This window comes from Zea mays, chromosome 10 (genome assembly GCF_902167145.1).
Source record: "Zea mays cultivar B73 chromosome 10, Zm-B73-REFERENCE-NAM-5.0, whole genome shotgun sequence".
NCBI lineage: Eukaryota > Viridiplantae > Streptophyta > Magnoliopsida > Poales > Poaceae > Zea > Zea mays.
The window spans coordinates 92,579,077-92,651,165 of NC_050105.1; the positions used below are offsets into that span (position 1 = coordinate 92,579,077).

General features: G+C 42.2%; 2 protein-coding genes and 1 non-coding gene across 4 annotated transcripts; all 3 read left to right on the top strand.

Annotated features, from left to right (window-relative positions):
* Positions 1-24,639: 24,639 nt before the first annotated feature.
* LOC103641393 (probable serine/threonine-protein phosphatase 2A regulatory subunit B'' subunit TON2) lies at positions 24,640-29,816 on the top strand. The gene is made up of 12 exons (XM_008664751.3): positions 24,640-24,979; positions 25,627-25,718; positions 25,944-26,006; positions 26,115-26,213; positions 26,413-26,571; positions 26,842-26,913; positions 27,033-27,165; positions 27,273-27,337; positions 27,484-27,559; positions 27,681-27,782; positions 27,910-28,102; positions 29,205-29,816. The coding sequence occupies exons 1-12, from the start codon at positions 24,817-24,819 to the stop codon at positions 29,443-29,445; spliced, it is 1,458 nt and encodes a 485-aa protein (XP_008662973.1). The 5' UTR covers positions 24,640-24,816; the 3' UTR covers positions 29,446-29,816.
* LOC111590382 (small nucleolar RNA snoR104) lies at positions 28,571-28,688 on the top strand. Its single transcript, XR_004853509.1, has one exon. It is a non-coding gene; the product is annotated as a small nucleolar RNA snoR104 (small nucleolar RNA).
* A 1,556-nt stretch (positions 29,817-31,372) lies between the features above and the next one.
* Positions 31,373-46,532, top strand: LOC103641394 (anaphase-promoting complex subunit 7). 2 transcript variants are annotated; one of them, XM_008664753.4, is made up of 18 exons: positions 31,373-31,665; positions 31,896-31,964; positions 32,258-32,308; positions 32,417-32,554; positions 32,661-32,723; positions 32,820-32,935; positions 33,106-33,190; positions 33,863-33,922; positions 35,805-35,850; positions 36,745-36,818; positions 43,519-43,569; positions 43,685-43,885; positions 43,956-44,000; positions 44,236-44,329; positions 44,403-44,548; positions 45,072-45,301; positions 46,005-46,084; positions 46,174-46,532. In XM_008664753.4, exons 1-17 carry the CDS (start codon positions 31,597-31,599, stop codon positions 46,039-46,041), a joined length of 1,575 nt encoding a protein of 524 aa, XP_008662975.1. In that variant the 5' UTR covers positions 31,373-31,596; the 3' UTR covers positions 46,042-46,084; positions 46,174-46,532. The 2 variants fall into 2 exon arrangements, with proteins under 2 accessions (XP_008662975.1, XP_008662974.1); XM_008664752.3 differs by having other exon boundaries at positions 46,024-46,084.
* Positions 46,533-72,089: the final 25,557 nt, after the last annotated feature.

Below are 72,089 nucleotides of genomic sequence, written 5' to 3' on the forward strand. Positions count from 1 at the left end.
GCCTCGGTGACACCATGCGGACGGTTCGCCCTTGGTCCCGGACGGTCCGCCCTTGGTCCCGGACGGTCCGCGTCAGCTCTATAATTCCTTTGGCTCAACTTGTCACCTTCGGGATGAACCAGGTCTTCACATGCGGACGGTCCGTGAATTATAGTCGGACAGTCCGCACTATATGGCCTGACAGTCCGTGGTTTAGTCGGACTATCCACGATTTTTAGTTCCTGGCCGAAGTCGAAACGGTGTCGCGGACGGTCCGCCAGAAGGGGCCGGACGGTCCGCGCTAGGCAAATTCAGAACTTGAGTTCCTGACTTCCCGTTGATCTTTGAACAATCTTGTCCAATTTGCTTTGGCTAAACTTGAGAGAGATCCTATGACTTAGAAAAATATCTCAAGTGGTTTTCCATCTAGTCTAAGTCATGGATCATGAACATTTTGATCCTTTCACTCATATTTCTTCTTTTGCTCAAACTGGCTCCAAAATAGCGATATGTTGATTTTGAGCTTCCCAACCTTTCTAGAAGTGTTGAATACGTTCCTCGGGGTATTTTGAACTTATCCAAAGAGTAGAATTATTGGTAGTTCATCTATTCCATGTTTTACCCCTATTTGGTTGAGTCTGAGCTGATTCTGACTAAGAAACTGAACTGTTGAATCTTATGAACCTGTGAATCAAAGACTAGGCAAACTAGTTAGTCTGAATGGTTGTGATGGTCATCAAGCACCAAAATATAAGAAATGGTTTAAGGTCATTTCCCGTCCACACATTTTGAAGTGGCAGCAAATATGTAGAATATTGTAGTTTAGTGAGTCACATCTTAGGTCCAAAAAGTCCAAACGACATTTGTATATTGTAGTATTCAGTGCTAAGGTGAGTGAAACTCAACTTTGTTGAGTTGTATATCATGCTTGATCATCATGAAGATAGAATGAAAGTATTCAAGTGTTTCTAGGCCACCATGTGAAACAAGTTGTGCTGAAGTGTTGTGTGTAGTAATTTGTGTTTGCAGTTGGGTCATGCGATGGATACTATTCTCATTTCTGTCAGTAAACTAATGTAATATATTCTTGTCTCTAGGTTCCCGCTCCATTGTGAATCTGTAGTTTATAATATCAATTTAATTAGCTTCAAAAATATTTTTAATCTAAGTAATAAACAAAATTACATGTCTAAATGTCTTTTAAAGTTTTTTAGAGCACCTATTGACATGTTCCACCAACTCTACCAAATTTCTTAGAACTGAAGCTATCCTAAACATGGTATTAATATGGATGAGTGATCTGATACAGACCAAGTTGCCTTGCTAGCCAATGAGTCCAGTAACTGATCTTTGACACTTGCTCGACAGCAAGCCTAATAAGAGCTAAGTGTATAAGTGTTGTTGTAAGAGTCAAACTATATAATAGTAGTATATTATTTTATATAAATAATCTATATTATTATTATTATTTACCTGCTTTTTATCTTCTCTTTCCTAATCACTCTAGACATAGATCTCTGTATATGTTTAAAACGTGTTTGAATAACTGTCCTATTTAAACAATGTATATTAGTAGCAACGCACTAACTAGTCTATACTATACTTAAAGCACCAGTTTCAACGGTCGTCTCGCGTCATATTTTTACAAATAACCTCTTATAACTATTTCAAATTAATCCGCTACACGCCTATAGATGGTCAAACGGTGGCCCGGCACAGGCCAGACGCCCCGCGGGCCATAACTCTGGCCCAGGCACGTCATGCTGGCCTGTTGACTGTGCCGGACCAGCCCGTTAGCCCGTCGGCCTATTTGATTAAATCAGCGTAAAATGTTAAAAAACGGTGCAGGAGGTGGGTTCAAACCCATGCCCTGATGGAAGAAGGGGCGGGAGACAATGGGTAAAGTTGTCTAACCAGTAGAACATCATGCTCAGATGTTTTTAATATTGAATATAAATTATATATATGTATATACATTTTTTTGTAAAATAAAAAAATATAATTGTGTCGGGCCGGACCAGCACTTCGGACCGAGGCTACAGCCCAAACACGACACGACGTTCTTGGCTCTTGCAAGCATTAGGTCGTTTATGAGACCACATTGGCGCAATGGACTCCATAGTGTTTGAGGTTGCTGAATTGGATGGAGCAACAATGATTTTGCCACACTAACAGTAAATTGAAAGGTTATTTGTTTGTTTTAAACGTCAGTAATTGCTATGAAGTAGCATAATTTATATGAAGTGCGTCCAGTTTTTATTGATGGCTGACTTTAGCAATCACTCCATATTTTGATCTATCTTTTTTATAAGTTTGAGTTCATGTGAATTATTTTAGAAACTTGAGCTCACAAACTTTCTCTTATTTGGTCTCTGTATGGTGGAATTATGTCATTTTATAATCTTTGTTCGTTCAGTCAGTCGTTGTGAACTCTCTTCTAATCGCTCACTTCATTGATCGTGTTGTACAAAGACATATTGGATGGAGTAAATAATAACATCAGTTGGCCAAATTAAAAAATTATACGGAGAACGGAGACAATCAATAAAAAATCTTGTTTTTTTGTGGTTACATGTGTATTGTTGTAAGCTGTCGCAACGCACAGGCAACCGACTAGTAAATCTTAATATCTCACAAACCAATATACTAAACAATATTTTAGCAAATAATGATGATAATAATAATGAAATCAGCTATCTCACATGACCTAAAGATGTGTCTAGCGACAACGACTAATATGCAAGCAGATACTAGATGCAACCACGCAAGCAGACATTTTGATCCGTTAGATCTAGATCCAACATAATGTCATATTTAGCACTTAAACCCCTTCGACCACCACCTGATATAGCTTTATAAAAAAAACCTAAGCCCTAACAAACTACAATTGTATCTACAGTTGAATAAAGATCTAATCTAACGGAATAAAAAGTCTGCTTGCACGTAGTACCTGCTTGCATATTAGTCGTTGCCGTCTCTAGCAGCTTCCCTGTTCTGTCCCATATTTCATCCTCTATTTTAAATATCATACTGCCACGTCCCCAATTTTACACTATATATGGAAGGCAACTAATGTTCATGGAAATTTGTCGCATTTCAAGCCTATGTAGTTACTTTTCTTTATCTTTATTATATTAAAGCATCAGTTTCAATAGTCGTTCCGCGTCATATTTTTACAAATAACCCTCACATATATCTTAAATTAACTCGATGCATCGCTCCATGCACACAAACTCGGCCCGTTAGCCGATCGAGCCATTTGATTAAATTAGCGTAAAATGTTAAAAAAAGTGGTGCAGGAGGTGGGGTTCAAACCCAAGCCCTTATGGAAGAAGGGCGGGAGACACTAAGTGAATACGTCTAACCACTCGAACATCATGGTCAAGTGTTTTTAATATTGAATATAAATTATACATATGTATATACGATTTTTTGTAAAATAAAAAATATAATCGTGTCGGGTCGGGTCAGCACTACGGGCAAAGACTACGATCCAAGCACGACACAACGCTCATATCGGGCTGGCCCATGCACTATTAAATGGGTCGTGCCCCGGACTAGCCTGCTAGACATGATCCATCAGTTGCCGCCATCTTGTTCGCTATTCTGCTTCTTTTCTCTCCCCTCATGCCTCCGTCTCCGCGCCACCCATTCTCGGTAGAGGGTGTGGGAGTAGGCGTCTCCTCCCCGTATTCATGCGACACCATCCTCGACACCGGCCCGCGTAGTAGCTATTGCACGCCCATGAGGATGTTTCACAACATGCACACACCATCGTTTTCGCCCGTCGTCAGACATCCCGTTCGTCTTCCCTGTCTTCACCCTGTTCTTCCTCCCCAACCTGCTGCCCCACCCACGGTCGCAGTCATGAGCCGACCGACGCTCGTCGACGCGGGTACAAGCGAGTCGTCTTGCTCCTGGCTTTTCTTCGTGCGTGCTGACGAGGAGGACACAATGACGCCTGCCACGTTTAGGTTATCTTGGCGATGACGAGTCTAGATCTGAGATATTGGACAATCAAGGCCCGTAGCGTGGCATCAGTCGACATATGCTACGGAGTTGGTGGTGGTGTTGTGTAGCCTCGACGGGTCCAGGGCTGGAAAGGCACTCACGTTCTCTCACCCTTTTCGGCCTGACGCTGGTTGTGTGGGTGCCTCTCGGTTTGGAGCTGCTTCAGCTGGGCTTCTTTCTCCGTTTGCGTGCTCTCTCCTATATGTATTTAGCAGTATACTACCTATGTCGTCTCCATATGTCAAGGTCTTCGTCGTGTCCTTCACCGTTAATGAATAGGTATGAGTGCCTCTTTCATTCTCTTCCTACTCTATGAAACCTTGGAAGTGGGGGAGATGAGTGATGGGGTCCCTGATTTACTGCATATGATATCTATTCGTTGGCTTGGCATCGCCTGTCTACATGGTCTTTCCTTTACACGATGTCGACTCGGTTAGTCAGATCAAAAAAAATATGCGAAGAACGATGACAATCAATAAAAAATCTTGAGATCTTTTTGATGGATAGTTTAGGTGAGTATTGTTGTGAGCCGTCAAAACGCACAGGGCAATCAATTAGTTAGTGTTTGGTTGAAGAGCCAAGTAGAACGGAGTCGTTCTGTCCCAGTTTTGTTGTTATTTGGTTAAAAAGTAACTAGAACGGAGTGACTCCAATTAGGGAATATTCTCCTCACATCCAGAACCATCCCACTCCAAAAATTCAACCGGACGAAGCCGCTCCGTTCCCAGTGAAAGTCGCCTAGAGGGGGGTGAATAGGCAAATCTGAATTTTATAAACTTTAAGCACAACTACAAGCCGGGGTTAGCGTTAGAAATAAAGTCGAGTCCGAAAGAAAGGGCGAAAACAAATCGCAAGCGAATGAAAGCGAATGACACGGTGATTTGTTTTACCGAGGTTCGGTTCTTGCAAACCTACTCCCCGTTGAGGTGGTCACAAAGACCGGGTCTCTTTCAACCTTTCCCTCTCTCAAATGGTCACCTAGACCGAGTGAGCTTTTCTACTCAATCAATTGGGTCACTTAGACCACACAAGGACCACCACAACTTGGTGTCTCTTGCTTTGATTACAAAGGTGTTGAGAACAAGAAATGGGGAAGAAGAAAAGCGATCCAAGAACAAGCTCAAAGAACACGAGCAAAAACTCTATCTCTAGTCACTATTTGCTTGGAGTGGAAATGGGACTTGGAGAGGCTTTGATTCTATTTGATTTGTGTCTTGTATTGATTGCACTAGCTCTTGTATTGAATGTGAAGTCTGAAAACTTGGATGCCTTGAAGTGTGGTGGTTGGGGGGTATTTATAGCCCCAACCACCAAAGTGGCCGTTGGGAGAGGCTGCTGTCGATGGGCGCACCAGACAGTCCGGTGCGCCAGCCACGTCACCCAACCGTTAGGGTTCGACCGTTGGAGCTCTGACAATATGGCCCACCGGACAGTCGGGTGGTGCACCGGACAGTCACTGTTGACTGTCCGGTGCGCCTTCTGGCGCCTGCTCTAACTCTGTGCGCACTGTAGCACTTTTACAGGTTTCCGTTGGAGTCGACCGTTGCGCTGTAGTCGTTGCTCCGCTGGCACACCGGACAGTCCGGTGCCACACCGGACAGTCTGGTGAATTATAGCGGAGTGGCATTTCCAGAAACCCGAAGGTGGCAAGTTCGAGTTGATCCACCCTGGTGCACCGGACACTGTCCGGTGGCACACCGGACAGTCCGGTGCGCCAGACCAGGGCATCCTTCGGTTTTCTTTTGCTCCTTTCTTTTGAACCCAATCTTGGACTTTTTATTGGTTTGTGTTGAACCTTTGCCACCTATAGAACTTATAATCTAGAGCAAACTAGTTAGTCCAATTATTTGTGTTGGGCAATTCAACCACCAAAATCATTTGGGAAAAGGTTTGACCCTATTTCCCTTTCAATCTCCCCCTTTTTGGTGATTGTTGCCAACACAAACCAAAGCAAATATATAAGTGCAGAATTGAACTAGTTTGCATATTGTAAGTGCAAAGGTTACTTGGAATTAAACCAATTTACATTTTCATAAGATATGCATGGATTGCTTTCTTCATTTTAACATTTTGGACCACGCTTGCACCACTTGTTTTGTTTTTGCAAATTTTTTTGGAAAATCTTTTCAAAGTCTTTTTGCAAATAGTCAAAAGGTATATGAATAAGATTTCGAGATGCATTTTTAAGATTTGAAATTTTCTCCCCCTGTTTCAAATGCTTTTTCCTTTGACTAAACAAAACTCCCCCTTAATGAAATTCTCTCCTTAGTGTTCAAGAGGGTTTTTCAAATTGAAAGGTATCAAATATTTTTAGATACCAATTTTGAAAACTCCTCCTTAAGATATAGATATCAAATGAGATATAATTTCTTAGAGGACTACAAATTTGAAGAATACCAATTGAAAAATAACTTTTAACACTTAAACTTGTTTCAAAATTTTTTGAAATTGGTGTGGTGGTGCGGTCCTTTTGCTTTGGGCTAATACTCTCTCCCCCTTTGGCATTAATCGCCAAAAACGGAGTCTTTAGAGCCCTTTTGAAATTCTCTCCCCCTTTGGCAAACAATATATGAGTGAAGGATTATACCAATGTGGAGAGCGATGTGGAGTGACGGCAAAGGGTAAATAATACGATGGAGTGGAGTGGAAGCCTTGTCTTCGCCGAGGACTTCATTTCCCTTTCAATCTATGACATAGCATGAAATATACTTGAAAACACATTAGTCATAGCAAATGAAAGAGATATGATCAAAGGTACATAAATGAGCTATGTGTGCAAGGGATCAATCAAAGTTCCTAGAATCAAGAATGTTTAGCTCATGCCTAAGTTTGGTAAAGGTTTTCTCATCTAGTGGTTTGGTAAAGATATCGGCTAATTGTTCTTTAGTGCTAACATAAGCAATCTCGATATCCCCCCGTTGTTGGTGATCCCTCAAAAAGTGATACCGAATGGCTATGTGCTTAGTGCGGCTGTGCTCAACGGGATTATCCGCCATGCGGATTGCACTCTCATTATCACATAGGAGAGGGACTTTGGTTAATTTGTAACCATAGTCCCTAAGGGTTTGCCTCATTCAAAGTAATTATGCGCAACAATGGCCTGCAGCAATGTACTCGGCTTCAGCGGTAGAAAGAGCTACTGAATTTTGTTTCTTTGAAGCTCAAGACACCAGGGATCTTCCCAAGAACTGACAAGTCCCTGATGTGCTCTTTCTATCAATTTTACACCCTGCCCAATCAGCTTCTGAATAACCTATTAAATCAAAGGTGGATCCCTTGGGGTACCAAAGACCAAACTTAGGTTTATGAACTAGATATCTCAAGATTCTTTTCACGGCCCTAATGTGAACCTCCTTAGGATCGGCTTGGAATCTTGCACACATGCATACAGAAAGCATAATATCCGGTCGAGATGCACATAAATAGAGTAAAGATCCTATCATCGACTAGTATACCTTTTGATCTACGAATTTACCTCCTGTGTCAAGGTCGAGATGCCCATTAGTTCCCATGGGTGTCTTGATGGGCTTGGCATCCTTCATTCCAAACTTGGTAAGTATATCTTGAGTGTACTTGGTTTGGCTGATGAAGGTGCCCTCTTAGAGTAGCTTAACTTAAAATCCTAGAAAATACTTCAACTCCCCCATCATAGACATCTCGAATTTTTGAATCATAATCCTACTAAACTCTTCACAAGTAGATTTGTTAGTAGACCCAAATATGATATCATCAACATAAATTTGGCATACAAACAAATCATTTGCAATTGTTTTAGTAAAGAGTGTAGGATCGGTTTTACCGACTTTGAAGCCACTAGTAATAAGGAAATCTCTTAGGCATTCATATCATGCTCTTGGGGCTTGCTTGAGCCCATAAAGCGCCTTAGAGAGTTTATACACATGGTTAGGGTACTCACTATCTTCAAAGTCGGGAGGTTGCTCAACATAGACATGTTCCTTGATTGGTCCATTGAGGAAGGCACTTTTCACGTCCATTTGATAGAGCTTAAAGCCATGGTAAGTAGCATAGGCAAGTAATATACGAATTGACTCAAGCCTAGCTACGGGTGCATAGGTTTCACCGAAATCCAAACCTTTGACTTGTAAATATCCCTTGGCCACAAGTCGGGCTTTATTCCTTGTCACTACACCATGCTCATCTTGCTTGTTGTGGAAGACCCACTTGGTTACTACAACATTTTGATTAGGACATGGAACAAGATGCCATACCTCATTCCTCGTGAACTTATTGAGCTCCTCTTGCATTGCCAACACCCAATCTGAATCCCTTAATGCATCTTCCACCCTGTATGGCTCAATAGAAGACACAAAGGAGTAATGTTCACAAAAATGTGCGACACGAGATCGAGTGGTTACCCCCTTATGAATATCGCCGAGGATGGAGTTCACGGGGTGATCCCGTTGTATCGCTTGGTGGACTCTTGGGTGTGGCGGTCTTGGACCCTGATCATCTTCCTTGTCTTGATCATTGGCATATCCCCCTTGATCATTGTCCTCCTCTTGAGGTGGCTCTTCTTGATCTTCATTTTCATCATCTTGAGCTTGATCCTCATCTTGGGTTGGTGGAGATGCTTGCATGGAAGATGACGGTTGATCTTGTGCTTGTGGAGGCTCTTCAGATTCCTTAGGACACACATCCCCAATGGACATGTTCCTTAGCGCGACGCATGGAGCCTCTTCATCATCTAGCTCATCAAGATCAACTTGCTCTACTTGAGAGCCATTAGTCTCATCAAACACAATGTCACAAGAAACTTCAACTAGTCCAATGGACTTGTTAAAGACTCTATATGCCCTTGTGTTTGAATCATATCCTAGTAAAAAGCCGTCTACAGCCTTAGGAGCAAATTTTGATTTTCTACCTCTTTTAACAAGAATAAAACTTTGCTACCAAAGACTCTAAAATATGAAACATTGGGCTTTTTACCGGTGAGAAGTTCATAAAATGTCTTCTTGAGGATTTGGTGAAGGTAGAGTCGGTTGATGGCGTAGCAAGCGATGTTGATTGCTTCCGCCCAAAACTGGTCCGAAGTCTTGTACTCATCAAGCATGGTCCTCGCCATGTCAAGTAGAGTTCTATTATTCCTCTCCACTACACCATTTTGTTGTGGTGTGTAGGGAGAAGATAACTCATGTTTGATGCCCTCCTCCTCAAGGAAGCCTTCAATTTGAGAGTTCTTGAACTTTGTTCCATTGTCGCTTCTAATCTTTTTAATCCTTAAGCCGAACTCATTTTGAACCCGTCTCAAGAATCCCTTTAAGGTCTCTTGGGTTTGAGATTTATCCTGCAAAAAGAACACCCAAGTGAAGCAAGAATAATCATCCATAATAACTAGACAGTACTTACTCCCGCCGATGCTTATGTAAGCTATCAGGCCGAATAGGTCCATGTGGAGTAGCTCAAGTGGCCTGTCGGTCGTCATGATGTTTTTGTGTGGATGATGAACACCAACTTGCTTCCCTGCTTGACATGCGCTACAAACTCTGTCTTTCTCAAAATGAACATTGGTTAGTCCCAAAATGTGTTCTCCCATTAGAAGCTTGTGAAGATTCTTCATCCCAATGTGGGCTAGTCGGCGGTGCCAGAGCCAACCCATATTAGTCTTAGCAATTAAGCAAGTATCGAGTTCAGCTCTGTTAAAATCAACTAAGTATAACTAACCCTCTAATACTCCCTTAAATGCTACCGAATCATCACTTCTTCTAAAGACAGTAACACCTATATCCGTAAAAAGACAGTTGTAACCCATTTTGCATAATTGAGAAACAGAAAGCAAGTTGTAATCTAAAGAATCTACAAGAAAAACATTGGAAATAGAATGGTCAGGAGATATAGCAATTTTACCAAGTCCTTTGACCAAACCTTGATTTACATCCCCGAATGTGATAGCTCTTTGGGGATCATTGTTTTTCTCATATGAGGAGAACATCCTTTTCTCCCCAGTCATGTGGTTTGTGCACCCGCTATCAATAATCCAACTTGAGCCCCCGGATGCTTAAACCTACAAAACAAGTTTAGGCCTTGTTCTTAGGTACCCAAACGGTCTTGGGTCCTTTCACATTAGAAACAAGCACCTTGGGTACCCAAACACAAGTCTTGGAGCCCTTGTGTTTGCCCCCAACATATTTGGCAACTACTTTGCCTGATTTGTTAGTGAGCACATAAGAAGCATCAAAAGTTTTAAATGAAACATTAGGTTCATTTGATGCAATAGGAGATTTCTTTTTAGACAATTTTATATGAGTGGATTGCCTAGAACTAGATGCCTCACTCTTATACATAAAAGCATGATGAGAGCCAGAGTAAGACTTCATAGAATGAATTCTCCTAATTTTGTGCTCGGGATAACCAGCAGTATATAGAATGTAACCCTTGTTATCCTGAGCCATGGGAGCCTTGCACTTAACAAAATTAGACAATCTTTTAGGGGTTTTAAGCTTGGCATTGTCTCCCTGTTGGAAGCCAATGCCATCCTTAATCCCCGGGCGTCTCCCATTATAGAGCATGCTTCTAGCAAATTTAATTTTTTCATTTTCTAAGTCATGCTCATTAATTTTAGCACTAAGTTGAGCTATGTGATCATTTTGTTGTTTAATTAAAGCTAGGTGATCATGGATAGCATCAACATTAATGTCTCTACATCTAGTATAAATAGTAGCATGCTCAATGGTGGATGTAGAGGGTTTGCAAACAGTTAATTCATCAATCTTAGCATGTAACATGATATTTTCATTTCTAAGATTGGAAAAAATATCATTGCAAACATTTAAATTCTTAGCCTTAGTAACCAATTTATCATTTTCTATCTTAAGGCTAGCAATTGATTCATTCAACTTGTCAATCTTAGCAATCAAATTAGCATTATCATTTTTAAGTTTGACAGGAGAATCATCACAAACATTTAATTTCTCAACCTTATCAATTAATTTAGCATTCTCATTTCTAAGGTTGGAAATAGTATCATGGCAAGTGCTTAGCTCACTAGTTATTTTTTCACATTTTTGTACTTCCTGAGCATAAGCATTTTTAACCTTAACATGCTTCTTATTTTCCTTAATAAGGAAGTCCTCTTGGCTATCCAAGAGTTCATCCTTCTCATGAATAGCACCTATCAATTTATTTAATTTTTCTTTTTGTTGCATGTTTAGGTTGGCAAAAAGGGCAATCAAATTATCTTCATCATCGCTAGAGTTATCCTCATCACTAGATATTGCTTATTTAGTGGAGGCTCTCGATTTTACCTTCTTTTTGCCGTCCTTTGCCATGAGGCACTTGTGGCCGACGTTGGGGAAGATGAGGCCTTTGTTGACGACGATGTTGGCGGCGTCCTCGTCGGAGGAGTCGGTGGAGCTCTCATCGGAGTCCCATTCCCGACACAAGTGGGCATCGCCGCCCTTCTTCTTGTAGTATCTCTTCTTTTCCTTCCTCTTTCCCTTCTTGTCGTCGCCCCTGTCACTATCACTAGACAATGGACACTTAGCAATAAAATGACCAGGCTTACCACATTTGTAGCAAACTTTCTTGGAGCGGGACTTTAATCTTTCCCCCTCCTTTGCTTGAGGATTTGATGAAAGCTTTTGATGATTAGCGCCATCTCCTTGTTGTCGAGCTTGGAGGCGTCGATGGGGAGCCTATTTGACGTATACTCTTCTTTTTTCTCCTCCGTCGCTTTGAATGCGACGGGTTGCACCTCGGGTGTGGAGGTGGCGCCTCGCTCGATGATTTGTTTGGAGCCTTTGATCATCAACTCAAAGCTCACGAACTTTCCTATAACCTCCTCAGGAGACATTAGCTTATATCTAGGATCACCACGAATTAATTGAGCTTGTGTAGGGTTAAGAAAAACGAGTGATCTTAGAATAACCTTGACCATTTCATGGTCATCCCATTTTGTGCTCCCGTGATTGCACACTTGATTCACCAAGGTCTTGAGCCGGTTGTACATGGCTTGTGGCTCCTCCCCTTGGTTGAGCATGAATCGACCGAGCTCCCCCTCGATCGTTTCCCGTTTGGTGATCTTGGTCACCTCATCTCCTTCGTGTGTGGTCTTGAGCACGTCCCAAATCTCTTTGGCACTCTTCAACCCTTGCACCTTATTATACTCCTCTCGACTTAGAGAGGCAAGGAGTATAGTGGTGGCTTGGGAGTTGAAGTGCCGAATTTGGGCTACTTCGTCCGAATCATAGCCTTCATCCCCCACGGATGGTTCCTGCGTTCCAAACTCAACAATGTCCCAAATGCTAGCGTGGAGTGAGGTTAGATGGTGCCTCATTTTATCACTCCGCATACATTAATCTTCACCGTAAAAAAACTGGTGGTTTGCCTAGTGGGACGAAAAGTAAAGGAGTGTGTTGGGTCTATGCTTCGTCGCCGAAGGTCTTCAAGGGAGAAGCGGCTTTATAATGTGTGAACAGGTATCTTCGGACTTGTATCAGAAAGGGAGAAGCTCAAAAGATACAAAGGTTGACACAGCGCCGAAGCTGTGAAGCAGGAAAGCTTCGGCATGTTTGCAGAAAAGGGAACCGACTTAAGGATGAAAAGGCCATTTAGACCTCGATAGAGTGCTATAGAATTATCACCAAATGTAAAGGGCATGTATGTAATTTTGTATGGGTTGTACCCCGTGCCTATAAATAGGTGAACAGTACCCCCGTACTGTTCACGCTGACTTGGCATTTTGCTTTTGCGTCATCCTTGTATTTTCATCTCCTTCCAAGCCGAAGGTACATTTATAATTTGATATTGTTCTTATTTCTCTATGATGATATAATAAAGTTAAATGAATAATGTTATATGATTGTTCATACTATCTTTTATGTTTCATATGCTTCGTCTTTCATTAATATATACTGTGATGATGAAGGTTCGTCCTTCATGACCTTCGTCCGAAGATCGTTATATCCTAAGGGAAATAATGCTTCAAAGGACGAAGGACTTTATCGTTTAACATTCTCTGTGTTGCCTTGTTCTTAACTCATAGCATTTGAGAACAAGTCCCCAACATTGGCGCCCACCTCCGGTGAACTCACTTCCACTTTTTGAGCTGATGGCTTCGTTCAACGACCAAGCTGGAGCTGCTTCGGACCCGAAGCTGGTGCTCCCAATCACAGGTGGCTCGTCCTCAGAGCCAGCTAACAAGAAACAGAAGAAGGAAGCACAGAGAAGGGTACAGCATGTTGGGGTGCAAGGACCCTTCATCAAATCAAGATGGTCTCATATTCCTATTACCTTCTCCCAAGAGGACCTTCAGCTCAAAGATTACCCACACAACGATGCCATGGTTATCTCTTGTGTTATCAAAGGATTTCTGGTCCACAATGTCTTGGTTGACACAGGCAGTGCAGCTGACATCATATTTGCTAAAGCCTTCAGACAAATGCAAGAGCCAGAAGATAAGATTCATGATGCTACACATCCTCTCTGTGGTTTCGGAGGAAGACAGATTGTAGCACTGGGCAAGATCACCATGTCAGTGACCTTCGGATTCATCAACAACACTAGAACTGAGCAAGTTGTGTTTGACATTGTTGACATGGAATATCCTTACAATGCAATTATTGGTCGTGGTACTCTTAATGCCTTCGAAGCAATCCTTCATCCTGCTTATCTTTGCATGAAGATACCTTCGGATCAGGGACCCATTGCTATCCATGGAAGTCAGGAAGCTGCAAGAAGGGCCGAAGGTAATTGGACTGATTCAAAAGCAATCCATAATATAGATGGAGCTGAAGCTTGTGAACAGTACAAATTCAGAAGGGAGAAAGCAGCTTCAGCAGATCAGCCGAAGCCTATGCTCTTATGTGAGAACATAGCAGAGCAGAAGGTGCTGTTAGGCTCTCAGTTATCCGAAGAGCAGGAGAAAACCTTGATAAGGTTTTTGTTCAATAACAAGGATGTTTTTGCATGGTCAGCCAATGATCTCTGCGGAGTTAATAGAGATGTTATCGAGCACTCACTCAATGTCGATCCATCCTTCAGACCCAGAAAGCAAAGGCTTCGGAAAATGTCAGATGATAAGGCCGAAGGTGCTCGCAACGAAGTCAAAAGACTCCTCAGTGCAGGAGTTATCAGAGAAGTGAAGTACCCAGAATGGCTGGCTAACACTGTTATGGTAAAAAAGGCCAATGGCAAGTGGCGAATGTGCATCGATTTTACAGATCTTAACAAGGCTTGTCCGAAGGATGAATTCCCACTACCAAGGATAGATTCTTTAGTTGATGCAGCAGCTTCATCAGAGCTCATGAGTCTGTTAGACTGTTATTCAGGCTATCACCAAATTTGGATGAAGAAGGAAGATGAGCCGAAGACTAGCTTCATCACTCCAAGTGGCACATATTGCTATCTTCGGATGCCTGAGGGGCTCAAAAACGCTGGAGGAAGTTTCAGCCGAATGACTGCGAAGGTTCTTCAATCTCAAATAGGCAGAAATGTGTTAACTTATGTTGATGACATCATTGTCAAAAGCACGAAGCAGGAGAATCATATTGCTGATCTGCAGGAGACCTTCGCCAGTTTCAGGCAAGCTGGCTTAAAGTTAAATCCAGAAAAATGTGTCTTCGGAGTGAAGAAGGGAAAATTTCTTGGATGCTTGGTTTCAACAAAGGGCATTGAAGCCAATCCAAGTAAAATTGAAGCTATACTTCGGATGGAGCCACCAACTACAAAGAAGGGGGCTCAAAGATTGACAGGAAGGTTGGCATCTCTCAATAGATTCATATCCAGATCGGCAGAGAGAAATTTACCATTCTTCGAAGTGCTGAAGTCGGCCGAAGTCTTTCAATGGGGACCAATCCAGCAGAAGGCTTTCGAAGAACTGAAACAGTATTTGATAGATCTAACAACATTGACTCCACCAATGCCAGGGGCTCCTTTATTGTTATATGTGGCAGCTTCGCACTCAGCGGTAAGTGCAGCGCTTGTTCAGGAGAAGCTTGATGGTCAAGTCAAAAGGCAGGCCCCAATATATTTTGTTTCCGAGGTCCTTAGTTTATCAAAGAAAAATTATACAGAGTTGGAGAAGATACTGTATGCTGTCTTGATGGCCTCCAGGAAGCTTCGGCACTATTTCCAAGCTTACAACATAATTGTTCCTTCATCACAACCTCTGAAGGATATTATGAGGAACAGAGAAGCTACTGGAAGGATTGGAAAATGGGCTGCAGAGCTCAATGAATTTTGTATTGAATATGTTCATAGATCTTCAATTCAGTCGCAGGCACTGGCAGACTTTATTGCTGATTGGACACCAGGGGCTCAGGAGGAGGAAACAAATAAAGACAACGAAGCCTGGATAGTGTTTTGTGATGGATCTTGGGGAACCTTCGGAGCAGGAGCGGCTGCTGTGTTGGTTTCACCTTCCAAAGTCAAAACCTGTTATGCGGTAAAACTTGATTTTAATTGCACAAATAACATTGCTGAGTACGAAGCATTGATTTTAGGTCTTCGAAAGTTAAAAGCAATGGGAATCAGAAGGGCCATACTTAAAACTGATTCCCAGGTTGTTTCGGGTCATATTGACAAAAGTTGTAAGGCTAAGGATCCGAAGCTTGAAAAATATCTGGATATGGTTCGAAGAGTCGAAGCTTCCTTCGAAGGGTTTTCTGTCAAGAATATCCCTCGAGGACAAAATGAGCATGCTGATCTGCTAGCTAAGTCAGCAGCACAGGGGCTGCCTTTACCTTCGGATGTGTTCTTTGAAACAATAAAAGCACCTTCGGTGGAACTCCTTGAAAGAGCAGTTCTTAATATATCTCCTGTTTTTAGTGAAGATTGGAGAACTGAGATCATCTCTTACCTTCAGGGTAAATTTCTTTCAGATGACGAAGCTTATAACAAGAGAATGGAGGCAAGAGCTCGTCCATATGTCATGATAGAAGGGGAGTTGTACAAACATGGAGTTTGTGCTCCGTTACTCAAATGCTTATCCAGAACCGAAGGTATAGAGTTAATGAAAGAAATACATGCAGGCCTGTGTGGATCTCACATCGGATCCAGGCCGTTACTTGGAAAAATTTTCCGTCAAGGATTTTATTGGCCGAAGGCAGCTTCGGATGCAGCAGAATTGGTTCAAAAGTGCGAAGGTTGTCAGAAATGTGCAAGAGATCAGAAACAACCTTCGTCCTTGACACAACTCATACAACCCACTTGGCCATTGCAAAGGTGGGGCCTTGACTTGTTAGGTCCGTTACCACCGGCCCAAGGGAACTTGAGATATGTTGTGGTAGCTGTGGAATATTTTTCTAAATGGATTGAGGCGAAGCCTTTAGCCACAATAACTTCGGCTACCGTCCAAAAGTTTTTCTGGCAGAATATTGTTTGTCGTTTCGGGGTGCCAAAGGCTATCACTGTGGACAATGGAACACAGTTTGACTCCGAAGCTTTCAGGGATTTCTGTGACCAAATTGGTACGAAGATCCATTTTGCATCAGTCAGGCACCCGGAGTCAAATGGACTCGTTGAAAGAGCCAACGACATTATAATGACAGGAATAATGAAGCTAATCTTCAATCAGCCTAGAGGAAAATGGCCAGATCAGCTAACCAAAGTGGTGTGGAGCCACAACACGACAATATCAAGGTCCACAGGCTTCACTCCATTTAAGTTATTATTCGGTGACGAAGCAATAACTCCAGAGGAAGCTAAAGCCGGATCAATAAGGATAGTAGCTTCGGCAGAATCAGATTCCGAAGCTGCTTATTCTATAGAAAAAGATGCTTTAGAAGGGATCAGACTGCAAGTCGTGGAGAATATTAATAAATATCAAGCTGAAACAGTCAAATGGCGGGATAGAAAGGTTCGGCTAAAAAATATTGAGCCAGGGCACTTGGTACTTCGGAGGGTGGCCAACCCGGAAACAGTGGGCAAATTGCAGTTGAAATGGGACGGGCCTTTCTTAGTAGCATCTTCGTCAAGGCCCGGGTCATACAGATTGAAAGATATGGACGGCAATGACATTCCAAGGTCTTGGAATGCGGATGAGCTTCGGCGATATTATGTATAATTCGATGTAATTTTTCACATTTTTATTTTTTCTTTCATGGCACCCTTTTCCTTTCCAAAGGGGGAGAAAGGTTTTTAATGGGGCCAGCATATATAATTTCCTTTTTTAGTCTTATAAGAGCAAAATCCCCCAAAGAATGTAAATGTAAAAGCTGAGAGCGCACCATCGAGTGCCGAAAAGTAAAAACGACGAAGCTCCAAAGACGTTCCTAAGGGAATGCAGAGCTTATACCGCCTAAGTAAAAGGCGAAGAAGCTCCAAAGACGTTCCTAAGGGAATGCAGAGCTTATACCGCCTAAGTAAAAGGCGAAGAAGCTCCAAAGACGTTCCTAAGGGAATGCAGAGCTTACAGCGAAAAGTCAACGCTGATTCCGCCAAAAGTAAAGGCGAAGAAGCTCCAAAGTCGTTCCTAAGGGAATGCAGAGCTAAGGTGTGATTGTTTTTAAGAAAATAATGGCTATGAATATAGCTTCGGATACGTGTTTGGCCATTCATTTGCACAACACATTACATCATAGCATTTGCATTCATAAACATTCATCTAGGCATATGTAGGATAATCATCTTCATAGCATAAAATGATTGCTTCGGCAAGAAGAGAAAAAAGAAAGGGAAAAAGAGCTTCGTGCACAAAAAAGAGGGGAAACTATTGTTTTTATGGAGAGCTTCGGAAAAAAGGAAAATGATGTTTTCTATGCTTCGTTGCGTACGAAAAGAAGGGAAGGTGTTTTTTTCGCCTTCGGCTCAAAAAAGGAAATTTCGTCCACATCAAAGCATTTCTCATACATCAGTGAGAGATTAAGGATATATTACAAGGTATGAACAGTATACATGAAAGTTTTTGTTTACATTTACAAGAGTTATCTCAAAAGTTTTTCAAGTACTGTCTGCAGTCTACTATCTAAATCTCCAAGGAGCTTCGGCTTCGGCGTTATTTTTGATCATCAGCTTCGGCTTCGTCATCCTACATGAATAAGGCCATTGGAAGTCAGAATCAAGTTTATAGGAAAAGGTAAGCACAAGGTATGATTTCTTACTGGATCAAGGTGGCTACGAGCTTCGTCTCCAGCTTTCTCTCGACCACCTTTTGTCCATATCATTTTTACAAATCGATTTGAGATGCTTCGGGCGAGATCAGGGATGTCATCCAGGATTGATGGTGACAAAGTAAAATTTGGCCTATTGACAATTTTCCCATGATCACAGCCAGCCTTCATGAAGGCTGCAGCAGTCCCTCGAGAAGCCACCCAGGCACAAAAGTCACCATGCCCAGCTATGACTTCGTCGAGTTCGTCAATCTCCCCCTCAATGTGTTCGAAGGTTTTTGGCAGATCTTCAGCTGAGGGGGTAAATTTTCCACTACTGGCTCCAACCGAGTAAAAAATCTTTCTTAGTCGTTGAATGCACTTGTTGCTAAACTCCAGGCATTTTTCTTGAAGATTTGTCAGTAGTTTTCTCAAATCCGAATTTTGCTGAGCTTCGGCTTCAAGTTTTGCATTGAGATCTTGTTTTTCCCGTTCGAACTGCTCAGACTGGCGGAGAAGCTTCGAGTTTAGTTCTGATATTTTTGCTTCAGCTTCCGCTAGTAAGCCTTCGGCTGCCTGGAGCTCAAAGTTCTTTTTCTCAAAAGCATCTGATTGCTCTTTTATTTTGTTTTCCAAGTTTCCGATTATAATTTCATGCTTTTTATCTTCGAGATCTTGCTGCATTTGCAAAGCTTTGCTCAATAGCATGCTCTACATAAACACAACCTTCGTCAGACATGTTTTTATTAGAAACAATAAAAGTTAAGGGACAAGTCATTTACCTTGAAGTTGGAGTAAAACAAACTACCAACGACATGCTGTCGTCGGTAGCGGCTGATATCTGCTTCTAGCTTCGGGAATCCAATACTCTTGGACAGAGTACTGATAACTTTGGCCCCTGTTTGGTCCCGAATACACTCTAATTTCTCATCATCAACGCCTCCGAAGAGGAGTGCCCCAGGTTTGTATCCACAGGATTGGGCATACTCTTTAAGCTCTTCTATTTCAGCTTTTGTTAGATGTTCTCCAACTAAGTTTTGGAACGAGAAGGCTTCGTTTTCTGAAGCTTCATCAGCAATTTCTTTTCCTTTCTTTGACGCTACGGTCACAGTCTCTTCGGCAACAGTGGCAGCTTCTTCTGCAGCCATGTCTAGCAGCATTTGGTCAATATGTTTAATTGTGCTCTCTAAATTCAAATCTTCAGCTGAGGCAACTTCGGCGGTTGCGGCCTCCGAAGGTGCAATTTCAATATCTGCCTCCTCTGCAGCTGCTCGTGTTTTTTGGGCCGAAGCTCTTGGCGGCGTTTTGTCAATTACCTCTGTTACGGTAATGATTCTTTGTTTCTTTGCCTTGATTGTTTTCCTCGATTTCTCAGGCTCCTTGTCCTTCTGAAAAAACTTTGTCAGTTGTGGACCCAGTGGACTTAGCTTCGCAGGTAAGGATTCAGTCATTACCTTCAGAATTTCCTCAACAACAGCAGCAGAAGGTGATGCGGGAGTTTCTTCTGCTTCGGATATTTGTTGCTTCGGAGAAGAAGCCTTCCTTTTCTTTGGAATTTTCTTCTTTATTGGCTCTTTTTCGCCTTCATCTAAGGCTTCAGTCCCCCTTTTCCTTTTTTGGCCTCCGGCACCTTTATTCAGATCTTCGTAGTCTGGGTACTCGAAACCCAAGGCGTCCAATACTCGATTTAGCCTTCGTTTCGGTCGAGTGCCGAAGGCTGCGGTCATCAATTGATCTTCTTTTTTCGAATAATTGCCAAGTATCTCGTTGCACATCACTTCAATCATATCCAGCCACTCTCGGCAAGGAGTTTTAAAGTATTTCTTAAATTTGAAGTAGTAAGGCAAGCGTACAAGTTCACCCTTTTTCTTTTCCCCCTCCAGCTTCGGCATCTCCCACTCTTTTACACTAGGGAAAACCTTGAAAGCCAAGAATTCCTGAACCAGGTCCCTTGTACTGATATTCTCTGCAATTATTTTGAATTCATACATTGCTTTTTGAGTTGGACCCTCTGGTAGCATGTGGCACTGGGGGCGGGTTTCTCCGAAGGTCAGTTCCAGTGGACTCTGCACAAGCTTTTCTTTATCATCATCAACCTTAACATAGAACCATTCCGATTTCCACCCTGCTGCCCATTTGCTTCGGTAGCTGATCACAGGATACTTCGTAGTTTTCCAATACGCAAAATTATAGCAACCAAAATTGTCATGTAATCCATCCTTTCTAGCCTTTGTCTGATAGTGCAGTTCATGAACTCGGCAAAAGCTGTCCGCAAACGGTTCCACCGCCTGGCTTCGGAGTGCCCAGATATAAACATTGAGCCTAACGATAGCGTTGGGGGTCAGCTGGTGAAAATAGATTCCAAAATTCTTTAATATCTCTGCAATAATCCCATGAAGGGGGAATCTTAATCCAGCTTTTAGGAAGCTCTTAAAAATAACAATTTCATCTTTTTCCGGCTTTGGGGTAGTCTCTTCTCCCCCGAAGCGTAATAGCTTCTTTTGATTTTCAGTAAAATAGCCTGACTTTATCATCTTGGACAAATCAGCCTTCGAAACAGTAGATTTCCCGAAGTCTAAATGGCTGGGTTTGCTTGGTGTGGCAAGGTGATAATCATCTTCGGAGTCAGTTTCCTCAGCATCTTCTCCTTCTGCTTCAGCGATTGCTTGTTCTGCATCATCAATAGGCATTTTTTCCGAAATCACTAGCCCGGATCGTTGCATGGCTTCGGAGATAGGGACGGTCTCCGAAGCTTCAGTCTCCTCCCCTTCGCGCTCAACCCTGGCGGTAGAGCGGACTCTGGCCATTTATCTATGAACTTGTGAAACTTTAATACTTTTTTCTCCGAAGCAGGCTTCAAGAAGGAGCTTCGTTCAATTCTGACAAACAAGCTTCGGCGATGGTTAAGAATTTTGGCAGCAAAACAGTGCAAATAGCAGTAAATGCTGTGGTAACTTCACACCTACTCGTCTGTTTATATAGTGCCGCAGGTAAGAAGGCGAAGCGCCAGAAGTTTTACACCAGGCGGACACCCGCTCGCACTCGCTGAATGGTGGACCACAGAGACCGAACAGTAACTCTACAAGGTGGGGCCGCTACGCGCAGGGGGAGTGAATCGTTTCTCGGCAACGAGCTCAGGGAAGGTGTTTTTTGGACCTTCGGCTCCCCGAAGCTTAAGAGACTTTTTTCACGGATCAAGCTCGTTACGAAAAACGATCTAGCACCGCGAAAGGGGCTACTGTTGGGTCTATGCTTCGTCGCTGAAGGTCTTCAAGGGAGAAGCGGCTTTATAATGTGTGAACAGGTATCTTCGGACTTGTATCAGAAAGGGAGAAGCTCAAAAGATACAAAGGTTGACACAGCGCCGAAGCTGTGAAGCAGGAAAGCTTCGGCATGTTTGCAGAAAAGGGAACCGACTTAAGGATGAAAAGGCCATTTAGACCTCGATAGAGTGCTATAGAATTATCACCAAATGTAAAGGGCATGTATGTAATTTTGTATGGGTTGTACCCCGTGCCTATAAATAGGTGAACAGTACCCCCGTACTGTTCACGCTGACTTGGCATTTTGCTTTTGCGTCATCCTTGTATTTTCATCTCCTTCCAAGCCGAAGGTACATTTATAATTTGATATTGTTCTTATTTCTCTATGATGATATAATAAAGTTAAATGAATAATGTTATATGATTGTTCATACTATCTTTTATGTTTCATATGCTTCGTCTTTCATTAATATATACTGTGATGATGAAGGTTCGTCCTTCATGACCTTCGTCCGAAGATCGTTATATCCTAAGGGAAATAATGCTTCAAAGGACGAAGGACTTTATCGTTTAACATTCTCTGTGTTGCCTTGTTCTTAACTCATAGCATTTGAGAACAAGTCCCCAACAGAGTGCGTTTGGAAATGCGAGGATACTGTAAGGGGATCTTACTAAACTTCTTGCGCTCATGGCGCTTAGAAATGATAGACAGCATGTCGGAACCGGAGGTGGAAGGCGACGAAGAATCGGTCTCGTAGTAGACCACTTTCTTCATTTTCTTCTTCTTGTCGCCACTCCGGTGAGACTTGACGCGGGAGGTGATTCCTCCCTCTTCTTGTTGCTGGACTCCCCCGATGGAGCTTTCCCGTGGCTTGTGGTGGGCTTCTCGCCGGTCAACATCTCCTTCTTGGCGTGAGCTCCCGACATCACTTCGAGCGGTTAGGCTCTAATGAAGTAATGGGCTCCAATACCAATTGAAAGTTGCCTAGAGGGGGGTGAATAGGCAAATCTGAATTTTATAAACTTTAAGCACAACTACAAGCCAGGGTTAGCGTTAGAAATAAAGTCGAGTCCGAAAGAGAGGGCAAAAACAAATCACAAGCGAATGAAAGCGGATGACATGGTGATTTGTTTTACCGAGGTTCGGTTCTTGCAAACCTACTCCCCGTTGAGGTGGTCACAAAGATCGGGTCTCTTTCAACCCTTTCCCTCTCTCAAACGGTCACCTAGACCGAGTGAGCTTTTCTCCTCAATCAATTGGGTCACTTAGACCACACAAGGACCACCACAACTTGGTGTCTCTTGCTTTTATTACAAAGGTGTTGAGAACAAGAAATGGGGAAGAAGAAAAGCGATCCAAGAACAAGAGCTCAAAGAACACGAGCAAAAGCTCTCTCTCTAGCCACTATTTGCTTGAAGTGGAAATGGGATTTGGAGAGGCTTTGATTCTATTTGATTTGTGTCTTGTATTGGTTGCACTAGCTCTTGTATTGAATGTGAAGTCTAAAAACTTGGATGCCTTGAAGTGTGGTGGTTGGGGGGGGGGTATTTATAGCCCCAACCACCAAAGTGGCCGTTGGGAGGGGCTGCTGTCGATGGGCGTACCGGACACTATCCGGTGCGCCAGCCATGTCACCCAACCGTTAGGGTTCGACCGTTGGAGCTCTGACAATCTGGCCCACCGGACAGTCCGGTGGTGCACCGAACAGTCACTGTTCACTGTCCGGTGCGCCTGCTGACTCTGCGCGCACTGTAGCACTTTTACAGGTTTCCGTTGGAGTCGACCGTTGCGCTGTAGCCGTTGCTCCGCTGGCACACCGGACAGTCCGGTGAATTATAGCAGAGTGGCATTTCCAGAAACCCGAAGGTGGCGAGTTCGAGTTGATCCACCCTGGTGCATCGGACACCGGTGGCACACCGGACAGTCCGGTGCGCCAGACCAGGGCATCCTTCGGTTTTCTTTTGCTCCTTTCTTTTGAACCCAATCTTGGACTTTTTATTGGTTTGTGTTGAACCTTTAGCACCTGTAGAACTTATAATCTAGAGCAAACTAGTTAGTCCAATTATTTGTGTTGGACAATTCAACCACCAAAATCATTTGGGAAAAGGTTTGACCCTATTTCCCTTTCACCCAGCCCGCTCACAGTCACGCGACTCAGTGACTCTTCAACCAAACAAATGATTGGGCCGCTCTGTTCCAGTTCACTCTGCAACCAAACAAAAAACAGAGCCACTCTGTTCCAGCTTACCAAACATAGAACAGAGCGACTCCGTTCCTAGAATCAGGGATTAAACAGCTCCGTTCTACTTGGCTTCTCAACCAAACACTACCTTAGGGTGCGTTTGGTTGGAGAAATAGAATAGAGTGGCTCCATTCCAGTATTTGAGAATGGAGCCGTTCTATTCCGTGTTTGACAAAAAGAACAGAGCCGTTCCATTTTTTGTTTGGTTGAAGAGTAAAATAGAGCGGAGCCATTCCATTCTTTGTTTGATTCGAGAGCCATATAGTTGTAGAGGGGAGGAGAGGAAGGAGAGCGCTCACGTCCAGGAGAGCGCTCGTATCCGATCGTTTTTATGGAGCGGGAGCGTTCCAACTACTTAAGACAATGTTTGGTTGAAGAGCCAAGTAGAACGGAGCTGTTCTGTCCCAGTTTTGTTGTTGTTTGGTTACAAAGTAATTAGAACGGAGTGGTTCCAATTAAGAAATATTCTCCTCAGATCCGGATGTTGCACAATCCTAATGTTGCACAAGGGTTTGTGGATGTGCCGTTGCTGTACAAGCTTAATATGCTTACTGAGTTCATTAATGCTAATATGTAGGCTTGCTAGGAATACTTCATTTTGGGTGACATGAACTTGTATGTCATGCTTCTATGTATCCATAAACAAGGCACTTCGGGAATACTTCATTTTAGGTGATATGAACTTGTATGTCATGCTAATTGTATTCATGAACATGACACTTTGGATTATATGCGTGTTGTGATGACTTGTGGTTTATATGTTATGATGTCAAATATATGCATGTTGTGATGAGCTTGTATGTCATGCTAATTTCTACTTCAGTGACTCTTCAATCAAACAAAGGATGGAGCCGCTCTGTTCCAGTTTACTCTACAACCAAACAAAAAACAGAGCCGCTCCGTTCCAGCTTACCAAACACAGAACAGAGCGACTACGTTCCTAGAATCAGGGATGGAACAACTCCGTTCTACTTGGCTCCTCAACCAAATACTACATAAATTTCTATATGGAGATCTAGAAGCCACTTCACTCTTATTTTATTGGAAACCAAATATCCAGAAAATTAAATAAAACCATTCTATTCTTCTCCACGTATCAACCAAACGCACACCGGTTATCAGTAACGTATTGGACCATACTCACACCAGACCCACGACTCACACCACAAAGCAATCGAGTGCTTCCAAACCGGGCTGACCCGCGTCGGGACGTTCCGGTCCGTTTCACTCGCTGTTCCACCACGCGCTCGCCCCTGATCCACCACCGCGGCCGCGATGAGCACCGCCTCTGGCGACGGCGCGGACGCAGGCGGCGACGGGGCCGCCGCATCGGCGCCCGCCGGGAGGCGGATCCCGCCCGCCTCGTCCATGCCGTGGGTCCGCAATCTCCGCCGCTTCGTCGGCACGGGCGCCGGCCTCGGATCGGAGGCCCTCATGGGTCAGTGCCTCTCGCCTCTGTTCCTCCCTTAGCCCCCGACCTCCGCTCTAGGCTCGGTCGGAGTTGCACGCTTTGGATTTCGAGGTGGTGGTTAGGTGATAGGATTAGGGTTTACGTGCGCCCCAGTTTGGAATGCGTGCGGTAGGAGGATGAGATCTGTGCACCATAGGGTGTATGGTGATGTAATGCAGCCCTACGGGTACCTGAAAAAGTTGGATGCTGATTTGCAGCTGTTGATTTTGGTGGAGATTCACTTGGGAAGAAAATGGTGATTTCTGAAGAGGTAGGGATGTTTAGGAAGGCTATAGATTTTGGATGTGTGCTGTTTGAGTTTTTTTACTCGTAATTTCATGATAGGGTGATATCTGGTCTCAGGACAGTGGGCTAAGTGCTAGTACTTCTCTGTCACTGCACCTGTACGGAGAGCTAGGGCCCTTTTTCTTTTGTAATTTGTCACAATTATTGAATTATAGTTGTTTGGTGGTTCCTTGCATGTTCTGGGTGATGAAAGTAATACAAAAAAAACCTAGCATGTTCTCTTTGGAAACAAGCTTAAAATAAAATGCTAGACTGCTGTGGTTGCTTTGTTGATCAACATACACATTTCATACCACATTCATGATTTGTTCTATACGCACAATTTGCAGAACTGGAGACTAAAAGGATATTGCTTGAGATTTTCAAGGAGCGGCAGCGGAAGAGTGCCGAGGCTGGTTCCATCCCAAGTTTTTACAAGAAGGTGCATGATTCAGTTTCCTGACTGCTCTTGTTCTTTTTTATTTGTACTCTTTAGATGAAACTTACAGTTTAACTAGAATAGAACAGTAGCAGCTCTAGCTACCTCAATAGAGGGTAGAAATTTCTTTTGGGCCCCCTCAGTAATTACAATTGGTTCTATTTTGTAGAATCTAGCACCTTAGTTGTGGATACTAAACTAATCTCCAATTCTCCATCTTGTGTCCAGAAACCTGAAGAAGGATCCATTAGCTCTAGAGTTCAAAGGTTGGCCAAGTACAGGTTTCTAAAGGTAACATCAGGCTTTTCTTTTGATTTGGTGGCACACTAAGCTTTATTTTGTTGGCATTTTTCTCTGAATGACTTGTGTCTTATGGGAGCTATTCGATACCAATTACAGAAACAATCAGAGCTTCTGCTGAATGCTGATGATCTTGATGCCATGTGGGTTTGTCTCAGAGAAAATTGTGTTATTGATGATGCTACTGGTGCTGAAAAGGTAAGATTCCTTTTTGATGTATTTTACACCACATCAGCTAGTTTTGTTCTGGGCTCAATGGCTCACTGCTGATATCAACGACTCAGAACTCACCGCTAGCAGCTACATGTGTGGTCTCCATTTATGTTTCTTTAGCCGTATATGTAGCACCCTTTTTATTATTTATCTCCCTTTATTATTTCTTTCTGGAATACTGCAGATGAATTATGAAGATTTCTGCCATATCGCCACAGTCTGCACGGAGCAGATTGGTCAGAAATGCAAACGATTTTTCAGCCCTTCAAACTTCATGAAGTTTGAGAAGGATGATTCTGGGAGGATTGCTATCCTACCATTTTATCTTTATGTCATGCGAACAGTGAGTTGTTTTCTGCAAGAGAAGTTGTTAAAATTGCCAGCTAGTTTTGTCCCACATGCTTCATTTTGTGTCTAATAAATTGTGGGTTGGTTAAAAGTTAAAACCCACATTGTTAGCGATTCCGTTCTCTATTCTTATCTGAGTATAATTTTTACTCCATTAATAATTATTTGTACCAAGTTTGTCTAAATGGTTAGGCTACACTGTAGATTCTAACTGTGCAAATTATGGTGCTATATACTGATCATTTGCTTACTGGTGCTTCTGCAGGTTTCTCTTACTCAAGCAAGAATTGATATGAGTGAGCTTGATGAGGATTCTGATGGTTTCCTTCAGCCTCATGTGAGGACGCTCCCAGACATGTTGATGATACTTTGCACCTTAGAAATGTTTTTATGTTTTAATTGTTCGCGTTGGAAATGGAAGCATGTATAAGAGGACTCACTCATTTATTTTCATAGGAAATGGAAGCATATATTAGAGGACTCATCCCCAATTTGGCGCAATTGCGCGATATGCCCACTGCATTTGTTCAGATGTACTGCCGCATAGCTGCACGCAAGTTCTTTTTCTTCTGTGATCCACACAGACGGGGTATAAGAAAAAAGAACTAAACTTAATAACTTACACAGTGGATTTATATCCAAAACAACATTGCGAAATTAACTTCTTATGCTGTATTATACTGTTTATGCTTGCAGGGAAAGCATGCATAAAGAAAGTGTTGCTGAGCAATTGTCTTCAGGAGCTAATGGAACTACATCAGGTACCTTTTAATATATTTTTTGCACTGTTTAATGTGGTGACCTGGAGAATATCGGTACTTTTGTGGTGAAATGTTGCTGCTTACTTGAATTCCACACGGTTTTGGGGATTTGTGCATTTTGATGATTATCGTCGCTTGTATTTCAGGAGAGTGAGGAAGAGGTAACCGATACCGAGCAGGCAGAAAACTGGTTTTCCTTAACTTCAGCTCAGCGCATATGTGGTATGCCAGCTGGAATTATTGTTAATAGTTGTTTTTCCTCGTGGATTTGAAAATTATCATCTACACACCATTCTACTGTGGTGTATGGTTAGTGTTTGATTTTTACCTCATGCTTGTGCAGACATGTTTCTTGCACTAGATAAGGATACGAACGGTACACTGAGCAAACAAGAGCTCAAGGAATATGCAGATGGCACGTTGACTGAGATTTTCATTGAAAGAGGTTAAACTCTTCCACTGTTTTTTACTTTGTTTGTTGTCCCAAAGCTAGTGCCTTCAGGCATAGATCATGAACTGCCATTTAGAGCTTGTTCATGAATACATAACAACAATGGGGTTGTGTTTTTCAGTTTTCGATGAGCATGTTCGCCGGAGCAAAGTTGGAGGTGGAAACAGTCGTGAGATGGACTTTGAAAGCTTTCTTGATTTTGTTTTGGCTCTAGAAAACAAAGATACCCCTGAAGGCTTGACATATTTATTTAGGTGCCTTGATCTCAATGGAAGGGGTTTCCTTACAACTGCAGATATTCATACTCTATTTAGGTATGTAATTATGTATGGACTAATTAACACTGTACTAGTAGGATGATAAACCTTCTTCTCATAGTCATGGACATGCAGATGCAGCCTCCCCCCCTTTTCTGGCCGAATTAAAGTGTTTTAGCATGCCATTTCAAACTTAAGTTTGAAAATTGATACCAAGCGAAGTTTGGTTTTACTTGCTTCATTGCAATGCTCTACTCTGTTATTTGTATTTTACGGAAATTTACCTGTAAGTGAAAGTGGGGATAAAGGACTGACTCTTAAACTACATGAGGTTGGCTTGAAACTTTTGCCGATTCAGTTGTACTGCCTATTTCTGTTATTTCAAGTTGCCTAGAGTCAGACTGTCATCATCATGGATTTACATGTATGAGAAAAAAAATTGTGTTCAACAGTACTGTGAAGTACAAAGCTTGGGTTCTGTTCAATTCTTATTTTGGGAGGCACCTGTACTATGGAAGAACAGAAAGGAAGCTGTTAGAGTTAACGTTCCTACCTGATGTCATCTTCCTAGATTGAATCTGTCATTTTTGTGCTTGCTGAACTTTTAGTTTGTTCTGCTGGCCTTAGCAGGCAGTATATCAGTTTCTTCGATAGTTAATCTTTAACCACTAGACGCTGTTATGTATTTTTTTTGTTCTCCTTTTACACCGACATCCACAAGGCATCCTCTATTTTTTTCTTTTTAATTTGATTTGAATCACCAGTTGCAATGTTGTTGGGCCACACGTGAGATGTGACTGACAACTATTATCCCAGAAGGCTTGAGTTCGGTTGCTGTGTAGCTTTTATGCAATCTAACTGCTAACCAGCTAAATGTGTATTTACTAAATCTAGTAATATTTTACTGTAATTTGTTGATTAAAAATAGTTCCAACTATTCTAGCTGATACTAGAAAATGCTTAATACAACAAGTTGATCAACTCAGATATTTGACCTCATTTTGTGATACTTTCTCATTTCTCAACAGTCTTCAAAATATGTTTTCAAGTAGTGCTATAAATTCTTACAACATCATGCTAGTGGAATCTTATGTATTGAACTTATTATATGATGTTCCCCATGACATCAGTATGATGCTTTCTGTTTTCATGATTTCAGAGACGTACACCAGAAATGGATTGAGGGAGGGAACTATGAGCTTTGCATAGAAGACGTGAGGGATGAAATCTGGGACATGGTGAAACCCGCAGATCCTCTCAGGATCTCGCTATCAGACCTTCTTTCTTGCAAGCAAGGTGGGACTGTCGCCAGCATGCTTATAGATGTGCGTGGCTTCTGGGCCCACGACAACAGGGAGAACCTTCTCCAGGAAGAGGAAGAGCAAGTGGAAGAGGCATGAGTTCTCCAGCTGCCAAGTAACCGTACCTGGTGCCTCAAAATTGCAACATCCTCGGAACTGCCTGTACCGCAGTATCAGTCATTGTAACCTAGATAGTGTATTAAATCTGTCACCACCAGTTTCCTGAAGCTGAAGCTTGTTCTTAAGTGTGCCATAGTGGTCTTCGAAACTTGTTGAGGCTAGCTAGCGCCGTTTGGCCATATTGACATCTATCCGTGAGGGCCTGATTCCTCGGCAGCCTGTATGTACATCTAGATTTGCACCAAGCGCGCAATCCTCAATCCTGACTACGGCATCACGCCTGTAAGCATATACTCCGTATGTAATACATTGTGTTTAGTTCGTACATGGCTTGTGGGTCGTTACTTGAATGCCTGGTTTATGCCATTTTTGCTGCATAGCAGAACCTTGCTATGTATCAGTGGGGACTGTGTGATCTTGAACGCCCAACTTCCATCCCATTGTCCTTTTTTTTTGTTCTTGGGCGTCATTGTTTCCAAGTACTCCCTCCGTTTTCTTATTTGATGTTTTTTAGTTGTATTAGCCATCGTCAAATAAAAAAGAGGTCCGGTTTGGATCCTTTTGAATTTAAATTCATTTTAATAATCATAATCTAGACAAAAATTAATTAAGTTAATACGGTTGTACTATAATTGTGTACTGTTGAATCCTGATGGTCATATAAGTGAGATATTTATGTGTTGCATTTTTTTACTATATAAATCAGTTTCCACAATCGTTTTTCCCACTTTATGCAAAATAGGGTAAAATCTCTTCTCTACTAATATAAAACAAGTGTTTCTCGCTTTGTGGGTCCTCCCCTCACCACGTCCCGCGTGCGATACCTCTCCCCCTCCTCTCATGCCCGAAATACAAAAGAAAACATACATGGGGAGATTCAAACATGCAACCTTTAGAAGCTAGAGTTCAAACATGGATGGGGAATATTTTAAGCCGCAACCTTCAGAAGCTAGAATCCGTTATTCACCACTACATCGTGCATCTGTTTGCGTTATACAAATGAACGATATTTTAAATATATATACTAATAATTTAAAAGTAAAAAATATAATCATATTTGAATAAATATCTTATTTAAGCAAATTCTATCTACATGATGTATAAAAACATAGCAATGTATATACAACTAAGAGCATCTCCAAGAGAGGCTCTAAACATGATCTTATTTTAAATATAAGACTTAAAAACATAAAATACCCTTTCAACAACGGCTTTATTTTATAAAATTTCATCAAATGATTATAGGGCTCGGTCTCTCGGGTCCTAAATATAATACCCCCATATACTAGAGCTCTATCCTTATTTCCACTTAATCTCCAACCATTTATTTCATAATAACATAATTTATTTCCTAAATAACATTATTTAAGGCCTGACTATTGGATTAAACATTTCTTTTGAGACCCTAAACATTCTAAACATAATCCTATTTTAAATTTTAGGACTCTATTTTAGGGTTTGTTGTTGGAGATGCTCTAAGTAGTTGTATAAAAATGGAGGTTTAAACCTTGATTGTGGATTTTGAATTTTATATTGTACGCTCAAGCATAATATAAAATAAAGTTTACCTATGTGATATATAAAAACCATAGCAAAATACATGTATCTAACTAGTTTCTTAAGGAGTTAAGGGAGAGCTGGATAGCGATGCTATAAGTTGTATACTAGAAAAATACAGTATAATGATTTATAGAATTAACTTTTAAGTCCTACACTATAAATTTGAGATACTTATATGTGAATTTGAATAAGTTATGGAACGTTAATTTCTAGACCAAATAACGCAGTTCATTATGCAAATAAAAGATCCAAATAACCTCTCAAATTAAAATTTAGATCAAAACTGCTATGCTTCTCGCTCGGAGAGGATTTTATATCTGTTGTTCTGGGCGTGAGGGGAAAAACCGAAAAAGAGAACATGTTGGGCCTAAATTGGTCTAGAAAGAGCACAAGCCCAGCTACTCTTCCATGGCTTTCATTTCAAATCCCCTTTCTCTCTCTACTCCCGTCTCTAGTAATCAATTCCACTGCGACTGTTGTTGAAAGAGCAAATCAAACCAACCCATCGAAAACCAAAATCCCCGCACGAGCTCCGGTTTCAAATTCCCTCGGCAGAGCTCGCCGCCGGGCATGGATGCGGCGCGGGAGTCCATGGCGGCGCTCCTCGACGCCGGCCTCTTCGGCCCCGCCCAAACGCTGGTACGTGCGGCGATCCTGCACCCCCTTCCATCCTCTCTGCGTTTGAATCTATAGGGTTTCGGGGCGAGCAGAAGCGGTTTCGGGGTTCGCCGGGCGCGTGTGGGGCAGGCCTAAACCTCTTGCCTGCGACGTGTGCGAGCGGGTTTGGGTTGCTGCACTGGGTGATGGCCGACTTTTCCGTCGCAGACTCGCAGTGATTACTCAGTTTTACTCTTCTCCTACACTTGCAGGGGTGTTTCCTTGTGTCGTCAGCTGGTGCGGGCAACGATGCTGGTATGTCCATGAAGGTGGAAAGCCTGGTAAGCTCAAGGTTTCCTGAGCAGCAGCTCCGCACGCGGTGCTAATCTGGTCTAACTTTTTGTTATGATTCTGTCAACTCCACTTCCTGCCTACATCTGATGCCACATTGCGGAAACTAAACCGGTTGATTTGTTTCTTGGCAGTCAATGCACAGATTAGTTTCTTGATAGTCAATGCACGGATTATCCTGCACAACTGCATTTCCCAATTCCAGTTCTGTTCTTTACAGGGCCCATTATTATTATTTCTTATTGGTGGGGAGAGCTGATTTGCTTGTTGGACTACCGTGTAGGTCCAGCATGGGGATGCTTTGTATGGAGAGAAAGAATTCCGCAGGGCACTGGTAATATTTCCAAAAAAAACAACAACCCATGATTGGCCTACAAGTTTCAGAAGTAAACACATCGATTGCTGATATATCTGTTTCTAATTTCTCTATCTTCCATGGCAGAATGCGTACAAGCAAGCTATGCAATATAGTAGAAGTATCCCTAGGCAAGCAACAAGTAACACCAGAAGTTCAGTATCCGTCACAGGCCGGTCACCTTCTCCAAACTCTTCAAATCTCTTATCATTCAATGAAAATGAGGTGTGAATGGCTGAACATGGCACTCTTGCATTTTAATGTTGACATCTATTTAATATTTACATCACAGGTAACAAGTATCTCATTCAGTTTTGCTGTGCTGTTGCAGGTGAAGTTCAAGATTGCTCTTTGCCATTCTGCTCTATGTGAGCACCGTGAAGCACTTCATGAGGTTACTGTTCTTCGTTTAGTTATTTCTAATCTTCATTTTCCATTGTATTATCCTGTTTTACGAATACGGATGATGTGATATATATGCTTTATACAGATGGAAGGTATTCCTTCAAAAGTGAGAACACTGAAAATGAATATGATGTTAGGGAAGCTTTATCGAATATCAAGAAATAGCCGTACAGCTGTAGTCTGTTATAAGGAGTGCTTGAGGTATGACATATCAAAGAAACTGCTTCCTTGGAGATCGTGCTCTCCAACTTCATCGACATGAGTCACCCATTTTATTCTTCTATAGCAAGTTCTTTCTAAACTTGGTTAGAGAAACCACTCATTTTTTCTGTGCTCTCAAAACTGTCTACATCTCCATACCTCTCTGGCAGGCAATGCCCTTATGTTTTCGAAGCTATCACAGCTTTGGCGGAAATGGGGCTTTCAGCAAAGGAATTTTCTTTATTATTTTCACAAGTAAGTGTATGTTTTGTTTGCTTATAAGCTGTAAAAAGGAAGTTCTGAGGGCAGATAAGTTTTAACTTCACATGGTTGAATTCAGGACTTCTCTGTGCTTCATTGGTAGATGTCCTGATCGTCAACTTTATCGTTTGTTTGGTCTACCGGAATCTGTTCATGCTGTATATGCTTGCTAGATTTGCAACAAAAATCGATATGTTCCTGTTTCGTCTAACCTATTGTACAACATTTGAGCTATCAGAGTCTATTCATGCTCTACATTCTTGCCAGATTTGCACTAAAAATTGATAGGCTATTGTTTCTTCTAATCTAGTATACAACAGACAACCATCCCTATGCATTTTGTACCAAAAGATGTTGATATTGTCAATCCTGTGAGCAAGTTCTTACTTTTTGCATTGCTGAATGCTGAAATTTTCTTCTCATTTTGTACACAGTACCTTAGCGTGATCTGACAATCACAGAACCATATCCCATAAACCTTATATATATATTATATTCGTTTATTCTGTATCTGTACATGTAGTCCATATGGACTGTCGGGTTTCATGTTTGTTTGAACACCCAATATGACATGTGTAATCTTTATAGAAACAATACACATACATTAGTATATTGAACAAGTTCTTCTCTGTAAATTTGTCATTAGTCACTCAAATTTTCTTGCAGGCACCAAATAGAGGAGGCAAGCTATCGGGTGACTTCGTAGACACACAACGTTGGTGGAGTGTAAGTGAACAGTGTTGAGGCAATCTTAAACATCCTTCTCTATTAAGTAACTAGATTCACGATGTTGGAGTGTAAGTGAACAATGTTGAGGCATAAACACTCATAGCACAATGTTTAATCTTAAACATCTTACTCTATCAAGTAACTAGATTCGTGGTTGCCATCTTATTTTTGATTTGCTATTAATTCTCATAAACTACTGGACTCCAAAGCCACGTTTTGCATATTAAATGCTAAACTCTGTTAAATTGAAACTATATGCCGATGAAGTCATCACCTTTTTAGCTCCATGTTTTGATCAGTGTCTGACACTTTTGTGTGTGTGTGTGTGTGTTGGGGGTGGGGACTGGGGAATGCTTCTGGCATCTTTCTGATTATGTAGAATTGTAGATCAATGATTTCAAGTCGCCGACTAGCTAGTCGATACACCTTGGTGACCAGGCGACTAATCGTGATTAGGACGACGATTAGGTCGACTAATCGAGTCCTAGTCGACCTGGTCGTCCCTACATCCCTTCTGCATATTTACAGGAACATGACCTATATAGGATATATATAATATTGATATATATAGCAATATAGCATATGGGAGGCAATACCAAACATAACAAATATGAATACTGGAACTGGACGGTGGACAATTCAGATTTCAGATTTTAGAACATGAACATCAGTCACTAACTCAATTATATATAGCAATATAGCATATAGGAGGCAATACCAATTACCAAACATAGCAAATATGAATACTGAAACTGTCACAGACTCACATTCCAGAATTCAGATTTCAGAACATGAATTGAACATCAGTCTCTACTCACTAACTCACTACTTCATATGTTGCAGAGTTGCAGACTTACTAGTTACTATATAAATGCCAAGTAGGCAAGTACAGACTTACTAAGTTACTATTGACCTAAAGTAACAGATCCTCATCCAATTGAAAAGCAGCATCACTAGTGGGCCTTAATTAGCTAAAACCCTAAGGTATTACACTAATGGGCGTTATTACCAGCCGTCCAGCCCACATCCAAAACAGGCCAAAACCAACTAATCGTCCCCACCCAAACTGGATGACTAATCGCGTTTAGTCGATGACTAATCGGACGACCGGACGATTAGTCGACCTGATCGGGTCGGACTCCCTAGTCGCATCACCACAACCGACCTGATCGTGATTATCATCAATTCTGCAACTTATGTGCATGTTTATGTGTACCTTTTTTTCTTTTCACGAACATGCAGGAGTGTGTAACTGTGTATCATTATATTAAGAAGGAAAATGGGGAGGAGTCCTTACAAACACACACACCAACACCATAAAAATCATGCTACTAACAACCTGACTTGCCTCAGTTGCCTGTGACAAGGTTGAAACAACCCAACCAAAGTAAACACACTACACCGGCTCAAGGGTGAGGAGGTAGGAGATATTTCTAGCCCTGGCCAAGCCCCCCAAAATAACTCCTCCCTAGCGAGCAGTAAGGCTCTAGCCAACTCTGGAGAAACTCCATCAAACGCACACTTATTACTATGAATCCACAAGATCCAAGCACCAAGGGTGACAAGGGAGTTGAGGCCTTTCTGTAACTGGTGCCGAACGATTACATTGATTCTTTCCCACCAAACATCAAAGAACTCATCGATCTGCAGGGCAAGGAACTGTAGGACAACTCATGTTTATCTCTGCCTCGTTGCACCATCATTGATGACATGTGATAGATATGTTTCTTTCAGAACAGTCCTTGTTATTGCAATTTTAAATTTAGTTATGGTTTTCAAGAAACTGTCAACTCATACAGACATATCATCATACTGCACTGTTCTTTTTATTAGATTGGTTCAGATAGATTATTCACTTAAATTATTATTTTCTTGACAGCGGTATGTTGAGGCGCAGTGTTGCATTGCTTCACATGATTATAAAGGTAACATATGTGTCCTTGTGAAAGATTTTATCTGAGGGTTCCAACATAAGTGCATAGTTGAATTTTGTCGAACTTTTGAAGTAACAATTTGCGTTCTTATGGAGGGAGTTATTATTCTTAGATGATAAATGATCTAGAAACAACATTGACTCTTGGCCACTGAGTGTAACTTTGTAGTCAACACTTCCTAACTTGTATCTGTTGAGCATAAACTCATAGCTATGAAAGTATTTTTGCAGAGATGTTTCTTTATATTTATCAGTATCGGATACTCCTTGATCCAACATCTAAAGACATTTTAGGATCAGTGACGGTCAAACTTCTGTATCTTTGACCATCAATAGATAAAAGAATCATGTTCACTGAAAATGTATGGTTGGTGTTATTAGATTCACAAAAAAAACTACTTTCATAATATCAGATACTCCTTTTTTATCTGAGGTAGATTATTACATAATATTCCTTTTCGTAGACTCCACTTGTATATGTTGGACAAAAGGTTGCAGATTATAAATATAGTAGCAATGGCTTGTTTCTTGCGATGACAGCGAAAGGGCCTCTAGCTGAGTTGGTTAGGTGGTTTGAGTAGCACTCCTCAGGTCCTGGGTTCGACTCCCCGTGGGAGCGAATTTCAGGCTGTGGTTAAAAAAATCCCCTCGTCTGTCCCACGCCAAAGCACAGGTCTAAGGCTTAGCCCCGGTCGCGGTCGTTCTCACATGGGCTTCGATGCCGCTGTGTATGGGTGAGACAGGGGTTCGGGGGTTTTCTTGACCTGTGTGAGAAGGTCTTCTTCTTAATACAATACCCGGGGGCTGTCTTACCCCCCCCGCAGGTCAAGTTTTTTTTTCTTGCGATGACATGGTAAATAGGCTTACTGACACTTGCTTTTTATAGGTGGCCTTGACATATATCTAGAACTAATGCAACGATTCCCCAATAATGTGCATATCTTGTTGGAAATTGCTAAGGTTTGTCTTTCTTCACTTCTATTCTCTTCTATTGTCTTCCCTATTTGGAAGTTTTCTATATTACAAATTATGGGGTGTCAAGTTCTCTCAGTTTTTTCTTAGATCATATATTCCTTCAACTTCGATGTCAGTGTGCTTGTCACTGTCTAGAGAACATGCAAAGTAATTATTCATTTCCTACTTTACTACAAAGCGAACTGTAAATGTAGCAAATGGTAGGACGTCGTACAAGGATCTCCAATGTTTCAGTACGAAGGAAGGAGAGAAGGGCATATGTAGGATGGCTAGGGTTCGTGAGAGAAAGACAAGAGACTTCAACCAACTTAAATGCATTCAAGATGAAATGGAATACCTCTTGGTGAAGGAAGATGAGATCAGACATAGATGGCGAAAGTATTTTTAGTTCTTGACAAATTGTTCAATAGGTAGAATGTGGTCACAATCTTTCAATTGAAGGACTCTTGCGATGGCAAAAGTAGGTGCTTTGTGCTTAGGATCCAAGAATCTGAGGTTAGGAAGCATTGGAAAGGATGAAGAGTGTAAGACGATGGGCCCTGATGGTATCCCAATTGAGGCATGGAGATGCCTCGAGGACATAGCTATATTATGGTTAACCAAGTTGCTCAACCTAATCTTTTGGTGAACAAGATGCCTGACGAGTGGAGAAGTAACGATCTACAAGAATGAGGGAGATATTTAAAGTTGTACTTATTGCTGGGGAATTAAGTTGATGAGCCGTATTATGAAGCTACAGGAGAGTTATCGAGCATCGTCTAAGAGGAATAATGAGGATCTCTATGAACCAATTTGGTTTCATGCTCGAGAAGTCAACCATAGAAGCCATTTTCTTAATAATACAAGTGATGGAGGAGTATAGGGACTAGAAAGACTTGCACATGGTTACAGATGGATGCAAGAAAAACAAGCATAAAATATCAAGAGATTTTATATGGTGGGCTTCGGAGAAACATAAAGTTCCAACGAAGTATGTTGAACTCATTAAAGACATACAATAATGTTGGACATAACAAAGGCTTTTGACTCTGTCTCTTGACCCTTCCTAATTGAAGTAATGCAGCATATGGGTTTTGGACATATCTGGCGAGACATTGTCTGTGGTTTATTAGCCTCTTCCAATACTCAGGTGTTGCTCAATGGTGTCCAGGGTAAACTGATTATGCATAGAAGAGGACTTAGGCAGGGAGATCCTCTCTCCCCGATGCTATTTATCCTTGCTATGGATGTTCTTGGCCTTCTTTATTCCAAAGCTCAGGGAGCAAGCTTACTCCAACAACTGTCAAGAAGGAAATGGCTTCACAGAGTCTTGATGCATGCAGATGATGTGGCGCTGTTCTTGCACCCTACAGCTACAAATATTTCAATTTATCTGGATATCCTCCATCTTTTTGGTGATGCGTCAGGCCTTTGCTATCATGGGTTTTAAAGCGGTAAGGCGAGACAAGGTGTTGGACCACCGCCTGGACGCCTAGGCGGGCAAGGCGCCTAGGCGTTGGACCTCCGCCTGGACGCCTAGACGACACCTTAAAAACAATGTTTGCTATAATCCACAGAAATCAAATGTGTACCCTATCAAATGCCCCGAGGAGACTATTGAGGAAATTCAGAGCTGGCTGCCTTGTGAGATTGCAACCTTTCCTTGCAGATATCTGGGTCTCCCCTTGTCTTTACATAAATTATCCAGGAATCAGTCTCAACAGTTTGTGCCTTTGTGGACAAAATTGCAGACCGCCTACCAAACTGGAAGGCTGACTTGATGAGTAGAGCAGGGAGAAGAATTCTAGTGCAGCTTGTCCTCACTAGCATGACGGTTTATATGGCAATGGCAATCGATTTCCCTCATTGGGCCATTGAAGCAATTGATAAAATAAGAAAAGGTTTTCTCTAGTGAGGTAGAAAGGAGGTGAAATGGGGGCATTGCTTGGTGGCATGGGGAAAAGTGTGTCGTCCTTTGCAACTTGGAGGTCTGGGTATTGCTAGCTTTCCTGAGCTCTACTGGGCCCTCCACATGCGATGACTTTGGTTGCAAAAAACTGACCCAAGACACCCTTGGTCTAGCCTATCCATTCAAGTTCCTAGCACAACCCGATCCTTCTTCTCCAAGGTGCTGATCTCTGAGGTGGGGAATGGGACCAACACCATGTTTTGGACAGATAAATGGATCCATGGCAAAAGGGTCTCAAATATTGCTCCCAGATTGTTCAGCATTATCCCAAAAAGAATTATTAACAGAAGGACTATGCAGCAGGCTCTATTGAACAGACGATGGATTGCATACATCAAAGGGGCTCTTACAGTTGGAGCCATTGTAGATTATCTACACTTCTGGAATATCCTCGCAGTTTTTGTGCTGCAGCCTAACACTGAGGATAGACACATTTTCAGCTTATCAGCGAATGGCATATACTCTGCAAAGTCAGCTTATATGGTTTTTTCCTTGGGTCTACCACCTTTGGGCACTATAAAAGGGTTTGGAGATCTTGGGCTCCACCGAAGGGCTGTTTTTTTATTTGGTTGGTGGCACATAATAGATGTTGGACAGCTGATCGCTTGGCAAAAAGGGGATTGAATCACCCTATCAGATGTCTTTTATGTGACCAGCAAGGTGAAACCCTGAACCATTTGCTCGTGAATTGTGTCTTCTCAAGAGTTTTCTGGTACAACCTGCTAAGAAAGTTTGGGCTGCATAGTTTAGCTCCACAGCCAGATACATTTTCCTTTATGGATTGGTGGGAGATGGTATCAGAGATAGCAAATGGTTTGGTCAGGGAAGGTCTTGACTCCCTCATCATTTTAGGACCGTGGATGATTTGGAAGCATCACAATAGAGTCATTTTTTATGGAGGGTCTCCCAACCTTCCTCTGATTATGGAGCATGCAGATGAGGAAAGAAGAAGCTGGGAAATTGCAGGAGCCAAAGGGCTCTCCTTCTTGGTTGCCCCCTTGCATATGTTGCTGTAGGGAGTGTGTGTGTGTGTTTTTTCTATGGATCCTTTCATGTACGAGTGTTACTGGCCTCCATAAGGAGTGCGTTGTTTTTTTGGATCTCTTTAGACCTTTGTCTCTCTCTTCTTAATATATATCGAAAACACAGTCCTCCTGCGTTTTTCGAGAAAAAAAATATTGTGACTAGTGTTCGAATAGATGACTTCTAGATTATAATGGAACTACATCAAAGATCAACTTCGAGACCTTACCTTTTCGCCTTGGTGGTGGATGATGTCATAAGAGACATACAAGTGGATATCCCTTGGTGTATGCTTTTTGCAGATGATATAGTGCTAGCTAATGAAAGCCGGACATGAGTAAATTGGAAGCTAGAGCTATGGCGGGAGATTCTAGAGTCCAAATGTTTTAGACTCAATAGAATTAAAACCAAATATATGAGATGTGACTTCGACACTACTATACATGAGAGAGATGTTAGTTTGGAAGGTCAAGTGGTGCTTAAAAAGGATCTCTTTCAGTATTTAGGATCAATACTACAAGGAGACGGGGATATTGATGAAGATGTTAGCTATAGAATCAAAATAATGTGGATGAAGTGATGTCAAGCATCTGACAAGAGGGTATCATAGAAACTAAAAGGCAAGTTTTATAGGGCGGTGATTAGACCTATTATGTTATATGATGCAGAACGTTGGCACACAAAAAACGATATGTTCAGCTATAGAAATACGTAGGTTGTGTGGAATTTATGGCCATACAAGAAGGGATCAAGTTCGAAACAATGATATAAGTGATAGGTTAGGAGTAGCACCAATTGAAGAAAGTTTGTTCAAAATCGGTTGAGATTGTTTGGACATGTCTAACAAAGATCTCTAGAGGCACCAACAAACTGCTAGACTATTTCATCAACAAAAAAGGCCACGTCTTCTCCTAAAGCTTGATATTACTAAGGCTTTTGACTCAGTTTCTTGGCCTTTTCTCATCGAGGTTATGGAGCATCTTGGCTATGGAAAGTTTGGAGGGACATCATTTGTGGGCTTCTATCCTCATCTAGCACTCAAGTGCTTCTGAATGGCATTCTGGGAGGACCTATTGAGCATAGGAGAGGACTCCGACAAGGGGATCCTCTCTCCCCATGCTTTTTCTTCTAGTAATGGATGTTCTTGGCCTGCTGTTTTCTAGAGCTGAACATGCAGGTTTGCTCATGGATCTTTCTCCCATAACCCATCTCCATCAGGTACCTATATATGCAGACGATGTGGTGCTTTTCTTGCATCCATTTGCTGCGGATATTACTATTTCTCTAGATATATTACATCTTTTTGGTGAAGCTTCAGGTCTCCGAAACAACGAACAAAAGTCTAGTGTTTATCCCATTCAATGTGGGGATGTGGAGTTGGAAGTGGTTCAGGGCCTCCTCCCATATGACATCTCAACTTTTCCTTGTAGATACCTGGGACTGCCGTTCTCCCTGAAAAATCTCACCAAGGATCAGGTGGAGCCTATTCTGGATAGAATTGCCGATCAACTTCCAGGATGGAAATCAGATTTGATGACAAGAACTGGCAGAAAAGTGCAAGTTCAGTATGTGCTTACTGGAATGCTTATATATCTTGCTATATGGCGGTAAATATCCCCCCTTGGGCTATCAAGGCTATCGACAAAATTAGAAGAGGTTTCTTATGGAGGGGGCACAAGGAGGTCAGAGGAGGGCACTGCCTGGTTGCTTGGGGCAGAGTAGGGTTGGAAAAAGAGCTCGAGCTCGACGAGCTAGCTTGGGCTCGCAACAGCTCGGCTCGACTTGGACCGGCTCGACGCTCAGAACGAGCCCGAGCCGAGCCTGTTTTTGTGGCTCGTGAAAAGAGCGAGCCAGCTCGGCTCGGCTCGGCTCGGTGTAGCTCGCGAGCTGGCTCGTGGCTCGACCCAACAACAATTTATTGCATAAAATCTTAATTAGCATATAATATTAGTACCGAGTAGACAATTAATTTATGTTATTTGAGATTACTATAAAAATAATCTATTTTCTATATTATATTAGTGATATATCTATTTTACTAATTTAAAATATGTTATTTAAAATATTTTTAAGATTTTATATTATAATTTAGAGAGCATATTTACGTTTATGGCTAGGCTCGTTGGCTCGGCGAGCCGGCTCGCGAGCCAGGAGCGAGCCGAGCCGAGCCGCTTTTCCGAGCTCGTCACATGGGCGAGCCGAGCCGAGCTCGGCTCAGCTCGTTTCCACTCCTTGGGCAGAGTTTGTAGACCCCTCCAGCTGGGCGGTCTTGGCATTTCTAATCTTAAGGAGCTCAACTGGGCCCTGCGCATGCGGTGGCTTTGGCTCCAAAAGACTAAGCCTAGCCGACCCTGGTGCAGCCTACCAATCCAGGTGCCGGACAAAGCAAGGGCTTTTTTCTCGATGGTGTTGACTTCAGAGGTTGGTGATGGGGCTAATATTTTGTTTTGGACTGATAAATGGATTCATGGGCATAAAATTACAGATCTAGTACCTAGATTATTTGATGTCATTCCGAAAAGAATAAGTAACAGAAGAACAGTTTAGGAGGCGTTGACAAATAGAAGATGGATTTCAGATATCACAGGAACTCTTTCTGTGGGGGTCTTAGTGGATTATCTTCATCTCTGGAATCTGATTTCAGATTTTGAGCTGCTACCAGATGTGGAAGATAAACATATATTCAGTATTGCTGCAAATGGGGCTTATTTGGCTAAGACTGCATATGAAGGGTTGTTCACTGGGCCTGTTCATTTCAGTCACTATGAAAGAGTTTGGAAAACTTGGGCCCCCTCCAAATGCCACTTCTTCCTTTGGTTGACGACGCTAAATAGGTGCTGGATAGTTGATAGGTTGGCAAAGAGAGGACTGGACCACCCAGAGAGGTGTCCTTTATATGATCAGGATTCTGAAACTTTGGATCACATTATGGTTTACTGTGTTTTCGCGAGGGAATTTTGGTTCCTGTTGATGCACCAATTTAGATTGCATAGTCTTGCTTCTATACCTGGTACTGAATCTTTTATGGGATGGTGGGAGAAGATTGACAAAAGTTTTGGAGATATGGCTATGGGGGGGGGGGGGTCTCAATTCTCTTATTGCCTTGGGTGCCTGGATTCTTTGGAATCACCGGAATAGAATTGTCTTTGATGGATTATCTCCTAGTGTCTTCGCAGCTCTCTGTCTGGCAAGGGAGGAACACCAGTTGTGGGAAATGGCGGGAGCTAAGGGTCTTCTTTCTTGCAGCCACCACCCATGTCTCTTAGCTGCTCGTTGTAGGGTTGTAATTGTTTCTTCTAAGATCATGGATAGTTTCCTATTTCTTTGTTTTAAACCTCCTTAGGAGGGTATTCTTGTACCGGGGTCCATTTTCGACCATTTTTCTTAATATAATGATGCGCAGTTCTCCTGTGCGTTCGAGAAAAACAACAAGTGCGTGGTGAGATCCTATTCGCGATAGGCCGATAGCAGCGGAAAGAGACAGAAGAAGACTGAAGTTGACATGGAAAGAGACAACAAAATAAGACTTCTCACAGATTTAGCCTTGAATAGGAGTGCATAAAAAACATATATCCATGTGTCTAAACCTTGACTTGTTTTCGTTAAGGTTTTAACTCTGGCCTATCCCAACATGGTTAGTACTAAAAGGCTCTGTTGTTCTTTTATGACCTTTCTTCGTGTGTTGATCCTGAATTTTGAAGTTCTTGTTTGAAGGTTGAAGCCATCATAGGCAGGAATGATGAAGCGATAATGAACTTTGAGAAGGTAAATTGAAATTTATACGAAGCTATAGCCCATGATTCGGAAATCACGTGAACAAGTAACACGCTTGTATGAACATTTGCTATATTCGCTGTTTTTTCTTTCCTTTTTTTTGCAGGTCCGGCTGATTGATCCAAACATTATGACATATATGGATGAATATGCAATTCTTCTAAAGTCAAAATCTGACTACATCAGACTGAATAAGTTGGTACATGATATGCTACATATTGACCCTGCAAGACCAGAGACATGTGTTGCTCTTGCAGCAATGTGGGAAAGAAAGGATGAAAGAAAAGCTTTGACATATGCAGAAAAGGTAAATTCCTTGTAGGGTTTTTGGAAACTCACCTTCCATCTAATGTTCCTTATGATGTCTTCCTTTTCAGAGCCTTCGAGTTGATGACAGACATATAACTGGCTATATAATGAAGGTAATACTGCAAGATATTGCGTATGCAACTGGATTTACATTATTATGGTAATTTCTCTTGCATTACAATTTGCAAAGCACAGGCATGGTTGTTGCTTATTTTCTCTGGGAAGTTCATGTTTAGATTCTGTGTTCTGCTACCATCTTTGTTTTTTTGGATCACCATCTTCCATTGCTAGGGCATATCATAATTTTTTCTCATTGGTTTGTCATTGTTTGCCTACTGTTCTTTCAAGGGCAATCTGCATCTTTCATTGAATCGACCAGATTTGGCAGTGACAGACTTCAGGGGGGCTCAAGAATTGAGGGCTGATCTTCGTTCTTATCAAGGTTGGTAGGCTTGGTGCACCTGATATTAAAAAACTATTGTCATATTGCCAGTCTAAATACAGTTATTCTCCAGGATTGGTGCGTGCTTATCTAGCACTTTCTAAATGCAAAGATGCATTATTCACTGCACGCGAGGCGATGAAGGTTATGCATCAGTCTGCAAAAGCTCTTAAGCTAGTTGGTGATGTTCATGCAATTAGTTCCAGTGGGAGGGAGAAGGTAATCTTACTTTGCCATGGATCACTGATTCAAGGATTGTATATATTTTGGGGTTCTGTAACAATCATGCCACTAGATATCTACTGTGTTTAATCAGCTGAATGATTGATGTCACCTATATGAATAAACTTTATTCCTTTCTTAAAGAATCTTTCTAATGAATGGGTATACTTCGTATGTTGGTCAAGTGTTACCCATGTAGCATATACTTTTAGTTTTTGACCATGTAATTCCATAGTTGGTAACAAGATATGTATTCATTAATTGCCATCGTAGCTAGCAGCTCTTTATTTTTTTACCTTCCCTCCTGCGCTGCCAGGGAAAAGGTTGGTCAATTTTTTTTATATTCAATTCATGTTTCTTTGTAACCTGCTTTCTTTTCTCAAAGTTACTGTGACTTTATTGAAACAGACTTATATATATCTTATCAAATGGACTTCTTGTGATTCAACTCTGTACACTATTATTAAATGATAGTACTTGGTCGATTGTGCTGATATAGATATCATTGCATCATTTACAGGCAAGAAAGTTCTATGAATCAGCCATTCGTCTTGAACCTGGATTTCTTGGAGCTGCACTGGCTCTGGCTGATCTGCATGTTGCGGAAGGACGGAATAAGGAGGCTGTTATGCTACTGGAAAGATATATACAACAATGGTCAGATGATTCTCTACACATAAAGGTGGCTCAAGTACATGCGGCAACAAATATGCTTTCGGATGCACTTTCCCATTATCAATCTGCACTAAGGTGCGTATTTTCTTGGATATTTAGAATAGCAATTCTGCAGTAGCAATCTATTAACCTTTTCTTTGCTGTTGGTTTGAATCCTGATGACCTGGTACATAAGTAGCCAGAATTTAGTATGTAGGAGTAAATCTGATTAGTGAGGTAAGGTTTTAGTGATAGTTCCTGGAGCTGGGTTTACGAAATGTAAATAAATAACTAAAATTGTGGAAGTTTTGTATTAATCATGTTTCTCCTTCAATTTTAAATTGAAACTTGGCTCTTGATACTAATGCGGTAATGCCATGGTTTTGCTTCCGACCACTGCCTGAAATAGCCATGACAGCATTGGTTGGGTAAGCTCAATAATTTGTATTTTCATTTAATATTTGTAACGTTATTGATTATTCTGCTGATTTGGGGGAGAATTGAACTATTCTGAATTGAAAATCAGATAATTCCCTTCCATCCTTACCCTGCAAGGCCCAAACTGCATGTTTGCAGCTCAAACCTCAAAAGCTACCCAAGAAGCATCAGAATTTTCTAATTGATGTATAAGTGTGAATAGCTACTTAATGTGTTCCGATAAACTTTGTTCCAGTTTATTTTAATTTAATCCCAACTTTGTGGTACAAGATCAACTGGTCTGATATTGTCCCTGCGCCTAGTATTCTGCCTTGTGCCTTGTTTCTCTTTGTTGGTATATTAACTTGTAGTTCATGAAAAGGAACTCAATTGTGTTTCAGAATAAACCCACAAAATGAAGCTGCAAAGAATGGATTGGAGCGCTTGGAGAAACAAATGAAGGTTTGTGCAGTTCATAACTTGTCATACAATAAAATATCCTACTGTTGCAAACATAACTAGCATTGCCCGCACTTGTTTTTCACGTGAAGGGAGTGGACCCAGATGCTCCAGAAGACGATGAAGAGAACGAGGAGGAGGACGTCGATGTTGATCGAGATGACTTTATTTGAAGCTGGCTCATTACAGGTCTCTTATACCTGTGGAAGCTGGCGCTGATTGATCACGACCATCTTTGTATAGCGGTGGTAGCAGTGGTTTTGTGCTATTTGTGACTGAATAGCAGGTGTTCTAGCAGAACCCCAGTTGTTTTAGCTTGTAAAAATGCCGCCCGAAACGAATTTTGCACGTGTTGTATGCCATTTCCTTTCAGTTCTTCTTTGTGTATTCTTTTGCACCAAATATGGTTGACCCAACTCTTCTCTCCACTCAGATCACAGTATTTCCCTTACCGCCTGTTCAAAGTCAGCTGACATGCCCGCCCATAATACCTCTCTGTCATCATCTGCTTTATCAGCTGAGTTGCATGTCTTTGAAGAGCCATAGAACTGACCCTTTATTCTATCGAGGTATTCTGTGACAGTGTCACACTCTGGAATTGAGCCCGCAATAGAAGGCTCAACTGTATTCTTTAGCACTGCCATGCACTTTTTGTTGGCAATAACCTACTTTCTATGTTCAAGGTCATAAGCCATCTGTTTGGGAGCATGGTCCCTCTGTCTGTTCTGCCAAGCAGACTCAGCCTCATCTGTCTCTCTCACTGGTGCCACAGGCTCAGTGGGACATTTATCCAACGTTTCTGTTCTTTCTTTGATTGGATAAATGTAGCCAAAACGAGAGTAACCTGCCTTTGATACCAATGTTAAAATTTACAGGATCTCTAGGAGTAGATCAGTGGGGTAATCTATATTCTATTGAGTAATTTCGGGTTCCTAATTTCTAGAACAGAACAGTAGTTAGATTGTTACCGTCATTGGGAAGTGCAGGCGTGTTGGAGGATGTAGATCCGTCCGCCATCAGGTTCGTTGATGAAGGTTGATGCAGCGAGGTTGTCGACGGCGATGAACGGCGGTGTCTTCCCGTCACTGGCTGCGCACCCTCTCAGATCGGTGTTAGGGTTTTGTCGGTGGGGAGTACGGCTCTAGTGAAACACGTCATATGAGCCGCCGGCCCCCACCCTTTTATTTATAGCGCAATGTGACAGGGGCCCACCAACCATATAGGGTTGGGCGCCCCCGATCAGGGCGCGATCAAAGGCCCAAGATGTCCGTTGGGCCCATCTTGGTGGAGATCAATCCAACATTCTCCCCCTTGATCTCATCGTTCACTTTAAACTTTAAACTTTAACTTCAACACTTTTCACTTTACTCGTTCCATCACAGATAAGTGCATAGAGCATGTTTCATCGTCACGATCAATCGTCGATAGATTTGACAGCTACAATACACATCTCCGGTCTGAAACAGTTACTTTAACTTTAGGCCCTATTTATAGTCCAGGAATCATAGGCTTTCCCTTAAACCCATGCCGGCTACATGTTCTTTGAACACTTTGGGTGGTAAGCCTTTTGTAAGCGGATCCGCGAGCATCTTTTCACTTCTTATATGCTCAAGACTTATTATTTGATCCCGGACTTTATCCTTCACAACGTAGTACTTTATGTCAATGTGTTTGGCAGCACCACTTGACCTATTGTTGTGAGCATACTGTACTGCTGGAGCATTATCGCAGTATAACTTTAGTGGTTTATGTATGCTGTCGACCACCTTTAAACCGGGTATGAACTTCTTTAACCAGTTCACCTGCCCCGAAGCCTCAAAACACGCTACAAACTCGGCATACTCTGTGGACGATGTAGTGACGGTTTGTTTCGAGCTTTTCCATGAAATAGCTCCACCTGCGAGAGTGAACACATATCCCGATGTGGATTTTCTATCATCTCCCGCATAATCAGAATCTGTGTACCCCACTATTTGGAGTGAATCTGTTCTTCTATACGTCATCATGAGGCCTTTCGTGCCTTGCAAATATCGCAAGACTTTCTTTACCAATTTCCAGTGCTCAATCCCTGGATTACATTGAAATCTGCCAAGCAACCCGGTAACAAAAGCTAAGTCAGGGCGCGTACACACTTGAGCATACTGCAGGCTTCCGACAGCAGAAGCATATGGAACCAATTTCATTTGGTCGAGCTCGTACTGGTTCCTAGGGCATTGAAAATCCCCATATTTGTCGCCCTTGACTATTGGTGCAGGTGATGCACTACATTTGTGCATATTAAATCTCTTTAAAATCTTTTCTATATATAACTTTTGGGACAGTCCCAATACCCCTTTTGTTCTATCTCGGTGAATCTCTATGCCCAAAACAAAAGACGCTTCACCAAGATCTTTCATGTCAAATTTTGAGGACAAAAACTTCTTTGTCTCCAGCAGTAGACTGACATCACTACTAGCAAGTAAGATATCATCCACATATAGGATTAGGAAGATGTACTCCAAGCTCCTTGCGCACCTCTTCCCGGCAGTTCTATTTCCTATGCTGCATACCAACTACCAATCAATGCTTAAAGCGAGAACTTTCATGCTTTCAGTATCACTAGATCAGGCGGCGCCCATATCCAGTACTGCAAAAATATGAATAAACAAATATATATGCTATACGCAAATTAAGTTTAGGCGACTAAATCTCCAACAAAATTGTTTAGTTCGGCAAGCAAGAAAGCAGGTACTTAACAAAACATAGGTAGCTTGAAAATAATCCACATTAAAGTTACAACACCACACTAAAACACGCACCATAGCATTGACGCTAAGGCTTGCTTCAACTAGAAATCCAGAAGAAGATTACATTGTCCAAGTCTACGTTTAGTCGATACGGTAGGAAACAGTGACACCTAATCAACTTATTTTGCAAATGTTTCACATTTTTCTAGCAAACATTTATAATGATTTTGAGAGCTAATCAACTTATTTTTTAAAGTTTTAAGTTGAACCTTTTGTTTAGTGAAGACATCCTAAAAAATTTAACGTCATGCACAAGTTCATCTAAGTAGGGTTTTCCCTCATTATCACATTCATCATCACTAAAGGATGGGATACTTGTTTTACCTCTTGCCATAAGACATTTATGTGATGACCATGAAGAGCGTGATGAAGAGCGGTGGCTGCGTGTCCTTTGGAGGTTCATCTTCGCTTGAAGAGTCATCCCAAGTTTTGACACTTGTAAGCGTCTTGCCTTTGCTCCTCTTTGTGGGTTCGACCATATTTGGAAAGTTGTCTCTGAAGTGGCCCTTCTCCCCACATGCGAAGCATCATCTATTTCTTTGCTTTTTCATGATAATGTTAAACAGAAGATCCTCGACCTGCAGGGACACACCCATTAGATTAATCTTGCGAATCATCCCCATTACCTTTCCGATGCGCTAGATTGTTTCTTCGTCCTCGGAGGATGATGTTGAGGGTTGATCATCTTCATCATCATCATCACATTCTTCTTTTTCCTCTTCTTCACTTGAGTAGCTTGGAGTGGGAGCCTTCTTGCCTTTCTTTTCATCACATGCAAAAGTATATGGCCTTGAAGAAGATGGCTCCTGTTGACCCATCTTTCGTGACATTTCAAATGCCACGATCTTTCCGATCACAATTGTCGGGGTCATTGTACTCAAGTCCTCCACGTTGTGAAGAATGATGATGATGCTCCTATATCTTTGTTGTGGCAGTAGGGGGATAATCTTCCTCATAATATCCGCATCACCTAGCTTATTAATTCAAATAAAATTGGCTCACTGATGATTAGATTCAAATGAGAATACATGTTTCTAACAAGCTCATTATCTTTCATAGCAAAAGAATTGTAATCATTTAAGACTAGGTAATGTTTTTGCTCACGGACATTAGATGTGCCGTCATGAAACTCATGCAATTTTAGCCAATTCTCGTTAGCAGTTTTTAATGTAAAAACTTGATTGAAAACTTCCATGCTAAGAGATTCATACAAGCAATTTTTGGCTTTAGCATTCAAATGAATTTCTTTTTCCTCACTCGTGGTGAGCTTCTCGGGATTTTTAGGTGGTTTCATCCCGTCACGAGTGACTCTCCAAACACCTAGATCAACAACCTCTAAGTAACAAGCCATTCTAGCACTATAATATGAGAAGTTAGTGCCGTCGAAGTGTGGTGGCCTATGGGTATCCATCCCCTTTCTCTAAAAAGTGTCGGCTCGATTAGCGATGAAGCTAAAACATTTCAAATGAGCCAAATCAAACTCTGATACTACTTGTAGGAAACAATGATGCCTAAGAGGGGGGGTGAATTAGTACTTATAAAAACTATTTCTAAACTAGGCCACAATTAAATCCCTAGAGCAAAACCTATGCAAATAAACAATTTAGAATGTGCAAACTAGGTTTTATCTAAGTGTTGCTATCTCTACCGTAAAGCCTAAGTTTCAATCCTAAATAATCTAACTAGAAAGGAGAGATTGAAACTTAAATACTTAATGTAAGTGCAAAATGTAAAGAGCAATGTAGAGATGCAAACTCTCGTAGATGACACCGATAATTTTACCGAGGTATCCGGAACCACGCAAGGTTCTGACTAATCCTCGTTGGTGCCCCTATGCAAAGGGTAGACCACACGAGGGCTAAGCACCTCAATCGAGTAACTCCGTAGAGAGCCGCGTTCCTTCTCCACGCGCAAGTGGTGCTCCTCTTCCGACTCCTCTCGGACTCTCCCCGCCGTCTCCACTATCGAGCTTCGTACCGAAATGCCGCGGGCCTCGTTCCCTCCGGTACACGGTGGCGGCCGTGACATAAACTCGGTTGTCACGTTCTCACAAGACTCTCGCCCCACTTAGTACAATTACAGCGACTCGTGCAAGAGTCGAGGGGTTGTGTGGTTTTTCTAAACTCACTCAACTAACTAGTATTTACCTAGAGCAAGCGCATAAGTGGTCTAACTAACCTAAGCACTTCACAAAACACCTACGCTAATCACCGAGTGATTCTATTAAGCACTTGGGTGTATGAGCATTTGAAAATGTCTACAATATATCTTGGTATGTTGCTTGAGCTCCCACACCTCCAAATGGCCGGTTGGTGGGGTATTTATAGCCTCCCCTCACAATTCGTCGGGTCTGTAGCAGTCGACCATTTGATCTGACCATTATCCATACAGTCCAATGCACACCGGACAGTCCGGTGCTACAGCCCGAGAGCTCCTAATTACGAGCCTCTCTGCGCAAACTGCCCGTTGTCTCACCGGACAGTTCGGTGCACACCGAACAGGTACTGTTCACTGTCCGATGCGCCACCAGTGCGCTAGATGACTGCCCACTTCATGGATTTATTCGCTGTTTCCTTGGACTTCTTTTGTTCTCGAGTCTTGGACTTCTACACATCTTTTATGTCTTCTTTTGAGGTGTTGCATCCTCAGTGCCTTAGTCCAATCCTCTTCGCATCATGTGAACTATAAATACAAACACTAGCAAACACATTAGTCCACGGGTTATGTTGATCATTAAACACCAAAATCACTTAGCTAAATGGCCCGATGTCCATTTTCCTTACAGACACAGCGGGGGACAGGCAACTAAACCAGAGGTGTATATGGTACTGGTAGCCATCTCTTGGTCGACACAATCCAGACAACTAGGCACATAAACATTACACAACTACAAGTGCAGAGTCATTCCATCTACAAAAGCCAGTTGGACAATCCATCCACAAAAGCAATAAAGATGTCCATCTGTAGAGGCGTCCAAGATGTACATCCACAAAAGGTAAGCCATCATCTGTCACTTGTTCAGAAAGCAGGTTTATCAAGGCTGCAATCAAATATAAGAATATGAGTATAAAGTTCCACATATATTTTCTGTGTCATGTCTTTGACGCTAATGTTATATCAAAGCAGGATATTAAACACATGTATATAATCTCGAGGCTAAACAAACAAGGTCTTGATCGCAAACCAACAACCTCAGGCAGTTTACTGAGCAATGGGCCTGATGCTCCTCTGTATTATGTATATATAATACCCAAGCAATAAACAATACCCAAAGAACACCTATTTCCAATAGGATTTGGAGATATCTTCTTAGGAAAAAATGTTGTGTCATGTCTCCTTCAGTCCAAGGACCTAGCTCCTGTAGTGGATCGTGCTGGATGATGTAAAGCTCCATCTATAACAGGAGCGTGAACCTATACACATTTGGTACTTGTTTTAAATTCACATCAGCTAAAATGAGCGGGTCGCACACCCTATAGCGCGTCCTCGAGGACGAGCAGCACATCGACTGAAATGAGCGGGGGCGCGGGGCTATAGGCATTGCTTTTGACTAGGGTTGAAAACGGTTTCGGAATTTTTCGGAATTCCCGAAATCGATTTCGAAATTTTTCGATCGGATTCAGCGGTAACGGTATTTTTCGAAAATGGAATCGGTTTTCGGAATTTTCTATCGGAATCGGTATCAGAATCGGCGTGGTGTTTTACCGACCGTTTCCTTCGGTTACCGGTTTTTGTCGGAAATTACCGGATTTGTGTCTCGATTTTTTTTTCGGAATTTTGCAGCATGTAATTTTTTCGCATCGCATGTACGTCTCCGGATAAGGATTACTTATTTTTGTATTTTTTGAACGTTTTAAGATTTTTTTGGGGATAGATGGTGTTAGAAGGCAGTTGAGATTAACGATTTGGTCTCTCGAACGAATCCACCATTTTCTATGCACATGTTATGTATTAATAATATATAATGATAGAGAGTCGACAGTCTGTCTTTTCTACACATTAGATTTTAGGGTTTTCCTGTGAGGCTGTGAAAAAAACCCTTTATGTGAGAAAAAAAATATTTCATGAGTAAGCATGCCATGTCAACTAAATCGAGTGGATATTGTAAATTGTGAACTTTGAGTCTGTGAACTTGTGATCTTTATGAACTTATTATACTGTGAACTTGTTATATTGTGAACTTGTGATCTTTGTAAACTTAAATTTGTGATCCTTGTGAACTTGTTATATTGTAAACTTGTTATATCATGAATTGTGAACTTGTGGTCTTTGTGATGTTTTGTCAATTTTGTTTTATTGTGAAGTTTGATATGTTTACCGATCGAATTTAAGATTTCGACCGTTACCGGTGTATTTTCCGCACCGAACTTTCGTTTCTGATGTTTCCGAAATACCGATATCGTTTTCGTTTCCGGAGTTACCGTTTTCGATTTTATTTCTGATAAAAAATATGAAAACGGTAATGGTTTTAGTGTTTACCGACCGTTTCTTGACTGAGGAGCGCTGGTTGGTTCTAAATGATTCGGATGCCTTTTCTGCAAGATGGGCTGAGACATGGCCATACACGGAAGGTAGGTAGCATGAGCCAGCCCAAAATGCCCTCCACCCTATAAATAACAATGTAAAACTTGTGGTATCCTATTTTAGTTCCCTAGTTAAAAGTTGGGTTTTGACAAAATTTTGGTGAAGTATAAAAATTGTACTACATAAGTACAGGTTGTTGTCTGATACAAGGAGCTTTAATAGTGGTCCTCCTTGAAGAATGCATTTTGAAAGAATTAAAAAAGGAGAGATCAAGAGTGTGCTGGCAACAAATGGTCGATCTATTCAGTTCTTTTCACTCTCTAAAATTGGCAAACTTGACAACTTGTGTGCAGTGTCATGTCTCGTTTTTTGTTTTGATTATTTTATTAAAAAAATATGTACACCAAGTGAAACTTGTAGAGGATTATTTTGCCGACAGAGCATGATGCAATGTAACATGCATTAGTACTAATTAGTGGTTTTGATTTAAATCATGATCGAGTGATCCATCTTCTTATCCAAGTCTACATCATCTGAATGACCACATCGGTCGCTTTTGGCTGGCAGTTCAATCTCATGAAGAGCTATTAACCCTTTGCCAAATATAAAAATCCCCCCGGTGTGCTACCAACTGAAATTCAGAAAACAATAATTCAGAGGCACATAGGTCACCTGTAATAACACTATGCTACTTTAGGTGTAATATTGCAGATCATGGTCAACCAAAATCCCCAGCTCAGCTCCAAGTCCCTAATTGCAAAACAAAGTGTAGCTTAAAAAATCTCATCTAGATTTGTAGAGCTTAAAAATTTCATAGTAGTAACTTTTTTTCAAACCAAACTACAAGATAAAGTCGTGGTAACAAAGCGTAGGATTGATCCTAGCCACATACTGTATAGTGCACAAACACTGCCTCTGCCATGTTCTCCATGCATGCCAAGCCATCCTCAACCTATCGAACCTTTTTTAGATGAATAGCTCACTGAACTGCTTATATTGGCAAAGGAGAACATAGGGCCGCAGAGTACACGTTTTGGAGATCGAGTGTTGCAAATTTTAGCCAAGTTTGTTGAAATTTAGGTTCAGTTAAGAACTTAAGGTGCATGGTAGCACATCTAGAGTATAAATGGGCCATATTTTTTTGGTACTGCAGCTAAGACTATCGCACTAACAAGAATCAAAGCCTTAGATTTAGACTATGTTGTAAACACCAAGATGGCACAAAGAGCTGAGGATGTACCTAGAATCAGCAGCGACGGAAGCGGAGCCGCCACCAACACCAGTCTTATCAGTTGAGTCTCCAATATCTTCCTCGCAACCTTCCTGGTAGCTATGGACCCACCTTTTGCTGGTGGCGTCGGCAACCTTGCACGCTACATCGAAGTGCATACAATCTGTAAGGTGGCCTAAGTTGGTGGCAACAACGAATTTATCGGTTGGTCGAAAGCATGAGTTACCTTATCCTTGTTGTAGGTTTTGGTGCTCTGTGGTGTTTGAGAAGAGGTACCTTCAGTTGGGACAAATTCTGCTGATGTAGACTTGGATGCAACCCGCGTAGACGAAATTGATGAAGGCTGGGATCCACTGGGTGAAATTGGAACCCAACCTCCATCACTAATCTCGGTGACAAATGTGTTAACCTGGAAACACACATTGCCTAAAAGCAATGGTACTGTCTGTGAAGCTCACGTTGAATGTGTACACGTTTTCCCGTAGCCTAGTGATTTCATCGAGAATAAATCTGGCTGGATTATCCGCGATCAAGATGTCAAGCGGTCTCTTAACAATGCGTTGCGCCATATGACCAAATAGAATGAAATCAGTCTCGCCTGTCTCGTCTCCGACTGTGATGAGCATCCTGTACCTGCACATAAAGTAGCAAACAGAGATGTATATTAAGGAGTCAACATGCGTAGATGTTGTACGGTACACATTTGTAACAAACCAAGAAACATCACAGACCTTGGATTAGGTGGGCCAACATGGCCACATTTGTAACAGACCAAGAAACATCGCACATGTATGATTAAGGAGTCATCAGACGCATATGTATGATTAAGGTGTCAACACGATCGTTGTAACACCCTGAATTTGAGGGTATCAAATTTATTTATAATTTTTTCTCTAATATATACCAAATTTAGGTGTTACCTCTTGTTTCTCTCTCTAGACTTCTCCTCTCTCTCTTTTATTAGAGCTTTGTCTAGTTTATACGGGATTAATTATTTCATATAGCAAAACCTATGTGAGTCATGAAATGTTGCATCATGCTGAGACTAAATTATTCTTTTGTTTGATGCACATGTTTGGATTAGTTTAAATTTGGTTTTAATTTGATTTGAATTCCATAAAGAAAATAAAAAGAAAAGCAATTAGAAAATCCAGAAAAATAGAAAACTCTATTTCGGCCCGAGTAGCCCGGCCAAGCCTAGCCAGGCCGCGCGTGCGCGCGCCTGCATCGCATGACAGGTGGGTCCCACCTGTCAGTGACGGCCCACATCCGCACTCACTCCCTCACTCCCTCCCGCTGCCCAGTGGGACCGACCTATCGGCACCGTTTTCCTTACGCGCGTGCCCGTTTTCTCTCGCAGCTTGGTGGGTCCGCTCAGCGCTGACCGCTCGTTCGCGAGTTCGCTCTCGCTGGCCTGCGGACCCCACCTGTCAGCCACCTCCCCTTCCCTAACCTCCCGCCCGCGCTCTCCAGCATGGACGCGCCCACGACGCGCGTTTCCCAGCCACTCCCCCACGCGCCCGACCCCTTTTTTGGAGCCCGCGCCCACTCGCTCACTCCCCTCGCTCAGTTGCACCCCCAGCAGACCCCCTCGCTCCTCTCTCTCGCACCGCACACATACCCATGGAGCTCCGCCGTGGTCCGCCGTTCGTTTCATGGCCGCCGTCGAGCTTCAGTCGCGTCTGTTGCCTTGGTGAGTTTCGCCTCCTCGCCAGCAACACGAGACACCCTCTGGTTTGGCCCCAGCTAGCCCCTCTGTTTCGCCCGGTCCACGCTCACCGACCTTTTCATCGTGCAGCCGGAGCTCCACCGCCGTCAACACAAGGCCTCCCTACGTCCTCGCCGTTGCTCAAGCGCTCCAGAGTCCCCTCTCGAGGTGAGCAAACTCCCCATGCCCTTAATTTCCTGTTTATGCCTTGTTGTCCGCGCAATCGCTCGCTAGAGTGAACTGCGCCGTCGTTGGGCTGCTCTGCCGCAGACCGCGCCCTCTGGTGCCTCTGCGCCGATGTCGTGACCATGGTTGAGTCCGCCGTGTCACCCCGAGCTCGCCCGAGTCCTTCCCTAGCGCCCTAGACCCTCGCCGTGGCCGTGCCCTCGCCTCCGGCAAAACATCGCCGTGGAGCCGGGCGACGCCGCCGCGAGCAGGCCAGCAACCCAACCCGAGCTCGCCATCAGATCTCAGGCGTCCATCTAGGATCTGACGACCTGGCTTCTATTAAACCTGACCCGATCTCAACCATCCGATTCAGATCTGGCCACTCAGATTCGCGCCCTCGCTCGCGCTCTGCAGCTGGGCCCGGCCGGTCAGTTTGTCTCACCCTTGGTCGCTGACACCCCTAGCCCGCCTGTCAGCCGCGCTCGCCCGTCCACGCGTGTGCTTGGATCTAATCATGGTAGTTTTTTCATGATCGTGTGGTCGAGTTCAGCCGATACCCCTATACGCGGTAGATTTGCTAAGAAGCCCCTCGGGTTTCTGAGATTCAACCCGCCGTCCCCCAGTTTCACGCGCAGGCCCCTGTAATTTTGCAGAAAGAACCCTAGCCTTTTAGTTAATCACAAAATTAGACCTAGTTTTGTATTTTGAATTCCAAAACTTGTTTATTTCATATATTTTGCATATGAACTCCAAATTGAGTGATTCAAATTGCAAAATGTTCATAAGATTATTCTCCATCTGTTTAAATTATAATCATTCACTATCTGCATGTAGTAATTTTATGTCTGGGCTATAGGTGCATTTAGAGTAGTGACTCATTTATTAAAAGGGAAAACCATAATGGTAATTAGATGTTTAACTTTGTGAGATTTATAAAATGTAATGCATGAATCTATCCCTGGTATAATTTTGGTAATCCATTAAGCTAAACGAATTTAAGTTATGTGATCCTCGAAATAGACAATATTTAGAGAACCACGAACCCCTAGGCGTATTAGTCCACCCTAGACTCTAGACTTCACTTTTGAGTTTGTTACTTTCTTTTGTATTAGTGTTCACTTGATTGTACATGTTTGGTGTATTGTTTTGTTGTCATTATCCAAATGTGTTGAATGCATGATCGCTTTGAGTAGATAACGAGCAACCCGTGGTTCCTGAGTGTGTTGCCGAATATCTTCCTGAGCAATAACCTGGTGAAAGCAAGTGTCCTCTAACCCATTATGTTCTACTTACTTTATAATTCACCGTCCGTATTACTCTATTGAAACCTAAGGATGGACTAGTCTGTATTTATCTTGTCCTTGTTTACCTTTTTGGGTCATTATGGTTAGCTTTATGCTATTGCTTTACTTTAATCAACGAACATGATGTGAATATTTATGATACGATGATGATCTTGTGATACTTTAGGGGACTCAGGCTGTTTCCCGAGTACCTCTCCGTAAGGACCTGTTCGTTGAGTGACCGCCCGGGATAACAGTACAACCATGAGGGTGGAATGGGACGCCCTTAGCTGATTAATTAGAGGAACTTGAGGTGTAGTTGGCTTCGCCGTAGGGCTGTCAATGGGGTCCGGGCACGGTACTTGCTCTGTCGAGGTTCTTTCGATTTGGTTTTGTTAGTCACCCTTCCTGTGGGTAGAAGTACTGTGTTTATCAAACCGGAGAAACCTAACGAGCAGCTATGACCTCTAGGGAATCTTTGTAAAAGCTACGTAGTGAGACCCTGATAGGTCACCTTGGGAGTGATCAATGGGGAGTCATGATCCCCGGGCAGAACGGGAATCACGACTCATGGGTAAAGTGTGCCACCTCTGCAGAGTGTTAGAAACTGGTATATCAGCCGTGCTCACGGTTAAGAGCAGCCTTGGGATCCTCTTTTATTAGAAGAACTTTGGATACTTTTTATGATGATGGTTATTGATGATGAATATAACTGTGGTTTCTGGTATTTCCTCTTGGAGGGAGTACTTTTGGGTAATAACTGGGTTTATTACTAAAACTTGGCTTACTACTAGTAATAAATACTTGACCAACTAAAAGCCACTGCTTTAACCTTAACTCCACATACAACTAGTCAACTTTAGCCAAACGAGACATTTGCTAAGTACGTTGATGTGTACTCACTCTTGCTTTAAAAACCACCCCAGCCCAGGTTGTTCCCATTGCAATCAGTGCTCAGGAGGAGTTGCAGGCAACATGGAGGACTGTTGGGGCCTTCCTCTTCCGAAGGTCCTCAAAACATGACTAACCTTTTGTTTCTAGTATATTATTAAATATTACAGGAGCTTCGTAATGAGAAAAGCTCCGTGATAAGTATCTTTTTCCTGTCAAAGACCCTCAAGACGAAGACATTGTGTGAAAATGATAACAACGAATGCGAAGCTACAACTGAAGGATGACAACTTTGGCTTAGGATGGCAATGAAGGTCAAGCATAATGCCGAGCCAAAGAAGAAAAGACTAGTTAATCCCTGATGATTTATGTTACGATTATGTGTACATATTAAGATCATAAATGTATTTTTACCCGGGCTACGTTCAGTGCCTATAAATAGGTGAATAGTACCCACGTTCATGTCGGATTGTAATCACTCTCACGCCAACATCTTCGAACAAGTCGAAGATATCAATGTAATATAAATCCTATTAATATTCATATGTTTATCTTGAAATAAATATATGAATCGGTATATGAATGAATAATGTTTATGATCTCTATGAATTATTATTCTTGTGAATGATGAAGGTGCGTCCTTCACGACCTTCGTTTGAAGATTATTATATCCAAAAGGAGATGATGCTTCGGAGGACGAAAGTACCTAATTTTTAACAATTGCGTTGCCTTGTTCTTGATTCACAACATTTGAGAACAAGAGACCAACAAGGACTTTGAGGAGGTCCAGGACTACGATGAGTTCTAGTTGTGTTAGTGGGAAACCCCCAGTCAGCTGCGTGTGAAGGCCTTATCTCTACATTTCGTATTCTGCACTTTGATCACGTTAAATGACTATGTTATGTTAATGACTCTGTGGATGTCTTGGACATCTTGATGTAATAAAGTACCTTTTCCACTATTATTTTGAGCAATGTGTGATGATGTTCAATTATGTAATCGCTGTGTACGTGAGTTTCTGATCCTGGCACGTACATGGTTCGCATTCGGTTTGCCTTCTAAAACCGGGTGTGACAATCGTGAACTGTGAACTATAGAAGTAGGAAAATAGCAGAACCTTTGTGATGAACAGAGCAAGAATAACAACCTGACAATCAAATGGAACAAATGTAGGAAAAAATGGGAACATGTTTAGGCCAGGTGTACACCTAGAGAGCAGGGAGGGGGGTGAATAGGTGATCCTGCAAAAATCAACTCTAAAGAACACAAACTTGGTTTATAATAAGTGTTAGTGAAAGCTAAAACCAAGTTGGTATGAATAGAGATGGAGAAACGAGAACTCTTCACTTGATTGCTCCTTTGAGATGTGTATCAAACTTAGGAGCAATAATACAAGTGAATATGAGAACTCAAGAAGACGATAACCGCAATAAAGTAAATGGACAAGAGACACGACAATTTTATCCCGTGGTTTGGCCAATGACTACTCCACACTGTGGTGACCTCCTTCGATCAAGTGATCCAAAGATCAAACTTGAGTACCACGGTTGTCTTCCTTATATCAATTTCCGATTGTGAGGAATCTCCACAAATTGGAGTCTCTCACGCCTTACACAAATGTTTACAATCAAAACGGGGTAAGGATGGGAGTAGAAACACACACAAGAACACAATCGCAGCAACAACACGCACATAAGTCAAGGAGAGAGCGCGGGAATCAAAACGATAGAGTCACAGCTCAAGAACGTGCTCAAATCTCTATCTATTGAATTAACAGCGTGGTCGCGGAGTCTCAGAGTTGTAGAGTGCTCAAGGTATGCTTGTGTTCTGCTCCATGGCACCTAGGGTGTCCTTTTGTAGCCCCAAGGGACTTAGGAGTTGTTGGAACTCCATTTGGAAGGCCCTGGTTGCCTTCTGTCCGCGGGTGCACCAGACTGTTCGGTGCACACCGGACACTGCACAGTGCGTGATTCCCTTCCATAAACGGCCGAGCTGACCGTTGAGTCAGCCATTGGAGCCTTCGGTCGCCTGGCACACTGGACTATCTGGTGCACATCAGACTGTCCGGTGGTGCCTCTCGACTATTGGTCCACAAGACGTGGCCGCCATATGGTCGCCGTTGATTGCACATCGACCGCTGGCGTGGGCAGAGCTTCTGGTCTCCTGACGCACCAGACATATTTGGTGCACACTGGACTGTCCGGTGAAGGCGTCTTCTCGAGAGTGGCATGTTCGGCCAGCCAAAGACCAGCCGAGGACCAACTAACCAGCCTCGGCACCAGACTGTCCGGTGCACATCAGATTGTCTAGTGATTCCCAGACTGGCCCAACTTTGGCCAAACTTTGCCAAACTTATCCACTTCAATTTGTCTCAACTTGGAGAGATTCTAGCACTTAGATGAACATTGTTAGCCAATTAAAGAATTTACTAAATGTTAGAATCATACCTTTGTTCCTTCCATATAATAGGATTTGCAATTTACACACATATGCGTTTTCCCATGTTTCTCAATTTGCCTTTCAAATATATGTGCTTATGCTCATACATCAAAATTTTAGTCCAAGACAATATGTTGAGCTTTTAATCATCAAAACAAAATAGAAATGACCTAAGGGCATATTTCCCTTTCACCATGGTATCACTGAAAAGCACCAATCTTCACACACTAAAACCGATGAAAAACACCACATGTTACTAATAGACTATGGAAGCAGGAAAATAGCAGGGCTGCTACGATGAGCAAAGAAAAACTAACAACATCACAACATAATGGAACATACACATAATTAAAAGCATAGCAACGTGGCCGCTGTGATTGCGCGCCGACCGTTGGCGTGGGTAGAGCTGCTGGTCTCCTGGCGCACTAGACATATCCGGTTCACACCGGACTGTCCCGTGAATTATAGCCAGTGAGCCTCGGCGTCTTCCCGAGAGTGGCCTATTCGGTCAGCCGAAGACCAGCCGAGGACCAGCCAACCAGCTTGGGCACCGGATTGTCCGGTGCACACCAGACTGTTTGGTGAGGTCCAGACTGGCACAACTTTGGCCAAACTTAGCCAAACTTCATTTCAATTTGTCTCGACTTGGAGAGATTCCTAGCACTTAGAGATGAATATTGTTACCCACTTAAATAATTTACTAAATGCTAGAATTATACCTTTGTTCCTTCCATATAATTTGATTTGCAATTTACACACATGCATTTTCCCCATGTTTTTCAATTTTCCTTTCAAATATATGTGGTTATGCTCATACATCAAGATGTTAGTCCAAAACAACGTGTTGAGCATTTAGTCACCGAAACAAAATAGAAATGGCTCAAGGGCACATTACCCTTCCAATTCCCCCCTTTTTGGTGATTTATGCCAACACACCTAAAAGCAACACAAGAGATACTAACATGATCAAAGATGAGTCAACTTTTGCAATATGAAGTCAAATGAAACATCAATAGAATAAGTCTAGGATTTGGCATATTTGGATCATTTTGCCATCACTTGGTTTGTTTTCGCAACACAAATTCATTTTCTTACTTCTATGCCAATAACACTTTGTTTTAGCAAATCAAAACAATTTTCAAGACTAGTTTTGATCAAAAGCAAAAAACTTTCCCTTTTCCCCATAATAAAGATTTCTCCCCCACTAGAGAGTAGTTTTGTAATAAGAGAGTTTTGATCATAAGACAAGTACTAACACAATAGGTTTTGAAATTCACAAGTGGTAGTTGATCCAATCGCTTTTACCTTAATTTCTCCCCTTTGGCATTAAGCACTAAAACAGAGAAGCTAATGGCCTTTAAACCTTATTGCTCACCAAAAATTGCGAATTAAGAGCAAGAAGGCAATGAACACCAAGGACAACTTGAACATGATTCCGTTATGCAGTGGAAGTCTTGTTCATTGTTCAAGTTTGCCATTTCCCTTTCCATTCACGCTTGATACTACACCAAAACCACTTAAGCGAACATGTTAGTCTCAAAGGGTCAAGTTGTAGCATATCCCCCCCTTAAACATATGCATCGGTTGCATAAGGACTTGTGAGGTCTAGGGATATATGCTATAGATCAATCCAAGTTTCGTGAATCTAAGACATTTAGCTCACTACGCAAATTACAAAATCTTTTCTCATATAAAGGCTTGGTAAAGATATCGGCTAGCTGGTGATCAATGCTAATATGACAAACATCGATATCTCCCTTTTGCTAGTGATCTCTCAAAAAGTGATGCCGGATGTCTGTGTTTAGTGCGTCTATGTTCAACGAGATTACCCGCCAAGCGGATTGCACTCTCATTATCACAAAGGGGTAGGACTTTGCTCAGATTGTAGCCAAAGTCCCGGATGGTTTGCCTCATCCAAAGTAGTTGTGCGTAACACTGACCTGCGGCAACATACTCGGTCTCGGCGGTGGATAGGGCAATAGATGTTTGTTTCTTTGAACTCCAAGACACCAGAGAACTTTTCAGAAACTGACAAGTCCATGATATGCTCTTCCTATCAACCTTGCACCCGACATAATCGAAGTCTGAATATCCAATCAAGTCAAAGGTCCCTTAGGATACCAGAGCCCGATGTGAGGTGTTTGAACTAAATATCTAAGAATACACTTCACAACCACAAGTTGACATTCCTTGGGATCGGATTGAAATCTAGCACATATGCAAACTAAAAGCATAATGTTTGGTATACTTGCACGAAGATAAAGCAAGGATCCTATCATAGATCGGATACCTTTTGATCTACGGACTTACGTCCCGTGTTGAGGTCCAAGTGTTCGTCAGTTCCCATTGGCGTCTTAGGAGGCTTTACATCCTTCATCCCAAACTTCTTTAGTATATCTTGTATGTACTTCGTTTGAGGGAGGAATGTTCCTTCCTTGAGTTGCTTTACTTGAAATCCGAGGAAGTAAGTCAACTCTCCCATCATGGACATCTCGAATTTCTATGTCATCATCCTACTAAACTCTTCACATGACTTTTGATTAGTAGAACCAAATATTATGTCATCGACATATATTTAGCATATAAACAAATCACCATTGCAAGTCTCATTGAAAATAGTAGGATAAACTTTCTCTACCTTGAAAGCATTAGAAAGAAGGAAATCTCTAAGGCATTCAAACCATGCTCTTGGAGCTTGCTTAGGTCGATAGAGCGCCTTAGAGAGCTTGTACACATGGTCGGGGTACCTGTCATCCTCGAAGCTAGGGAGTTGCTCCTCGTACACCTCCTTCTTGATTGGCCCATTAAGGAAAGCGCTCTTCACGTACATTTGGTAGAACTTAAAAGAATGGTCAGCAGCATAGGATAATAATATACGAATAGAGTCAAGCCTAGCTACAGGAGCAAAAGTCTCCTCAAAATCCAAACCTGTCACTTGGGCATAACCTTTTGCCACAAGCCTCGCCTTGTTTCTTGTCACCACTCCGTATTCATCTTGTTTGTTGTGAAACACCCACTTGGTGCTCACAACATTTTTCTTTGGATGTGACACCAGAGTCCACACTTCATTTCTTTTGAAGTTGTTGAGCTCATCTTGCATGGCCAACACCCAGTATGGATCCTGCAAGACTTCTTCTACCCTAAAAGGCTCAATAGAAGAAACAAAACCGTGCTCACAAAAATTTGCAATACGTGAACAAGTAGTAACTCCCTTGCTAATGTCACCAAGAATTTGATCCACCGGATGATCCCTTTGAATGTTGGCGCGGACTTGGGTTGGAGGTGCCTGTGGTACTTTTTCCTCCTCCCTTCTTTCTTGTTCTTGTGCTCAACCTTGATCCATGCCATCACCCTAATGTACTTGTTCCTCATCTTGAGTTAGGGGCTGCACCATTATTGAGGAAGAAGGTTGATCATGCACTTGTTGTTCCTATGGTCGCACATTGTCTATCGCCATAGTCCTCATCGCGGCCATTAGAGCCTCATGTTCATCTATGTCATCAAGATCAACTTGCTCCCTTGGAGGGACATTAGTCTCATCAAATACAATGTCACTAGAGACTTCAACTAAACCCGAAGATTTGTTGAAGACTCTATATGCCTTTGTATTTGAGTCATAACCAAGTAAAACCCCTTCAACGACTTTGGGAGCAAACTTTGAATGCCTACCTTTCTTGATCAAGATGTAGCATTTGCTCTCAAATACACAAAAGAAAGAAACATTGGGTTTGTTATCGGTGAGTAGCTCATATGATGTCTTCTTGAGGAGGCGATGAAGATAGAGACGGTTTATGGCATGGCAAGCCGTGCTTATAGCTTCTGACCAAAACCGTTCTGGTGTCTTGTATTCTCCCAGCATCGTCCTTGCCATGTCAATGAGCGTCCTGTTCTTCCTCTCCACTACACCATTTTTCTTGTGGCGTGTAGGGAGTGGAGAACTCATGCTTGATGCCTTCCTCCTCAAGATATTCCTCTACTTGAAGATTTTTTAATTTAGATCCATTGTTGCTCCTAATCTTCTTCACTTTTAGCTTAAACTCATTTTGAGACCGTCTTAGAAAGTGCTTGAGAGTTTCTTGGGTTTTAGATTTATCCTGTAAAAAGAATACCCAAGTGAAGCGGGAATAGTCATCAACAATTACTAGACCATACTTAATCCCATTGATGCTAAGATAAGCAACGAGACCGAAGAAATCCATATGGAGAAGTTCCAAAGGTCTTGATGTCATCATCACGTTATTTCTTGGATGACTTGTTCCCACCTGTTTCCTAGCTTGACATGCTGCACAAGGTCTATCTTTCTCAAACAAGACATCGGTTAGTCCTAACACATGTTCTCCCTTTAGAAGCTTATTAAGGTTTTTCATCCCAACATGTGCTAGACGACGATGCCAAAGCCAACCCATATTGGTCTTAGAAAGTAAACATGCATCTAGATCGACATTTTCTTTAGTAAAATGTACTAAAAGCTTGCCGTCAGATACACCTTTAAATGTTAATGAGCTATCACTTCTTCTAAAGACAGTTACATCAAAATTTGTAAATAAACAATTATAACCCATGTGACATAACTGACTAACAGAAAGCAAATTAAATATCCAAGCGATTCTACCAAAAAGACATTAGAAACGAAATGCTCAGCAATAATCGCTATTTTACCTATTCCCTTTACATTGCCTTGGTTCCCATCTCCAAAGATGATAGTGTCATGGGAATCCCTATTCTTGACATAGGAGGTGAACATGTTCTTCTCCCCTGTCATGTGGTTTGTGCATCCGCTATCAATGGTCCAGCTTGAGCCCCTGGATGCATAAACCTGCAAGGAATTTAGGCTTGGGATTTAGGTCCCCAACTTGTGTTGGGTCCTGTCAGGTTATACATAGGTTTTTGGAACCCAAATGCAAGTCTTACCTTTCTTGCATTTTGGTCCCACATTTGTAGCAACAATTCTATCATTCTTACAATGAATTACATAGGATGCATCAAATGTGCTGAATAGAATGGAAGATCCATGAGATGCATTCATATCTTTAGATGCATGAGAAACAACATGAGAAGCATGACACCTAGTTCTACTCCTATTAGAATCACTAGATGAAGCGAACATAGTGTGAGGAGTAAAACTATCATTGCAAGTATCATGATAAGCATTATGAGAAGCATTCTTGACATGAGAATACAAATGAGTATGGTTTTTCTTTTCATGAACATAATGCAAGCTATTAGCCATAGGTGCCTTTCCCTTCTCCTTTGTGAAGTTAAGGACCTTTTGGCTCTTAGTGTTCTTGGTTCTCTTTTGGAAACAAAGTCCATCCTTAATGGAGGGATGTCTACCGATGGTGAAGGCATCCCTAGCAAATTTAACTTTTTCTACTTCATTTTTGCAAGTTTTAATTTAAACATTTAATTGAGCAATTTCATCATTTAATTTTGCAATAGTATAGGCATGATTACTGCAAGCATTAAAATCATGATCTTTACATTTAGCACAAATGGAAACATGCTCAATGGGTGAACTAGCAACACTTAGTTTCTCTATTCTAGCATTCAAATTATCATTTAAACTCTTAAGGCTAGTAATAGAGGAATGGCAAGAAGACAATTCAAAAACAAGCATTTCATTCTTCTTTATTTCTAAAACAAGAGATTTTTCTACTTCTACTACTTTATCATGTTCCTCATAAAGCAGGTCCTCTTGTTTTTCTAGCAATTTATCCTTTTCATTAAGAGCATCAATTAATTCATTAATTTTATTTACCTTAGATCTATCTAAGCCATTAAAAAGATTGCTATAGTCTATGTCATCATCATCATCATAGTCTTCATCACTAGAAAAGGTATACTTAGGAGTATCATGGGTACATACCTTCTTCTCTTTTGCCATGAGGCAAGTGTGATACTCGTTGGGGAAGAGGGGGGATTTGTTGAAGGCGGAGGAAGTAAGACCTTTATCGTCAGAGTTGGATGAAGAGTAGTCCGAGTCCCATTCCTTGCCGATGTGCGCCTCGCCCTTCGTCTTTCTATAGAACTTCCTTTTCTCCTTCTTCCCTTTCTTGTCTTGTACCTGGTCATTCTCATTATCGGGACATTGAGCAATAAAATGACCAGTCTTACCGCACTTGAAGCATGAACACTTTCCCCTTGATTTGTTCTTGTTGGGGGTAGTCCTTGCGTTCTTTCAATGCGTTCTTGATGCGCTTTATTACAAGTGTCATTTCCTCCTCATTAAGTGCAGCTGCCTCCACTTGCACCACCTTGTTTGGGAGTGTCTCCGTGCTGCCCGTTTCTTTGAGTGCAACAGGTTTCTTAGAGAGGAAGAGATTCGTTGGCGATGTCGTTGACGTACCTTGCTTTTTTACCATCATGCGCCCGCTTACAAGCTTACCAATGATTTCCTTGATCGATATTTTGGTATACCTAGGATTTTCACGAATAAGATTAACAAGATGGGTACCAATTACAGTAAATGGCCTTAACATGAGGCGCATGACGTCATGATCCATCCATTTTGTGCTTCCATAGCTTCGAATCTTGTTCACCAGAGTATTAAGCCTATTGTACGTTTTAGTTGGCCCCTCTCCCATTTTCATGGCGAATATCCCCAATTTGCCTTCCACCAACTCCATCTTGGTGATTATCGTAGTATCATTACCCTCATGAGAGATCTTGAGGGTGTCTCATGTTTGCTTGGTGTTGTCCAAACCACTAACCTTGTTGTATTCATCCCTGCATAGAGATGTTAAAAGAACAGCAGTAGCTTGGGCATTTTTATGAATTAGCTCATTAATAAATATGTTACTATCACTACTATCAAAATTCATTTCATTTTCTACTACTTCCCGAATGCTAGGACGAAGAGAAATTAAATGACTACGCATTTTATGACTCCAAAAAGAATAATCTTCCCCATCAAAGTGAGGGGGCTTGCCAAGAGGTATAGATAATAAATGAGCATTGGAGTTGTATGGAATACGAGAATAATCAAAATAATAATTTTGATTAACCGTCTTTTTCTTTGAAGTGGAATCATGATTGTCATCTTCCTTTTGTGAAGATGAGAAGGCGTCGTTGTCGTAGTAGATAATCTTCTTGATGCACCTCTTCTTCCCGTCCTTTCTCTTGTTGTTTGAGCCTAAGTTGATGGGCTTATCTCCTTTTGGCTCGTTGTTGTTGAGGGTTTATTTCTCCTTGTTGTTGATCACAATCTCCTTGCCCTTAGGATCAATATCTTCGGGTGGTTAGTCCCTTGATGAAGAAAATAACTTTGATACCAATAATTGAGAGCACCTAGAGGAGGGGTGAATAGGTGATCCTGCAAAAATCAACTCTAAACAACATAAACTTGGTTTATAATAAGTGTTAGTGAAAGCTAAAACCAAGTTGGTATGAATAGAGATGGAGAAAGGAGAAATCTTCACTTGATTGCTCCTTTAAGATGTGTATCAAACTTAGGAGCAATAATACAATTGAATATTAGAACTCAAGAAGACGATAATCGCAATAAAGTAAATGGACAAGAGACACGACGATTTTATCCTATGGTTCGTTCAATGCCTACTCCACGTTGTGGTGACCTCCTTCAGTCAAGTGATCTAAAGATCAAACTTGAGTACCATGGTTGTCTTCCTTATATCAATTCCCAGTTGTGAGGAATCTCCACAAATTGAAGTCTCTCATGCCTTACACAAATGTTTACAATCAAAACGGAGTAAGGATGGGAGCAGAAACACACACAAGAACACAATCGCGGCAACAACACGCACACAAGTCAAGAAGAGAGCGCAAGAATCAAAACAACAGTCACAACTCAAAAACACGTTCAAATCTGTATATAATGAATTAACAGCGTGGTCGCGGAGTCTCGGAGTTGTAGAGTGCTCAAGGTATGCTTGTGTTCTGCTCCATGGCGCCTAGGGGTCCTTTTGTAGCCCCAAGGGACTTAGGAGTTATTGGAACTCCATTAGGAAGGCCCTGGTTACCTTTTGTCCGCTGGTGCACCGGACTGTTCGGTGCACACTGGACACTACACAGTGCGTGATTCCCTTCCATAAACGGCTGAGCTGATCGTTGAGTCAGTCGTTCGAGCCTTCGGTCGCCTAGCACATCGGACTGTCCGGTGCACACCAGATTGTCCGATGGTGCTTCTCGCCCGTTGGCCCACCAGATGTGCCCACCATGCTGGTCTCCTGGCGCACCAGACATGTCCGGTGCACACCGGACTGTTCAATGAGTTAGAGCCAGCGAGCCTTGTTGTCTTCCCGAGAGTGGCCTGTTCGGCCAGCCGAAAACCAGCCAACCAGCTTCGGCACAGGATTGTCTGGTGCACACCGGACTGTCCAGTAAGGCCAAGACTGGCTCAACTTTGGCCAAACTTAGCCAAACTTCTCCACTTCAATTTGTCTCGACTTGGAGAGATTCCTACCACTTAGATGAACATTGTTAGCCACTTAAAGAATTTACTAAATGTTAGAATCATACTTTTGTTCCTTCCATATAATAGGATTTGCAATTTACACACATATGCATTTTCCCATGTTTCTCAATTCTCTACTCTCTACTATACTTAAAGCACCAGTTTCAACGGTCGTCCTGCGTCATCTTTTTACAAAAAAGTCCCTATATTTCTTCCAAATCAACTCAGCGTAAAATGTTAAAAAGCAATGCAGGAAGTGGGGTTTGAACCCACACCCTGATGGAAAAAGGGTGGGAGACATTGGGTGAAGCTATCTAACCAATAAAACATCATGCTCAAATGTTTATAATATTGAATATAAATTGTACATATGTATATATGATTGTTTGTAAAATAAAAAAAATCGTGTCGGGTCGGGCCAGCACTACGGGCCGAGGCTACGACCCAAGCACCGCACGACGCTCGTGCCGGGTTGGCCCAAGCACTATTAAATGGGTCGTGCCTCGGGCCGGCTTGCCAAACATGACCCATTTGACCATCCATACCTCCGCACGATAATGATGGTCCTCGCCTCAGTTGCCACCACCTCGTTTGCCATTCTACTTCTTTTCTCTCTCCCCTCATGCCTCCACCTCCGCCCCGCCCCATTCTCGACAGAGAGCGTAGGAGCATGCGCCTTCTCCCCATATTCGTTCAACACCAGCCCTGACACCGACTCGCGCAGTGACTATTGCACGTCCACGAGAACGTTTCACATCATGCGCGCACCATCGTTTTCGCCGTCGTCGGACGTCCCGTTCGTCTTCCCGGCCTTCGCCCTATTCTTCCTCCCCAACATGATGCCCCCGCCCACGGTCGCAGCCGCGAGCCGACCGACGCTCATCGACGCGGGTACAGCGCGAGTTGGTCATGCTCCTGGCCTTTCTCCGTGCGTGCCGTCGAGGAGGCCATGGTGGCCGCGTGCCACACTTAGGTTATCTTGGCGATGAGGAGTCCAGGTCTGAGATATTGGACAACCAAGGCCCGTATCATGGCAACAATCGGCATATGCTACGAAGTAGATGGTGGTGTTGTGTCGCTTCGGTGGGTCCAGGGCTGGGAAGACACTCGCATTCTCTCGCCCTTCTCGGATTGACGCATGGTGTGGGTGCCTCTCAGTTTGGAGCTGCTCTGACTGGGCTTCTTTCTCCGCTTGCGTGCTCTCTCCCTATATATCTAGTGATATACTACTTATGTCGCATCTAGATGCCTAGGTCTTCGTCGTGTCCTTCTCCGGCAACGAACATGTATGTCCGCCTCTTCCCTTCGTGCTCTACGAAACCTTGGAAATGGGGGAAGCGAGGGATGGGGGTCTCTGATTTGCTGCCTATGGTACCCGTGTGTTCATAAAAAATATTGTGTGAAGAGCGGAGACAATCAATAAAAAATCTTGAGATCATTTTGGTGGATAATTTACGTGGGTATTGTTGTGCGCCGTCGCAACACACGGATAACCGACTAGTTGCCTTTTAAATATCTGTGCTTATGCTCATACATCAAGATGTTAGTCCAAGATAATATGTTGAGTATTTAATCACCAAAACAAAATAGAAATGGCCTAATGGCACATTTCCCTTTCACTATGGCATCGCTAAAAAGCACCAATCTTCACACACTAAAACCGATGAAAAATACCACATGTTACTAATAGACTAACCCTGCAGATCTAACAATAACAATTCAGCTAATACCACAAACGAAACGAACGTGAACTATGGAAGCAGGAAAATAGCAGGGCTGCTGTGATGAGCAAAGCAAAACTAACAACATCACAACACAATGGCACATACGCATAAATAAAAGCATAGCAACGTGATCGTAACCTGTCAACTACTTCTTTCATTTCTTGGCTAAATGAATACATTTCAATCCTTAATGAGAAGATTCTTTCGTTTCTTGGCGAAATGAATACATTTCAAATATTACAAGCTTTCTCGTATGGCATTGCATAAGGGATGTGGGCTCCACCTGCGACCGTTAAAACGGTTGACATGCATTATGTCCGACGGGTGGTTGTGGCCGTCGAAGATAGTGTATGTCCGACGGCGGCCGTCGGAGATAGTGTATGTCCGACGGCGGCCGTCGGAGATAGTGTATGTCCGACGGCGGCCGTCGGAAATACTGCTATTTCCGACCTCTTATGTCCGACGGCCAGCTGCCGTCGGAGATAAACGGATGTCGTCAGACATAGCTTATCTCCAACGGTTTAATGCTTATGTCCGATGGCTTTGGCCGTCGGAAGTTTTGTGATTTACTGTAGTGGGTCATTTTGGGTACTTTCTTTGCACTTAACAATTTATTTATATGGCCACATCTGAGATTGCATGGTCATTTTGGGTACTTTCTTTGCACTTAACAATTTATTTATATGGCCACATCTGAGATGAAATACCTGTCCTAGTGACATGACCCCATATGTAATAGATCTCTAAAATTGTGCCGTTTTTCATAGTCTAGCACTGTGTTCCAAGTGTTTGGAACTAATGCAGATCTTCTGTTGAGCATCTCGATTATTTTTTCATAACC

Bases quoted from the DNA above. Each gene is read 5' to 3' on its own strand.
- LOC103641393 (XM_008664751.3), top strand. From the start codon at position 24,817: ATGAGCACCGCCTCTGGCGACGGCGCGGACGCAGGCGGCGACGGGGCC. The intron at 27,338-27,483 runs GTACCTTTTAAT...CTTGTATTTCAG, and splicing joins AGCTAATGGAACTACATCAG to GAGAGTGAGGAAGAGGTAAC. The intron at 27,783-27,909 runs GTTAAACTCTTC...TGTGTTTTTCAG, and splicing joins TGAGATTTTCATTGAAAGAG to TTTTCGATGAGCATGTTCGC.
- LOC103641394 (XM_008664752.3), top strand. From the start codon at position 31,597: ATGGATGCGGCGCGGGAGTCCATGGCGGCGCTCCTCGACGCCGGCCTC. The intron at 32,309-32,416 runs GTAATATTTCCA...CTTCCATGGCAG, and splicing joins AAGAATTCCGCAGGGCACTG to AATGCGTACAAGCAAGCTAT. The intron at 43,886-43,955 runs GTAAATTCCTTG...CTTCCTTTTCAG, and splicing joins CTTTGACATATGCAGAAAAG to AGCCTTCGAGTTGATGACAG.